Here is a 72089-nt window from a genome sequence, read left to right as displayed (position 1 = left end):
TTCTCTTTTTGTTCTTATCGGGACCTTATCGTGTGCAGTTGGCTAGCGGGATGGCTTCTTCATTTCCATCCATCGACGAGCACAGCCGAATCCTCAGATCAGCCTTAACTTTGAGCAAGCGAGGGAGACAGCATTTGTCTGAGTTCCGCCCAAGGCGGTGACAGTTACACAGCGGTTCTCGTCACGGTTCAGCACATTCATGTGCTTTTGTATCGTTTTCTATTTCCTCGTGCTTTTACTAATCCCAGCGAGGCAAGGGATCCCTTGGGATGAGGAAGATGAGAGGAAGGTTGTGGATTTCTGTGTGTGTGTGGAAGGTTGTGGATGTTTGTGTGTGTGCACGGTTGATGCATGTGTACTGCGTGCTTGTGAAGGTTTGCAATGTGTGTGTGTGGCGCATGTGTGTTTGCGCGTCTGTGCGTGCATTGTGCATTGTGCGATATAGGGAAACGGGAGTGTGGCTAATCAGATTAAATCTGCTTGCTTTGAAGTCTCCCTACACAACTGGCCGACCACGTGCACTCGTACCCCTTCCTTGGGCATCCGTCCATTTGTCATGTCAAACCGAGCGCTCACGTGTTCTCTCATCTGTGCATGGGCTTGACGTGTTCTGTTTTGTGTGTGTGTGTGAGGTGGTGGCGATGGGGGTTGTGTGCATCCATGGGAGACACATCCACGCTGGCACAACGAGTCGTAGCAGATTCTCTGGAAGCAGGAGCCAGAGAGAGGCGTCTTCAGCCACCAGAGAGCTGACAGTTTGTGGCTGGGGTTCAGGGTAAATGCTGCAATCATGCAGAAGAGCTTTTTTACCCCCGCTGCTACATGAATGCATGCATTTCTGTGGATCACAGCGTGCCGTCGTGTGCTGTCAAAACCAGCCCTCCCCCTTATCTTTATCTGTCTCCAACAGTCCCCCCCCCCCTCCCCCCTCCCAACCTACCGCCCCGAGAACTTCAGATGCAAATATGCATATGTTTCCCCTTCTGTTTTCGGCGTGATGAATGTGAGCTCGGCTTGTCGCTCCTGAGAAGCTCCACTCGGAGGTGGCGCTGAACGCGAGTGGCTGGGTCTCACCGCCTGCCACACCCCCGAGACCGGGTAAACGGAGTCATTGTCACGCAACTGTTCCAGTCGTTGTCAGTTTAGCGTGGATGGATGTGGGGCGTCGCTCGCTCACAGCCTGGGTTCTCCGTGTTTGATGCTTGGAAACCCCTGTGCCATGCTCGCCTAACTCTGTGTGTGTGTGTGTTTGTGTGTGTGTGTGCACTCGTGATTTGTTTTGCCCGGGTGGCTTGCTGCTTCAGGCTAGGATGGCTGGTGTGTGATGTATTAAATGTAATTAAATACATTAAATAAAAATGAATTAAAAAGAAAGGCTGTTCCCTTCTCTCTGTAGGCCTTCACTGGCAGGCACCATATATCATGCAGACGCACACACGCACAAACCAGCTCTCTCCATCATTCCACGACAGGCTTACTTCCCCTGTCATCGAGACTGACACGGGCATCCCCTGCTCGTAAGTGACGTACTGTCTGATAAAGTCGTCACTCATGTGCCTCTGCTGACACTCACACATGCCGAAGCTGTCCTGGGGGACAAAGGGAGGGAAGCCTGCTGTTGGCCAGACACTCTACCACTTTGGCAATGCTTCATGGGAGATGGAGTACCGGACGAGGACCATCCAGACTGCAAGGGGTAGGGCTTGTGAAACGAGCGGTTGCCTCTGTGTGAGACAGGATGTGCTCCTGCAGCTCGCCTGAAGCCTGCGGGCTCATCGGCGGCATTTGAAGCACGGCACGGGCGGGGGGGCCGGAGGGCCGGGTTGCGATCGTGTCATTTCTGACGTGTCTCTCGCCATGGTGGCGGGCACCGCTCGCCCGCTGGTTTTCCTCTTTCCGTGCCACGATCCCTCTCAGTCTGTGTGTACGTGTGTGTGTGCGTGTGCGTTTGTTTGTTTCCGCACTGCACTGGATCCCCATCTCCCTCTTCATCCATCCGCTCAGAGGACTCTGCATCTGTGCGTTCCTGCATTATGTAGCGAGGCCGGGAGAGAGTAACATGCCATGTGCCCCAACCCCCCCCCCCCCCCCCCGGCACGCCAGCATATTTTATCCTCAAGGAAAGGACACACACATACACGCACACCGCAGGTACAGTGGGTTGGATCAGGATGCTCATTTCGAGTCAAGTGGCGCTTGTGCTCCAAGCGAAAGTACTCATAAAAGCACCACTTCATCTCTCTCTGTCTCCCTTCTTTCTCTCTCTCTCTCTCTCTCTCTCTCTCTCTCTCTCTCTCTCTCTCTCTCTCTCTCTCTCTCTCTCTCTCACACACACACACGCACTAGGGATCACATAGAGAGCCACATACAGGCGAGTGCGAGTGTTGCCACTGGAGATGAAAACAGGCAGATTTAAAAAGAGGGATGTTTTAGTAATTGGTTGCGTAATGTGTGCATTATGCAATTCCAGGGGAAGCGCCGGCACACCACACGTTACTCCTGCCCCACAGGCCACGCATGAGCTACGGCAGAGCGGAAAGCTCCGGAGTGTCTGAGGAATGCTTTTCAGAGTGTGTGTGTGTGCATGTGGTGTGTGTTTGTATATATAACTATGTGTATATATATATATGTGTGTCTATATGTGTGTGTGTGTGTGTGTCGTGACACAATGAAAGTGGGTGAGACCGCTGCAGTACAGATTGCGGGGGGGGGGGGGGGGGGGGGGGGTGGAAGGATGAAAGACTGCATGGGGGAGGAGGTAAAGAGGAGATGAAGATGGAGAGGAGAAACAAGAGAAGGGGAACGTGCGAGGAGAAAATCAGAGACACGAGGGAGAAGGACGAAATGGAAGGGGGGCGGAGGGGGTGGGGCTGGGTGCAAGATTTATAGCGTGGGGTGCTGGGGACAGGGGGACGGGGGGGGGTGACAATGCCCTCCCGTCTCGTGCTTCTGGGGAGCGGGCCACCTCCGTCTCCAGGACACGCCCACGCAGCACATTCACCAGAGCAGGAAGCAGGTAGCTTCTTATCCACTCCACAGCCAGAGAACCTGCCCCCTTCTCCTTTACACGGCGTTATGCCAATGTTAGGCTGATGCAGTCATTCAGTACATGCTCTTATCCAAAGCCACGTACAGTATAGGTAGACATATTTGAACCGGCAACCTCTTGATCTCCACCTCGGGTGCTCGAACCCCTGAGCTAAACCCTCCTTTATGAATCCGCCACCAGCACGGAGGTGGAACCGGTCGATTGTAAACTCGCGTGCGTCCAGTTGTCTTTGTTATGCGCCGGAGCGATCGGCCTCCCTCCGCAAGGTCACATGACACTGGAAGAGAAAGGACGAGACGATGATGATGTCATGGAACGGCAGATCACTTTGCGTGGGGGACGGGCGTTTTGGCTCTGAGCCCCAAGGACTAAGTGTAGTCCAATGTAGGATTTAAGATGTTATCATACTCCTCCCTCCTTCATCTAATGCATGTTAAGGAGAACAAAGTCTGGTGAATTACGTTGTGGTCGTAAAGAGAGCCATGCTTTACAGTGGATAAGGATATCAGCGCAGGGAGGTGGAATATTGTTAACTAACGCTACAAACGGCCCAGGGGGATACTGCAAACAGACATGGATAAGAGAATATGCTCCGTGTGCTGATAGATAAGGCTGAAGAGAAGCCGTCTCTACGTAAGGTGGGGATATGGTGTCGATGTGTTCCCTCTGTAGCCTTTGAGATAGGGAAGAAGCTCATCAACGATGACTGTACATGACGTGCTCTGGGTGAATGCCAATGTGATCCAAATCCAACCGCCTCGAGTTCCAACCCCTCTAGTTTACAATTCTTTTTCCTCTCTCTCTCTCTGTTTCTCTCTCTCTCTTTCTTTTGCTCTTTCTCTCTCGCGCTCTCCTGACTCCTATCTAAAAACAAAAAACAAATACTTTCTCGGGCCCCGCTCCCTCAAACTAAACGACTACGCTCTTCGCGTTTCTTTTTTCTCTCTCTTCTCCTCTCACTTCAGGTCTGTCTGTCAACCGACAGCTCTCTCTCCTTGCGTCTCTGACACGCGCATGCCCTCGCCATCATCTCAGGCGCCCATTCCCAGCGCCAGCTCCCACTGCATTCACTCACCACATCCCCACCCTTCCTCTGCTTCTCTTCGCCCTTCACCTCCCTCCCTCGTTTTCTCTCCCCCTCTTCCTCGCCCTCTTCCTCCCTCCCTTCCTCCCAGTCTTTTACCCTCTCCCCCTCTTTTCTCCCTCTCTTTCTCATCCTCTTTCCCCCGCCCCCCCCTCCCTCTCCTCCTACCTCTCGCCCTCCTCTCCGTGTCTCTGTGACTCACGTCGAAGGAGGAGAGCCGAGAGGTGAGAGGATGATTGCAGAGTGGTGAGACGGAGGGAAGGTAGGGAGGCTGTGAGGGAGATTAGGCCCAACGCGGTGTCAATGTGTGCGTGTGTGGGTGTGGGGAGGGGGGGGGGCTAGGGCAGAGCCCCACAGGGATGACTGGGGGGGCGGGGGGGCTGAGGAGGGCCTGAAGAGGAGATACAGGCCTCTGGGGGGGATGAGCCTCTGTCTGGTTCAGTTAAGACAGCACCCAAATTCCCTGTATTATCGTCTGCCCTACGAGGAGCAGTGGGATCGTCGCCTCCGGAATGATCCGAGAAAAACAGATGGGGATTCTGCTGAGACTCTCCAAGCCCTCCGGTTGCCCCTGGTCATTAATAACTTGGATTATCTCTCTGGCAACTGGTGTCAAGAAGGTTCTAGTAGAGGTTGAGGGGTAAAGGGTGGAAGTCAGGATGAGCTGACGTTGACCGAGTGTTGGGCTGGAGGACAGAAGGCCTGTTGTCAGAGGAACAATGTTCAGCTCTGGGTGTGAATACATTTAGCTCGATCTACTGGACATTTTCATCACTTCTGTCAACGAAACAAACAATGTATTAGCATGGTAGACCCAATTCTGTAGAAGGTGGTAGAGTGAGGGTGGGTAGGGAAGTCCAGATAAAATGCTGACATTATTTGCCGTTCATTTTGTAAAAAGCACAGCATATGTGTCGTGATATTGGAAAAATAACTATTCAGAATATCCAGTAGCCCTTATGAATGAAATGAATTCATTCTGGTCCACATTTTGGACAAACTGCTGACTTAAAATTTTTTTTTACAACACTTATACTCTATGCATTGTATTGCTGGAGAATGTTTATGTTATTTGGTTATAAGTTTATATGTTCCCTAAATGTCCTTTCAGTCATGGACGATGGAAATCATTCCAAGCCGACATGGCATTTCAAAATCATTCACCAAAAAGACAAAGAATGAAACAGTTATAGTATAGTCTTGTCAGTAGAACCACAGCTTGCTTAACAATAGATAATCTTCTGCATAATAGTTTACGCATGGGTCAAGTTTTCTGCTGCAAACATCTTCATGATGGAATGAATGCAAAATGCTGCATGTTCATGCTTACATGTATTGTGGCATAAATATGAATCATCAAAAATAAACATGAATAAAAAACGAAACGAAAATTGAATTCTTTGGGGTGTTGCCCAATGTGCACGTTTTGACATGCAAATTGAAATGCCACTGCATCTGTTGTTGACTTCCACAGACACAAGCTCTGCACCCTCCCATTAGCTGCTCCACAGACCTTGAGGAGGACTGCCGAGTCTGGTCACATGTATGTCCATACATGGAAATGTCTGCAAACAAAATTGCAACTTCCAAATAGCCGATTACGCATGACTCTGATTGACCGCGTCAGCATTTCGCTGGGCCAGAGAGGAGGGCCAGTGTGGAACTGCCATATGGCACCATCATCCTAACAGCACGGCCTGAGAGATGCTGAAGGGAGGGAGAACACAGGGTCTTCAAAGGTCCACCACACACCCACACGCACACACGATTAACACACACACATGCGCACACACACTCACACACCGTTTCAGTTTTACAGAGGTGACACATTTATGCACGCACACCCACTCTGTTAGGCTTGAGTTCATGTATTGAGGTATTGGTCGGACAGCTTGCTACAGTCTTGTTGTTCTGGACGGTAGTACAAACCACCTTAGTCACGCCACATTGACCTCCGCTAACCCCCGTCATATTTCAGAAGCCTGCCCCAAACACACACGAGGATACACATTTAAACACGCACACACATTGAATATCAACGCAGGTTCATCTGCCCCCTTATAGTGGCTGTGTGGTCGTGTTCTCTTTAGTTCTCTGTTCTCCTGAGGAGAAGTGATGGTAGGGATCTCATAGCGGTGACCTAATGGCTGTGACCTCAGGGACTGACATACCCAGCGTGTTTTCAGCCTCTTATATCATAAACATGGTGCAGCGCTTGGGCCAAATCCACTTAGCATCTGCACCACCATCTTCTGCTCCAGTGTACATGGCAAATATAGGGTTTCAGCACACAAGATGTGGAGCTTGGCTTGTCGGATTCACCCAGAAAGGAAAGGAAAGGTGCCCCAGAAAGAGAGGGAGGACTAGCGAGGAAGAGGCATGGAGGTGGTGAAGTCAAAAAAGGTGATAAAAGACACACCAAAAAAGGATCAGGATGTCCAGAGAATGTGCTGGAAAGCTGCACAGATATGCACATATGCTCTAAATGAGATGCACAGTGAGCACCGCAGGTCCTGGGATGGCGACACATTTTATGCTAACCGTAACCCTCTTGATTCTGTACCCCAGCACTTTGAATTTAACAGGGTATAATGATGTTATAACTTTCAGTCAAGCCAGACTGCTATGTCCCTCCAATGTGTTTCAGTTGAGGTGCAGTTGTTACCAGGTGGATCTGGGGAAGTAGGCGGTTCATGCTGTTGTCTCGTTGAAATTCTGAAGTCAGGTAGGCAGTGACGTAAGTTCCTAGCAGGAAGTTAGATTTGCGATTCCCTGAAGGTGGCACGGTAGACGACAGTGCGAGGTGGTGTCTAAGGAATCTGTAAGTTTCGGATGTAATAAGTAATAAGACTATAGAATTCTGCCATTAGATAGTAGATGGAGGTCTGAGTTCAATCAATATAACAGATGGTTTTGTAATTTGTTAGTGATACATTGATGGAGAAAGATAACGTATGTGAAGGTTGGCACACTTGAGCTAATTAGCAACGTTCCATGTGGCAACGTACGGCTACCAAAAAAAAATAGACTAAATGTACCTGCCTTGGAAATGATAAATCTGTTTTCATAGTGTGTTGTATTGTATTCAAAGGTTTGTTTAGAATGATACCGATAATCGATTTATGTTTTTCACGCATAGAACTGTGAGCAGACGTTTGGACTTGCGTGGTGTCGTGTTCAAAGTTGAACTATTGTGAGTATGGGTTTCATTGGGAAACGGTTATTGGAATGTGTATGAATGAATATGCCATGTATGCAATAAGAAATGCATGTTATATTTCTAATTGTAAATGTTATATCCTCTAGGAAGTGCCACTACCATATTGTTGATCTGTATTTTGTTTGGGTTTATTTTCTTTTGGTTACAGCTTCTGGGTTGTATCTTTAGTCAGGCACTTAGGATAGAGAGCGTACTAAGGTGTACTGTGATAAAGAAAAGAACACTAAGGAAAAGCAGTAGAGCATTATACTTTATTTTATTTTATACTTCCTAACTATAAATATACCAACCCACACATTATTTGTTTCCTGTGTGTCTTTACCCGGGTGACAACACAATGCTTCGGATAATGGTCTTCTCTGCAGAGCTTTCTCTTTACTTCTCTCTGGTGGTGTCTGAGCAATGCCTTATCTGCCAAGAACAATTTGTTCCCCAACTCTCCAGGCTGCTGTATTTCTCGTGTTGTCTCACCCCAACTAAGATCTGCAAAGCGAATGCAGACCCTGGAATGAAGACTAGACATCTTAACAGACCATTACAACTTCTCAGACACACTCTTAAACACACTGTTACTGGAGCCGGTTCAACAGGAGCTGTAACCTGAAGTGGTGTGACTTCACACAAAAGTGTATATAGTGTATTGTAGTGTATATACTATGAACTGTAAACATTGGAGCCATTGGCATCTTATCGAGTTGTATGTAAATGCTATGAGAACTAAAATAATAGGAGTTGTTAGCGCAAGATGATGGCTATGTGATGGTTTCCAGACACAGAACTGCACCTGAATGGCACTCACTGCCTTTCACAGAGCAGGGTACTTGGAAAAACAGCACATATTGTTTGTCTGTTGAAACACAATGGACAAAGATTGTTTGTGGTATGTGTGTGTGTCCTCGATCTGTGTTGTGCTTTGGAACCCCCCACAGGACAGCTTAAGCAAAGCGGTTCTCTCAGTCTCATTCCTGAGAGGATCAATTTGACTTGTTCTACAGACAATAATGCTGACAAATAAAGAAGTTTACGACAGTATTCTGTTCTGCGGTGCACAAGGGTAGTAAGTGTGCATCTGTGTGTGTCTGTGTGTGGGTGTGTGTATGTATTTGTGTACGTGGCTTATGTTTCTGAAACAGAAGTAACTGTGACTTTTAATCTGAGATTAAAAGAGCTTGATTCAGAATCAAGAGTTTCTGTGCGAGTCAAAACCTAGACAGAAGTGAGACTGAATGGTTGGTTCTCTCCATTGTGGGTTTGCTTGCCCAGAAGATCTGGTTATGATGTTGTGTTCATCATGTGAGTGGAATAATCAAGCAACAGTATTTTATTTTCCATTTAACAATCATGCAAATGACAATGATGATGTAAGCTCTACTGTCTGTTCACTAACTACATGTTTGTTTGTTTTTCCATTCTTTACAACAATCCATAATAATGTTAGTGTCACGACGTGAGGTGGGGTTGGACCCAAATGCAGGGGAGTCGGCAGGCATGGCGGAAACACAGGTTTTATTTTCTCAAAAACGGGAACAGATAGGGTACTCACACAGACAGGTATGGTAAGGACAAGACAAAGACTGGACACAAAACAGGAACCTAAATACACACCCAAACGACACAGGTGGACACAATGACGCTAACGAGACAGGTGAAGACAATGACAGGGAAACACTAGGGCAGGACAAAAAACTGAAACTGGGGGGGGGGGCACGGCTGTGGCCGTGACAGTTAGATGCCTAAATAGGAAAATGTGTCTACAAGCGAAAACAAATGGTCAGTTTAGGATGAGAGTCCTAAACCATCTAAAAGGGGTATCAAAGCAAGCAAACTAGAAGTGAAAATAATTGAGTTATAATTGCTTTCCTTGTTATAAAGGGAGAGTTGCTTTTCTTGGTGTAACCCATTTTAAATTGCAGATGTCCCTTTGCAGCCTAAGTGATTTTAGAGTCAACAGCTTTTTACAGCTATGTATCCAGCTTCCATCTTCCTGTGACTTGACACTGAAGGTATAGCCTTGCTTATCAGCTACTACCACACATGGTGCCTGTACTATTTTTCCAAATCATTTAGGGAGGGAAAATAAATCATCCTCTAAAGACTAGCTTCCGAGCTAGTAATTTATGACAAACTTGGTAGGTCATTCCACGGGCTAATCACGATTTCCCTAAATAAAAACAAGCATGTGCCACATGACAAGGCTCTATACTGGCTGCTGGACAGTAAAAGCAGTGCCATTATCTTTTGATTCCTTTGGTTTTTCAAGCGTACAAGAATCCAGATACAAAACAAATGGAACGTTCAGGCAATGTGGGCATCGTTGTATGGTCAAATTGAAGCCGTCTGCGTTTCCTAAAAGTTAATAAAGAGTACATCAATGTTGATGAAGTGCACTGTTATTTATTTTTGTCTCCTGCAAAACTCAATTCCCATGATGCACCATGTGTGTGTGTTCCACAGTCACAGAACACAGTCAGGAATAGCAATGTAAAAAATGCTTGGATGAGCTCATCCCCAGAAATGCTTTTCCATCATGTGCGAGGCATTTTGGGATGTAATCCTCTCCAAGGACAACGCAGGGTAATTAGAGAGATGGATGGGAAAGCACTCTTCTCTCTCCTTGTTACTCACTCCATCATTGTCTCTCAACCTCTCTGTCCTTCCTCTGTCGACCACATCTCCCATTACAAGTTTGTTTACCCAGATAAACGCTTCAAATGAAACAAAAAAAGAAACGGGTTTGGCATACACCCACACACACACACACACATGCGCGCGCACACACACAAATACACACACACGGACACTCTAAGAGTGAAACACTGTTTTCTTTGCAGTGAGGACACTTCAATTCAAATAACTCCTGTCACACACTCCCTATCTATGTACGGTTCTCTGCCTTCCCATCGCAAACCGACGGCCGGTGCGTTTAATGAACCTCTTTCATGTCTCTCATCTCGCCGTTCTACAAAAAAAAGGACAGCTAGTCGAAGACCAGCCAGTCTGTGGTGTAATGTGGAGAGACAGAGGGAAAAAACAAACGAAAGAGAGACAGAAAACCAAAGAAAGAGAGATATGTCAAAACAAAAAGAGTCCAAACATGAATCTGTACCCTCACAACCCTATTACAGGTCCTGTGAGGGAAAAATGTGTAACTTTGACCATCCGTGACGGGGTCTCCATCATTGCTTATCGCTCAACTCTGATCCTGCCAGATAGAAGAACAGATGGGTAATTTGTACAAGCAAGCTTCATCTAATTTACCCATCAGGCCTGCGTGTTTCCATCATATCACCACAGCACATCTATTCAATGACACATGGTAAGGATGAGTTATTCATTAGAGCAGGAGCTTAGAGAGAAGCTGACTGTATCAGTATGCTGCTCCTGAGTGAGAATGTGTTCAATTCAACTTTAATTACATTGGCTTATGGATCTGGTTCTGGCCTCCTACAGGGTTGTGTCTTCTCCATATGCTAATGATGGCTTTAATGAGACATGAAACATAGCCGACGCAGTCTTGGATGGATATTTTGCACCGTCATCATTGGGAAACCAACTGACGGCTCACACGTTCCACTGCATGTGCGCGTCGTCGTGGTCTGGGGACAGTGCTGGCTTAGCTGCGCTCGAGCCCTGTTCCTCTGCAACTGAACATGTCTAGAAGTTGAAGACAGTTTATTGGAACATTGTGCTGATCCTCTGTGGATCCATGTACAGTGCTTCAGGTGAGCATAGCACTAGGTACTGTAACGCCATCGTCTACACTTGCTGTTCTGACCTATGCCAACAGCACACTGTTTGGTGTTAATCTTATTGGTTGTTGATGTTACATTGTGGCAAGGAGGCTTACATTTGAACACAGTGTCAAACCCACGCTTACATTTCCCAGTACTGCTTCTTCTGCTGACCTGTTCAAGCCCCTTGGTCTGAATCTGAACAAGGAATCTATTTTCTGATTGGCTCTTCTCACATGAATGGCTGGTGTTTCCATGGAGACATTTTTGAGTGACAGGAGTATTTCAGTTCTGGCACCCTCTCTTTTGATGTTCTGTTCAAATTCAGATGGCAAATAATCCATATCTAGTGATCTTTGAACCAGTAAGCACATGAAGATCCTACTGGCGAGCCAAGTTTATATGACTGTATGATATAGTATCTCATGTTCATTAATATAATTATGATTAGACGTCCATATAGTAGTTATTCTACATAGCTGATCTCATTAAGGAAGGTGGCCTAGAACAATTTATAAATAAACATGCAAATACATGCAAGGGGAAAAGGAAATATTGAATTATTTAAGCGCAATTATCCTCATGTGTGTTGTGCATTGTTAGAGAAAGTGTACATGTGGGTATGATTTAATTTTCTTTCGGGTTCTAAGAAGAAACACAGCACAATATGTAGTGCTTCCAGATGATTACTCAACCATCTACCAGCCAAATGTCACAATAAGTACTTTCACTGCAACATTTGCCTAAAATAGAACTTTATCTCTGAAATCTCTGCTTGAAATTGAACATTATTGCTGACGTGCTAGGTGATCCAAGCCAGTGGGGATGCTTTCGTCATTCATCTCACAAATAAATGAGCATGTTTTGAAGTTTTTGTTTTGTATTATTTATTACATGAATAAGGGTTTACTTTTTAAACACCCATCAGCATTTTTACAGGTCCCACCATGTGCAAGTGTGCATCTTCAACACACAGCCGGTGTCAGACACCAGGGTTCTGTGGATTGTCTGGTCCTTGGTTAGTGTTGCTTTGGCTGCAATGACTAAACATATGACTATGTTTAGCCTGTGTTCTGCACCTCTCTTTCACCAATCGTCTCTGGAGGAGGAGATCCCTCACTGAATTGCTCCTCCCAAAGTGTCTTCCATTTTTTCTCCTCAAGTGAGTTTTTCTGGGAGTTTTTCCTTGTCTTCCTTGAGGGTTTAGGTTGGTTGAGGGGCAGTTCTATGGGTGTATGTGAAGCCCTCTGTGACATGGCTTGTAAAAAGGGCTATGCAAACACATTTTGATTTGATTTGATTTGAATGGTTGGTCCTTCCATATGAGAACTTTGCATCACATTTGACCTTTTCCTAAAAACAACAAAGCCATTGTGTAGGTTTGGGACAATGAAGCCCTGTATCTTCTTCCCCAAAGCTGGAGAGGAATGAACTTGTGGATCCAATTTCTAAATCTCTGCCTGCAGCATGACAGGGAGTTTGAGGTCGTCCCATGAAGTAGGAGGTTTTCTGGGATCTAAATAGCATGAAAAACAATAATGAGACTTTCAATCGATGACTCGCTGATCAGGGGAACCATCTGACCAGGGACAAAGACTGCCCAGTCACCTCCTAAGACATGCAGCCTTAAACAGGATCTTTTTGATTTAGGCATAGCTATCCCGTAAAATCTGATCTATCCAGTAAGATCTGACAATCAACAAACAGTTGTTGTATTGATACTTTGGGTAAAGGTTAGGGCAACAGCTGTCCTCGTTACTTATTCAACTCTGGTCTTCAGCTCAAGTCTCGAGTACTCCAACACTGGTATGAACTACACTACTTTCTTTGAAACCATAGGGAGGAGGTCAAAACCTAGTTAGCGGATAGTTGGAAAAACTAAACAGAAAGCAAAGGTACAGTACTGTTTGTCTCTTGTCCAGAAAGGAAGAAGGCCATTGGGACAATTGCAGTCCCATGCTGTTACACTGGGTTTTGTGTTTTCCCTCAAAACAACAGAAGTGTCCTGTCTAGCCAGTGTCATCCACAGTTCAGGTTTTTGTAAGGACAAAGACTCAAATATGAGATTGGGGAGGAGGTCACTGCTAGGTTGATTTTTCCCACTATTAGCATTTCCCAGTGAGCCACGCACAGCTTAACCACCTTGTCTTTATGGTTGACTGTGGGTCCTATGATCTCTCAAGGGAAATAATGATGGATAATGAAAAGGTCTGAAAGAAGGGAAAGGAAAACGCCAGCTGACATTCGCGAGTGGAGAGTCAGAACGCTGCGTTGGTCTCCGTCCTCTGAGATACGGAGAATCAACATCCCAATCTGAAGAACTTGCCGGCTTTAAGCACTTTGCATGTCTGGGAGAGTGTGGGCTCGTAGACGAGGCCGAGATCGGTGTCCTTGACCTGATTAAGACGTTTAGTGAGTAGAAAACCTTGCAGCCTGTGAGCTCTGAGGGTTTGAAGAGAGGTTACGTTTTGGAAGATCTTTATTTAAATTGTATTGGTTTGGTTACAGTCAGTAGAGGTAGAACGTTGAACAGATATATGCATTTCTCAATTCTCAACCTGTGATTGTTGTTCTTTTCCACCAAGAGAGCAGTTAGCCATTGAGGGGGTAGGTCAAGTGGACGGCTATAAATGATGCTCTGAATTGTCGGTACTCAGCAAAACAATGTGTTCCTAAAGTTGTCAGCTATATGCTGCCCTTGGCTATACTGTATTCTGTATATGATTTTCAAAGCCCTACTCATATTGGAAAATCTGATAACCGACCATATACGGTCACTTGGAAAATGTCCAAAACGTAGAGTTTGTCTCTGATGATAGAACAGGCCAAGCTGTTTACCATGCTCAATATGTATCTGTGATGTCGAGCACTATCCTGTGTTATTTAAAGGGACACATTTTGCAAGATTGGACTCTAAAAACTGAGATTTATTTTGGGTTGAAATGAAATGTGATCCATTGCACCTATTAGCATCAGAGAGTGGGCAAGCACACATTCATTATGACACTGTTGTTTTAATGAGTGTGTGTTTGTTTTCAAGTGAGTCTATCCATGGGCTTAAACTCTTGGCTCCCATCCCAGTCAGATGCGATGCACTCAGATGACATGGAAAACAAAAGCATGGGGAGTAGGAGGAGAGAGAATTTATGAATAAGAGACGAGGCAGACAGAAATGTTATTCTTTTTTACAGTAATTTATTAGTGAAGGGGAATATTACTCAGGAATATTGTTGACATATAATTATTTATCAATTTTTACCATCTTTGTTATGACTATAAATATTACAAAATCCAATTTATTGGATAATGTGATACAAGGTCAGGCAAATTATTTGTTTAAATACTACTCAACAAATGTTTTTGAGGCAAAAAAAGCTGGCGGCAGTTTGTGTAAGGTGTTGGATTTAAATATCGAGATTCAATTAAGTGTGGAGCATGGCTGAATGTGCACTGAATGTGAGCTTGCTCGTGGAGATCTTTTTGAGTCAGTGAATAAACCCTGAGTCATTGTGGGAGTGTTGACATTGTTGTCCAAATAAAAAAGGGGTGCATTCATTTCACAAGGATTCAATGTCTCAATATTTTCATCCATCCATGTTCCTCATCCAGATTGTGACCAATATTTTTAGGGGAAGAGTTAAAAATAATTATGATAATTAACAACTTTCCTTTGACATTTGTTGTGAGCCCCTTCAGACAAGACATATACATAGACTAGAACATGTGAGACTAGTTCAACACCGTAACTGTACTTGTTCCATAATGTCATCATAGAGAGCTATCCATCTGCACATTGTCTGTGTTCAAATGACTGTTTTGAAAATGAAAGTATGAGGCAGTATCAGTCAAAGTGATATTGCTCATGTCGCAGCAACAAAGTTGTCATCCTACCGATACTTCCTAAAGGTAAACTGAATACTTCCACTGCTTTCCTTTGCAAAACTCTATCCATATTTTATCAATATACGTACAAATAATTCTACCTCTGAAATCATACCATTATATAAGCATTATACTCTCAGGTTTACATTTATTTTCAGTTGACAGAAAAGTTTGCCTTGCACAGTTATAGCAATATCACATACTGCCTAATTTATATTAAAAACTAAAGCTATATTACAGAGAATGTATTTTGTCTTTTTGGTGAATGGCACTACACATTGTGCTATAGCAACCTTGGATCACTATGCCATGGTAATGTAACCCTCAATAACATTTATTAGCAATGACTGTTCTATTCACACAAGACAAATCCCCCTTAAATAACCTTAAATAACTTTAAATAAATTGTTCAAAGGCAGAATATGTCACTGCTGTGCAAAACCTTCAACCTTTATTGAACCTGGGTATCAAATGATTCAAACACTGTTCACTTAACATAATGTTTTGACAAATTTCAATTAAATGTCACACTCAAATTACAATTCACAAAGCTAAGAGGCCCTCATTGAGTTTAATGTTGTAGAGGCTTGACAGCTTGAGGCTCTTCAGGCTGGTTGCTGACTCCAGATCCACCCACCTAATGCCTCCAATCTGACTTTAAACTGGGTTTCAAGCTTCTCTACTGTGTGGACAATGACAAAATACTTTGTTCCTTTGAAAGGAGAGATCAGTGGACGGTCTCTGTCCCTGAAGATTAGTCGGCTTCTCTCCTCAAGGTCCACCCACACTCTTACGACATCCAGGCCTGCACATATGTCCTGACTCCCTCTTCTCTTGATGGTGCTGGGGCTTGTTCACCTTGGAAGCAAGCTTCATATTGACGTGGCTGTCTATAAAAATTTTCTTGACATTGTGAATGATCCTATCCATCCAGGTTTCTACCTTAAAAGCCATCTTCTGTCCACTGCATCTACCTTTTGAAACATTTCGAGGTTGTGTGTCAGACGTCAGTCCAAGGAAAGCATGCAGTGTTAGAACGGGCCAGATGGCGGTTGTCTTCGAGACATTCCTTTGTGACGCCAGCTTATTTGACAGAAGACTAAATGGACCAACTGTAGGATTTGTTACTCAGAAATGGTTCTTCTTAAAGGTTCACTTATCGTCCAGAATAAGGAAAAGGGGCCTTCGTTTCTCATTTCCCCGGGTCAAAAGTGAGTGGAGGAATTGGGAGCCAATTATTTTTGCTTGATGGAGTGATTGTTGCATTAAGAGAACACTTTATGGTCCTTTTGAATAATATTAACACAGCACGAGAGAGAGAGCAGCAGTAAACAGTGAGAATAACAGAACTAATTGGTTCTCTCGGTGGTAAACCTCTAATACATTTGGTCCACATTTAATACTTTTTTGTCTCCACCAAGTGCATCTGGATAGACTCCTGTTGTTTTTATGTTACTAAGTGCATCTGGATAGACTCCTGTTTTTACGTTATTGAATGAGCAGAGGATAAGATGACCAAGATGTATTCTTGAACACATTTGTAAAAAAGGAAAATAGTAAAAATGTCTTCCAAGACACTGTCGTCTCTCAAGTAGGGTACGACAGCACTAAACAGACACACACATATCCATAACACGGTTAACACACACACATGCACGTATAGCCACAATACTGCTTCTACTCACACACATGTATACCCACACACACACGTATACCCACACACTGACAATCTGACAGAGACTCGTGAGTGTAGCCCAGGCCGATCAACGGAGACAGACACAGGGAGCAAGTTTAACACGTGAGCACGTTAACTGAAAAAAGGCTGGAAAAAAGCAAAAACTCCCGAAAGCAAAAACTAGCCGGGCCACCGTCATTCCCTCATCCTTGGACTTTGGCCCGGGAGGCTGTACGTCTCTGGGTCGGGTTACTGTAATTACTTCTGTTCAGATGACTCGACAGATCACTTTACTTCAGCAGCACTTTGCATGTTGGACTTTTTTTTAACGAAACGCTTCTTTTTTACCGGAGCTTTGGTGTTAGAGCCCTCTCTCCCGCTGAGCTGCCTTGTCTCTCGTTGCCAGGCCGATGAGGGACAAGCTGCTCTCAAACTAGAAGGGATACAGCTCACAGTCAGTCTGTGTTCTGGCTGGTGGCATGGGCCCCCGTGCCGAAGGTAGTGGGGTCGACGACACACACACGTAAACCCAAAACACAGTTACAAACATAAGCATATATACCCGCAACACAAATGTGCACACGTATCTACCCAAAAAACAGCTACAAACACATACAGTACACACATGTAGAGAAAACATTACGGAGATAAATGAGCCGCAGAATCCCTGCAAGCCATACTTTGGAAAATATGTCCTTTCCCACTTGCTCCATTTCTGTCACCTCTTGTATAAATCTGGAGTTTTTTTCTGTCTCCCTCACACAGGACACACACTAACACACACACACACACACACACACACACACACACACTGATGCTACAGTACAAACAGAGGCTCAAATCGGTCCTACAGGATGAAGTGTCAGAGCACCATGGGAGAGCCTCAGGATTAACTTCTGTTGCTTGAGGGCAGCCAATTAATTCCAAGGAATCAATCGTTTTATATACAGGGCTAGGCTGCATATTATATTTCAGTGATGGTCTTGCCATGAGTGTAAAGACATAGTGTGTCTTGTTGAAGGTCAAAGGCAATTACTTTATTTTGTTTGTCCAAGCCGCATTTTCTCCAGTTTGTTACAAAGAATTCCAGTACATCGTCGCGCTGTATTGAAAAGCCGCACACGCCACATAGTTGGATAGATTACATGTGTAATTGCGTTTCATCCGGAAGCCATCTTCAATATCATTTTTTTCTTCATATTTTCTGGTTTACTTTGGCTCATTTGGATGAGTAGATCATTTTGCTATAAGTATTTGTGAAAAACTGTCATTATGCAACCTGGAAAATGTGATGGTGGTGTAACTACAGGGAAAAGCAATCTACTTATTTCACATCTCCGAGACAGTTTGGCTTCATCTCACTGTTAAGGCTGTCCTTAATAATCAACATCATCTTTAATAGTCCCTTAATCAGAGTGAAAACCTATAGTTTTCCTCATTAGTTCATCACATTGAACTTTCTTTTACATGGAATACAAACACCTGGGGCAATTATTCTCCTCTGTACGCTTCCAGCTTCATAGTTTTAATAAAATTTTCATCACATCTGACCTTAAACATGAGATTTGAGTTGTGATATAACTACTCTGCAAAGGAGGGTAGGCTGGCTGTGTTGTTTTGGCAACCAGAGATTGCTTACTGTTTTTTGGAACTTGTACATTTGAGAACACATCCCAACTTGTGACATGCTCTTTCATTTTTTATATTCCCCTGACATAACCCAAGACCTAACCCAAATCACAACCATTTGTCTTTCACGTTTCCGCAACATTCCACAGTTTCAATAAAGTCTTATTATTTGCTGATGCTAAGTGTGATTGTCACATGTTAGAACCTGATCCAGAGCCTGCAAAGTAATGGCATTGGTGAGATGTAGACGTCCAATAATCTCTCTCTCTCTATCTCTACGTCTCTCTTGCTCTCTCTCTCTCTCTCTCTCTCTCTCTCTCTCTCTCTCTCTCTCTCTCTCTCTCTCTCTCTCTCTCTCTCTCTCTCTCTCTCTCTCTCTCATTGTTCTACTCTACTCTAAGGTTGGCCTGTTTGTGGGTTTGTGCCAGAGGGTGTGCAAAAGACATATTATGAAGGTGAGGTGGACAGACAGTATCCATCTGTTTCCGTAAGTGCCCTCCACTACAAGTCCAATCTGCTTGATTAATGCAATGAGCAGGTGGGCCACAGAGACAAATAAGCCCAAACTGCAGAGCTGGCAGAATTTATCAGTAGAAACATTGGCTGTAGCACCAGCCAGAACACTTTGATGGAGAGGACAGAACACAGGTTGTGCTTGCACACTTGTCTATATGGTTAAATGTTAGTTCTGAGCCTCTAGGTGGTTGATGTCAGAGTCTACTTTACTTAACTTAACATAACTTAAGTTACTTTACTCACTTTACATAACATGGCCATGAAATTAAGTCGTCGGACAGTCCAGACATTTCATAACAGTACTCTTCAGCCATGTGACATCCTTCAAATTGAGAGTTGTTTGGGTTTGGGACAAGATTAATGAGTTAGAATGAGGTTTGGGTCCTAACGTGTGGGATTGGCCATATCTGTGCCCATTCTGGGAGTGACCTTGTGCATGAGTGGCCAGAGGTGGACTGAGTCAGTGTCAGAGCTGGCAGCAGGGAGCGAGTGCTGGGGAATCTTAATCAGTTGTCTCCTGCCTGGAGTGGGACAGGAGCACTAACCTGTGACGGAGGCAATTATAGCCCAAGTCCTAACCAAGCCCTACCCAGTAAGGGTAAGACGGGTTGTGTGTGTTTGTTTGTGAGTGAGAGAGATTTCCCTTTGTGTAGTTGAACCTATTAAAATGAAATATTCATGAACGGCTTGTTTTCCACAGGGAACTGGAATCTCTTGTTGACTAGAGATGAACCTGACTTTTGACCTTCAGTGATTGTACATTGGTGTTGGTGTGTTGTCTACTAAAACAATCAAAAGAGCTCCGACACACGAAGAAACAGCACCCTTTCTTTCCGGTCCTTTTGTAACAAATAAAAGGTTGTTTCAATTTTTTATCTTGGATGTAAACATGTTTTCACAGTGCATATGAAACTTCACTGACAATAATGATAATAAGTCACATCATAATTATTATGACAGCAATATTCTTAATATTTCAATATTTTTCAAACCTGATACTTATAAACACATACTTTACATACATCACATCAACAAGCAGCCTCATGTTGTGTCATTGGAAGTGGGGGGCGGAGACTGTTTCTGTGTTTTTGTCAAGAGTGGAGGGCCCCTGCTCTAGCACGAACGGTAGCGACGTCAATTCACAGACCACTTGACGACAGACCATTCAGTCAGAGCAATGGGAGTGCAGATTGAGTTTGAACTGAAGTTCTACCACTTGCCTGCTCCAGTGGAGAGATTCAAATCCCAGCAGTGCCCATGTAGCTCCACTACATGGGCTAACAATTACAGCGGATTAGCTCGTTTGTATGTAGACGACGGGATGGAAGATTTAACCCTCCATTCAGTCCAAGCAAAAAGAAAAGGAGAGGGCTGAGAACATTCTCCGACAATACATTGCTGCTGATTCAGGGCCTTGTTCTGAATGTGATCACATGGCTTTAGTCCCTTTTCGACCACTCTTTTCAAACCGCTAAGCGGATGGGAATCCATTGTTTTGAGCTGGATGAATATAGAACGGTAAGTTCTGTCCAGTCAGGAATGATCTCAGACCTATTGGGGTTCTTCCATGTATTTTTTCTCACACCGTCAACACTTTCTCATACTACATGGGCGGAGGGAGCTAACTCTATTCTATTTTTTTTTTTTACGTATCTCAGAATGCTTTCAATGGGCCAGTGTCCCCTTCTCTTCAAAGACTTCAGAACCTGAAGATGGTCACATTCATGCTGTAAAAGTTGCATATCAGGACTTATACAATGTGATCAGATTTCATCCTGCCTGTCAGGCTGTGCAGCATAAGGAACGACATGCTAGACTGTCTTAAATGGACCCATGTGGTCCTTCGAGAGCTCCAGACATGACAGTCACGTACTGTGTTTTGACAAAGATCACATTTGGAGAAATTTCATTTCGACTTTGATTGAACGGAGCCTGGCCTTCATGAGAAACTGAGGCGGATAAAAGTTATTTAGAATTTGTTTTTCTTTGCCCTTGGCAAATGACCCTGAAGCTCAATAAAAGGAAAATGTCTCTCTCTCTCTCTTTTCACTCTCTCTCCTTCACAGTAAGTAAATCATCATGGAAACATGGATTTAAACTCCTGGAGATGTAACACTGAGAATCAGTGAGATTAGAGGTTAAATTGGCACTGTCACATTAATACAATACTGCCTGAATGATTTTCAGACAGGAATAGACAGTCGTTTGTGAAGCCCCCCCCCCCCCCCCCCCATTGGGCTGGTATATATACATCAATTTCTCTCTTCCTCTGTGTTAGTATACTGCATATATAGCATCTGTACACAAACATATCTACATACAGTACATGCAAACCGAACCTTGAAAATCCCTGACGTAATATATCTGTGTGCTGGTTGGATGCCATGGCATGAGGGTGTGATAGATAAATAGATAGATGGATAAATATATACTGTGCAGTCTACGATTAACAACAGAATAGAAAAGAGACATCATAAATTCACAGTCACGGTTCCTTGTTTATACATCCATCACCTTTCTCTCCAAGGTTGTGGGCTCGACCAACACAACTGGAGACGCAGGGAGAAAAAACATCTGATATGTAAAGGTGTCAAGTTGTCACTTTGGATAAAAGCGTTGAATGAATAAAATGTCCAATGTAAAGTGGAGTATATCTTTCTTTTCCCTGTCCCCCCTTCAACCCAGACTGTACATTGGCACTGTTTGTCGCGGACGCTAACATTCAGATTAGGTGTGACAGGGGCCCCTGGGTCGCAACACAATGACCACTAAAACGCTTTACACCACCGCTCACCTATGAACCCAGTCTGTACGTCAAGTTGATATTTGACATTCCTGTGGGACCTCAACACCTACATGGCCTCTAAGGGAGGGGGGAGAAGGTTGGGGGCCGGGGGGGAATGGGGGAGGAGGAGTATGTTTACCCTGTGTTCCCATGGGAATGATGAGAGGATGACAGAGGCAATCTTAAGAACTATCGAATCGTCAGCGAGGCTGACCTGATGCTATCTGAACATGGGAACACCGCAGGATTTTGTTCATTCCGTGTTTCCTCAGATAGACCCTGATGACCTGATGTACACACATTCTCTCTCTCTCTCTCTCTCTCTCTCTCTCTCTCTCTCTCTCTCTCTCTCTCTCTCTCTCTCTCTCTCTCTCTCTCTCTCTCTCTCTCTCTCTCTCTCTCTCTCTCTCTCTCTCTCTCTCTCTCTCTCTCTCTCTCTCTCTCTCTCTCTCTCTCTCTCTCTCTCTGGCCAAGTGCACGTCAGTGAGCTGCGCTTGGCTTCAAAGTCAGAGATTGAGTCGGCCAGTTGCAGAGCAGATTGTTTTCTTTTGGTAGGCCAACATGATCTATAACAGCTTTGTGTCAAAATGGGCTTTTACGCTGACTGTTTTTTTTTTGGACAGACTGAGTAAGGTAATGGCAATAAAAGAATGATAAATAAATACCCAAACATAGATAGTTAACGAGTCTGTTGGAAATGGCTTTTAACACTATGAGATGGCCTCTGCATTACAGCGAAAATATGCTTACCCGGAAAATGCTAGTAATTAAAGTCCATTCTCCGATTGTGGTGACATTTTTTGTCCGATGTGTGTTGGCATGTGCTGTGATGAACCCTTTTGTCTCGCTTGCTTGAAATCCTTTAACAAATAGCAAGCCATCTGTTTTTCATGGTTGCGGATGGAGGGCAATGGAGAAATTGCCTACAGACAAAAAATATTATAATCCACTCGTCAATTTTTTTCATTCCTTATTTTTCCTTCCTTATCCAAGAGCCCCACATTTGTTTTGCTTATTCCCCCCCCCTGTTGGTTTGTTTGTGACCAAGGAGAATGGTATAAACTGCTCTCACTCGCAGACATATCAACATGAAAGCATATTTAGTATTAACGGGCAGGCGTAACATCCACATGTATGCAAATTAACTCATCGTATCACATGTGCACACATGCACACACACAAACAAACATACAAACACACATGCACACACAGCACAATGAGTCGGCTGTCCAGTCCGTACTGTGAAAAGATCCCTGATTGCTCCGAGTTGGTTTTCAGGCTAAGGAAGAAGAGGCCAATTTGCGTATTCAGACAGAAACATGCCCCCCGCTGCAGGTCAGCACACTCGTCTTCCATGTTTACAAGAGCCATCAATCTGTTTCATGGAAGTTTCTAGAAGGGCGGTTGGACAAGAAAAGCCTCCAGAATGACAGTGGCGGGGGGTGGGAGATCAAAAAGGAAAACATATTTTCATTTATACTGAATTATTTGTACTGTATAATATTCTTTTCTAGATTAGACAAATAAAGATGACTTTTTAATTTGTTTAGCTATTTTATCTTAATTTGTATCATTTTCCTTTATTGTGTATTCCATCTGTTTTTGTCTGAGATAACAACAGAGTGCCTTTGAGATCTCAATATGAGGCATTTTCATTAGAGCAGGAAGATCAAATCTTAAAACACATCTTATAGTTTTACCTTTTTTATGAATATAAAAAAATTATACGTTGCATCGTCGGCCAAGTTCCAAAAACCAGAGTCCACATGATGTGTCCGTTTAATTGAATTGCCCACAGGTTGATGTACGGAGCTTTCATGTAAAGTGCTCACGTAAACATAAAACCTGTTTTTTGGGGGGTTTGTTTCATTTTTCCGTGGGCCATTGGCTTCTACATTCTACCTTTGTTACTAAGAAGACGTTTCGCTCGGTAGGCATAACGCGTTTGGAGTGTGACCTTGTGACCAGGGCTTAGTTGGTGCAGATCTGCTCTGAACATGGCTGCTTGATCAAGGATGATATTGATTCACATCCACTTCAATGTACGACCAGAACAAAAGAGCCGGTTGCACATGGTGCACATGGCCCCATTATCTGCTATTGCATTTAGCTTAATGTGTGCACCATTTGTATAATGACAGTGACAGATCGCTACCACTCACGGTTTACTGTCTCATCAGGTGACGTTTTGGAAAGCCATGATGACTACCAAATCCCTTCACACATCTAGGTGGAATCTCACTGGCTTCACCTCCAGACCAAGATAGGTCTCTCCTGTGGGCCGCAACTCCGGAAATTTCCTCTCAGACGACAGGCTATTGATTGGCTTCCCCTGTGGTATTGATTGGCTGAGCGAGTTGCCGTCGCCTACACTTCCTAAAAGGAAACAAAGTGCAAACAATGGTTTCACACCATACAGTCAGTGTGAACTTGAACATAATGGATGATTTTAGTTGTCGACCCATGTCTGACAATTTACAAGGTACAGTACTGTATGGTTGGTTTGCCTGATCAAAAGTTTTGCTTTGGAGTTTGTGGTTATATGTGTTATTTTGGCAGTATTTGAAGGAACATAGTCTTTTTTCCACCTTTCAACTTTTATCGTGTTTCACCCCCCCCTCCCCTCCCCAACTCCTTTTCTCTTCCTCTTCCTCTTCTCCTCAACTCGACCCGTCTACAGGAAGTCACTCTGCATCTCGTTGGAGAGCTGGCTGACAGCCACCTCGCTGTGCATAGACCCCGTGAGCACCCGAGCGGTCCTCTGGGGGGTGTAGTCCTGGCAGTGCCCCCCAGGTTCGGAGGCTCCCTCTGGGCACGGGCAGTGCCTGCAAGACCTGTGGTTCTCAGGAAGGCCGTTGGACAGCCTTGTGGAGTGACACTGGTCTTTGTCATTGGCTTGAGAGCCCTTGTAGGACTGGACTGAGCCGTGGCGGCACAGACACAGGCACAGCGTCCGTCTGCAGTGAGCCATGTCTCTGCAGAGGGACTTGCGGAAGTTGGGCTTGAAGGACAGGTAGATGACGGGGTTGTAAATGGTGGAGGATTTGGCAAATATGGCCGCCACGGCGAAGGCCATGGGGGGCACGTTTAAGGGTTTACCGAACGCTGCCCACATGGCGACAAACGCATAGGGGCTCCACGCCGTCAGGAAGCCGATACACACTGCCACGGAGAGCTGAGGACACAAACACATGAGGACACACACTCATGCACTGGGAAACTAGGCTTGTTTTTTCTGTTCATTAAATTGGCATACTTTGATAATATGTATAACACAAATATTGTATGGGATACAGAAGCAAACATTTGTGTTCAATTGTACTTGCTTGACAATGGGTGTATTGACTTAGATGTGTGTCTGTTTACGTAAATGGTGAGTGTGTATTTACATTTACATTACATTTAGTCATTTAGCAGACGCTCTTATCCAGAGCGACTTACAGTAAGTACAGGGACATTTGCCCGAGGCAAGTAGGGTGAAGTGCCTTGCCCAAGGACACAACGTCATTGTGGCACGGCCGGGAATCGAACCAACAACCTCCTGATTAATAGCCCAACTCCCTAACCGCTCAGCCATCTGACCCCCGCATTACATTGATGATAATTGTGTGTAGTCTTTCTACGTTGAATAACATGTCGGTGTTTACCCCAATGTGCGCGTTTAGCATGAAGAAGACTGTGTGTGTTCACCTTGAAGCTGAGCGTGTATATTTACCTACACAATGACTGTGTAAATTTACTCAGAGAGTGCGTGTTTACCTAGACAAGAACGGAATGTCTTTACCTTGACAATGAGCGTGTGCGCGTTGGAAATCTTGTTCTGGGGGGACATGTGTTGCTGCACTGCCTGGCGGGACCCCCTGACGGTGAGGAGGATGAAGATGTAGGAGAGGAAGATGATGGTGCAGGGCACAATGTAGCAGAAGAAGAAGAGGCAGACGATGTAGCTCAATGCGGCCATGCTGTGTCCGGGGGCCTCCCAGTCGATGCAGCAGGCGGTGCCGTAGGGCTCCGGGCCGTACTGGCCCCAGCCACTCAGGGGCCCCACAGCGAAGATGGAGGCGTAGCACCACACCCCCACCACCAGGAGGCAGGCGTGGCTGGTGGAAAACTTGCTGCCTGAGGGGGGGGGGGGGGGGGGGAGAGAGTGAGAGAGAGAGTTACTGGTTACTGAGGGGGTGGAGGGACGACGACACACGGAGGGGATTGGGGAGGACGGAGAAAAATGAAAGAGCGTGTTCACGCGCGAGGCGAACAAATACAGTGAGACAAAGGACAAGTGGGCAGAAGAGCCCAAACGGCCCCTGAAAAGGAAAACCGAGGCTTGACTGAAATTGGTCATGAATTGGAAATCCGTTCTCGAGACGTGAACCGCTTCACTAAAGCAGGCCCGCCACGCCACCGACAGTGCAAGAGGTGATTGTTTGGCTGGATGACTGGAACACTGTCACATTATTGCCCACGGCTGGTGTCCTGATCCCAGCGGGTGTTCAGGAAGCCGACGAGAAAAGTGGCGTTCCGTCTTCCTTTCATTTGCAGACTTGAGCATGACCCCCCCCCCAGCATGTTCCGAGACAGAGGTGAAGCACATCTAACCTCATACAGCCACATACTGTCAACACGCATACTGTCCGCTGACACACACACACACACAAACCAGTAACTCATCCAGGCTGCAGGACCCAAAATGTAAATACCCTTCACTGTGTGTAGAGATTAGTAGCACGGTCGCTTTACCATGAATCTGTCACCCATAATGGGACACACAGAGCCAGCCATTACGCAAGTCTCCCCCTCCCCACACACACATTCCCAGGGGGCTGTCACATGTGACTCCATTCTGAGAACCATAATCACCATCGAGCCCCTGGGGGAATCCAGCTCAGACAGAAACTATCGCCATGGGGACCGTATCTTCACAGGGTAATGCAATATCTATTTATATTCTTTGCCCTCTCACATGGCTTGAAGTGCCATTGGCGTTCAATGTTGAACATCCGAGCGGTGAGGTTTGTTTGTCGTGGACGCAGTCCGTCCATGTTCCCTGTGAACAGAGGCTCCAGCCGTAGAGCGAGACTCCTGGGGACTTGCACTGTTATCTGACACACCACTGGCCGTGAGGTGGGTCAGATCCACAGGCAGGACATTCCAGGTGAGGGCTCGCCGCAAACTGGAGAACAAAAACGGGGAGTCGAGAGCTGACTGATGAATTGCCCACCCGCTCTCTGTCACAATCCTCCTCGGCCATGCAGCAGGGCTACACTGACAGATCAACTAGCATAGCCGTCAAGGCCCAAGTCTTTGATGGGAAGACGCGGAGACACCTTAGCACCACTCAGCTCCTAATTGATTTATAGCGCGAGGGCTTTACTGTGAAGCCCTCGCTCACTGTGAGAGAGAGAGAGAGAGAGAAGAGAGAGAGAGTTTGAAGGGAGTTCATCTTTCTCTGCTCCTAATAGCGGGGGGAGAGATAAAGGGTGCCGGTTGCGACCGCTCCGGGCCGAGAGCGGACGAGGTGTTGATAGATGGGGAAGGGCACTGGCCTATGTGTGTGGGAGGCAAGGGGGGGGGGGGGGGGGGGTTGGTGGTATGGTGGCTGACGGTGGCTGTGTATCTTCCAGTCTCCTCTCTCGACGTGAGGAAACGGGAGGGAGGCCGCTCCGAGCCTGATTGCTGGTTTCAGTTATCAACGCACACAATGGAGAGGTGAACATGGAAGGTTTCAGCTGAATCTGACATCCACTCCATTCCCTCTGCCTTTTTTAGCGCTAAAGACATAACTGAACAATGTACTTCTCTAAAAAGCTTTTGCTACTGTATGATATCTCCATAAAAAGGCAAAGTGAAGCATTCAGAGGTAGTTTAGAGGTAATACAAGAAGATATCCCAAATCAGTTGCACTTCTGGGAAAATCTGTGACATTTGGGACGCCTACAAATTAGTAAATTAGTTCAGTAAATTAAAAATGTTCAGTAAATTAACACGCATTAAATGTTTCCGATTCAAAACAGGCAATGGACAACCATAACACAGTGTGTACTATCTAACTTCCAGAGATTGCGGAGAATGAAAGGACCCCTCAACACCATATCTCACAGCCTCAGCTATCAAAACCTCTGGAAAGCCTCCTACCTTAAAGTATTCTCTCCTATAACAACATGTCTATACAGTTAGAGCTATATCTACATGTCTATACAGTTAGAGCTTTATCTACATGTCTATACAGTTAGAGCTATACCTACATGTCTATACAGTTAGAGCTTTATCTACATGTCTATTCAGTTAGAGCTATACCTACATGTCTATACAGTTAGAGCTTTATCTACATGTCTATTCAGTTAGAGCTATACCTACATGTCTATACAGTTAGAGCTTTATCTACATGTCTATACAGTTAGAGCTTTATCTACATGTCTATACAGTTAGAGCTCCTGTAGTGAGCCCTGGGCACCTGATGGTTTAGACCTGCTGCCCTGGGCACCTGATGGTTTAGACCCACTGACCTGGGCACCTGATGGTTTAGACCTGCTGCCCTGGGCACCTGATGGTTTAGACCCACTGACCTGGGCACCTGATGGTTTAGACCCACTGACCTGGGCACCTGATGGTTTAGACCTGCTGCCCTGGGCACCTGATGGTTTAGACCCACTGACCTGGGCACCTGATGGTTTAGACCCACTGACCTGGGCACCTGATGGTTTAGACCTGCTGCCCTGGGCACCTGATGGTTTAGACCCACTGACCTGGGCACCTGATGGTTTAGACCCACTGACCTGGGCACCTGATGGTTTAGACCTGCTGCCCTGGGCACCTGATGGTTTAGACCCACTGACCTGGGCACCTGATGGTTTAGACCCACTGACCTGGGCACCTGATGGTTTAGACCCACTGACCTGGGCACCTGATGGTTTAGACCTGCTGCCCTGGGCACCTGATGGTTTAGACCCACTGACCTGGGCACCTGATGGTTTAGACCTGCTGCCCTGGGCACCTGATGGTTTAGACCTGCTGCCCTGGGCACCTGATGGTTTAGACATGCTGCCCTGGGCACCTGATGGTTTAGACCCGCTGCCCTGGACGGGTGGCGAGGTCAGAATCGATCTGCGTTCAGATGCGTCCAGGGTGCACTGGAACAGCTGGGGAGAACCATCCTGATTGAGAGTCTGTCAGAGGGACGATGTTCACAGGGGCTGCAGAGGAGGATGCTGTGGATACAAGGATGCTCGCTTCCGTCCATATAAACCATCACCATCGATGGAGCTCCCATTGTTTGTTAATCCTCCCCCTCGTCCTAATACTACCCTCTTCCCATCCCCCCCCCCGCATTCCTATTGGAAAGCTCACTGTTGGACAGCCTGCCTCCCCTCTTTTTCTCTTTCTCTTTCTGTCACCTCTACTCAGACACCCACTCTCAACCACTCGACTCACTCTCTCTGTGTGTCTCTCTCTCTTACACACACATACACACACACAATCCGCCCATTTGGCATCGGGTGACACTTGCGCGGCAGTGCAGGATGCTTTCTTGCTGATGGTGTAATCCGCGCTGGGCGACTGTAATAATCTGACACTGAGTTTGTGAACCAGAGCGCGTGTCATCACTTCAGGACTTTGATCCTCGTTAACTATGCCTCCCCTGCAAATCCTCGGAGACTGATCGCACACAGGAAAGCAACTCAGACTCACACAATTTGTTTTGAGGTTTGCCTGTGCTTTTCCTGTTATGGTCTTGTGTGTGTGTGTGGGTGTGTGTGTGTGTGTGTGTGTGTGTGCGTGTGTGTGTGTGTGCGTGTGTGTGTGGGTACATGTGTGATAATGAGGTGTCGAGGTCTGCAATTTCTCATCAATGAGATCTCAAAGTGAAACGTGTGATGTGTGATGGGTAGATTAACTCTTAACTTAACTTCAACTCTTTAAAACGATTTTTCTCCTAAAACAGTGTTTTGTATTGTTGTATAAGAGGCCCTTTTAAGTCAATGGAAGTTATAGCAGACTATTGTTATTGACAAAACAAACAGGAAGGTTGGTTGGGAGGGTGGGTGGATGTATAATATCCTTGGAGTCAGACCAGCACTCTTTTCTGAAACAAGCATGCTATGATCTTGAGACTTGTGTTCCAACGGTTTCAATCCATCTTTTTGTGATTGTCTTTTCTAAACGTTGCCTCAAGCCATACCCGAATACTAACTTTAACAGTACAATATTCATGGTCAACCCTAACGATTTCATAAGCAAACGTTGTGCTTTTCACCTTATAGATTCTGTATCATGTATAGAATCTAATAGAAGCATCTATGGTAAAACTGTTAAAATACCAGATCGGTCTTGTCCGCTTCAATGCACTGTATTTATTCAGTTGTGTGTGTGTGAGAGACAGAAAGAGATTCTGTTTGTTTGATGAAGTTGTATGTTTGTGTGTTGAAAAAATCAATTTCACAATATTAACATTTTGCACACATCATGTTTTAAGGTGAGTTTCTACCAGGTTATTGCAATCAACACGAGTAAACAAGTAATTTTTGGTTCTCATCTGCACTTCAAACGGTTTTATTAGCATTGCCAGAAATCTCTGTGGCTTTGGAATTATCCATGCTCTTATCTCGAAAATGTACTTTAGGCAAAAATATGTACGAGACCGGACATCATGTTACTGACTGTGACTTGCTTTCAATGACTAAAAACTGTTGAATTATTAATTGTTATCAAAGAAGCTTACATAACTGCCAAGCTATGTAAGCTTCGTCTTCTCAGTGGCCCTATTTGACCACACCCACACAGAGCTTGCCTTCTAAGGGTTAATGTTAAAGAGGTCAACAGCGAAAGGCAAGCTTGCACAAACCTTAAGCTGTTTATGAGATCAACATAAATATGTACATGTAAAATATTATGTAGAGTAGACTTTGCACACCCAGGCAGCTCATAATAAACTGATGCTTGTCTTTTTGCTGCTTTGCTGCTTGGGGCCAAATCTGTTCAACAAAGCAGATATTAATTCAACAAGGTCAAACATTGAGAGCAGTGTGTGCGTGCATACAGAAAACTAGCATTGACGGAAAATGGTTGTCTTTTTCAGAGTGGCTGTCTCTGACATTGTAACTGTTATTGAAGCCCTCTACTAATAGGGTTGATAGGCGACATTATCTCTTTGTCTCTTTGTCAGCCACAGAAATGGCTCTGATGGACAATTCAATCTTAAAGTGGTTCTCAAATTGGTCATTTGAATTTGCAGTTTTTTAAGTCTTTTGGCAAACCCTAACTCCCTACTTGAAACGTATGTATTTTCTACTTAATCTAAATATTTAAAAGCCTTTTCTCCTAAAATAATCACACTTGGGCTTAAGCCAGGCAAATAGATCCTGATGCTAATTGGCAGGCAAATTGTACAGTTTAGAAACAGAACATCAACTCTAATGAACAAACCAACATCGGATTACCTTCTGAACGATGCCTCACATAATAAAGATCCGACCAGGATTTGATGGACAGTGAAATGAGTAAAGCCTGTCTATGCGTCTCTTTTCCAAATAATCACAGAAAAAGTATGTCTGCAGGACAAATTTTCAAAGGAGCCTTCTCACATACACAAGGATCAAACATAGAAGTGTTGCCTTGCAAAAAAGAAACATTTACAGTATCCAATCAACAAATTAATTTGGCAGACCCAGGCCTAAGGCCCTAATATAAGTGGATGGTAAAAAAACCTCGGACTGCCTGGTGTGTTGTCTGTATGTCTACACCCCTTACATTACAAAACATTCTCCCAACATTGGAATGATAATGTAACCGCAGATGACACTTGGGTAAGTGAGCAGGTGACAAACAGGAGAAGAGTGATGACAGACATTTCTGGGATTATTCGCTAAAATTGGTATATGAGGTTCAAGAGCCTTTCAAACAGGTATCTCTGAGAGGAAACGATCAGTACAGATTAACGTCAAATTGTAATTAATAATGGCTAGTTAGTGTGCTGGCAAATTGCGACAAGTTCAGATGAGAAACAATGTAATGATGGTTTAATGAGCACATTAAATAGTGGCTGATCCGTCTTGAATAAAAACCAACCCCTAATTGAGACAGAATGATTTGCGTGTATGTATGCTTTCTGATTGATGCTCTGAATCATCAGCACAAATCATAACCCACAAATTTCCATTAAACCTGAAACAGACAGACTGAGTTAGTGAGAGCATAAGCATGGGTATCTGTGAGTGAGCAATCAAGGGATAGAGGACGTCACGGACAGTTCCATCCCGGGAGAATGGACTCTAACTGTATGTTTCCAAGGCCAACAGATGTTACCATAGCATCAAGAGGGTTGGTAAGGAATTGAATGTAATGACTAAAGCTGTCAATGTATTTGCTTGGTTTGGATGGACAGTCAAACCAAAACTACTCAAACAAACGTAACTTATTTGGAAGGAGGACGAGTATTTGCTAGTAAGAGCACAGTAACTATGGGATACACTGGATGAATCTAGAAAAGGAAAAAAGACTAATGTCATCCTAAACATGTCAGTCCTGTCTACGGTCGGCCAAAAACTGATGAAGGGATGTAAACATGGGTAAAGTTGCTTTTTTTGTTGTTGCTCGAATTCCCAAAGCAGTTGAATCACACAAAAGCCCATCAAAATCACCTCATTATTTACACACAACATGTTTCCATCGGGAAGCCTTCTGCCACATGAGGGCGTTAGCATGTGACAGTGTCAGAACAGTATTAGAACACGGTAGAAAACATTTATCGATGATCACATGTTGCAGATGCTGCATCATAAGCAGCTGTTGACTGGCATAAAGATGAATGAAGCTAATTGCTGGGTGTGATACTCTGGCATATCTCTGCAGTAAACAACCTTTCTCCCTCACATTCACACATGCACACACACACATACACGCACACATTCTTTTGTACTGCATCTTCAACCATTCAGTTTGTAGAGTTATTTTCTCCTAGTTCTGAAAGAAGTTGCTCCAACTGCTGAAAGTTGCTACATTGCTGGAGAACTGTGGCTTTAACTCTGGATTCCTATTGATTTACTGATTCACGAACAACTTACTAAATCTACTATTTTGTATATTTAGGAGGTTTATTATAATTTTATTCTATTCTGTTTTATCTTATCATAGATGTAATCTAAGTTCTTAGTATATGTTATGTTATGCCAGGTTGCTTGCGTTGTCTTGTCCCAAGAATTTCAGTGCCCAGTCTGACCTTGTGTTGTTCTGTGCACCTGACAATAAAAAACTTGAAACTATCAGGGGGGTATTCCAGAAAGCAGGTTATGTGACATACCCAGGTAAGTTAACTCCCCAGCTGACACACCGCATTGTAGCAACATTTCCACTAGGTTGCTGCAACATTATGAATCAGCTGGTGGGTTAACTTACCCGCTTATGTTGCCTAACCTGCTTTCTTGAATACCCCCCTGGTGTTTTCAGGAAAAATCGTTGGACAAACACAACAGCTCTAATCTAACAGAGAACACAAACAGAATCACTAAGGACCAGAAAGCTCTTCATTTCAGAGAGGCCTATTAGAATGCGTGCACACCTATCAAATAAATATTATAATGAAGTGCTAATAAATGTGAATGCATGCAGAATTAATGGACTTAATGCGGAAATATGTTTCCCTGTGTCCTTCAACGAGAGGTATTAAAAATCTCCTTGAAAAGTATTTTCCCACTTTGCCGCTTTCCTTGTCCTCCTCAACTCTCGTAATTAGTTGCCCTACTGGGCACAACATGAACTTTTGCAACGGTCCGGGATAATTAAGCAGGAACTCTAAACTTTCAGCTTTTACATAACCGTGCCCCTCTATTCCGGACCAAGTCCACGTCAAATACAAGTCACAAGGGACGGCGCCGTGTTCACTGGAGGCGAGGTGTCGTCCCCTCAGCAGGGTTCTCTCACCGTAGTTGGGACAGCAGACCTTGAGCCAGCACACGGACGACAGCACCGTCAGGTTGGAGAGGCTGGCCAGACCGAAGACGACGCCACAGAAGGCATATCCCAAACATGTCACCTCGTTGTACAGCCACCTGAAGGGGAGAGAGAGAGAAATGAGAGGTAGAGGAGGAGAGAGACATGAAGAGAGAGAGATTTCATGATGAATGACGTTTATAATGACTGTGGTGGAAGAATCAGGTCGGGTCCTTCTTCCAAGAGAGTGGTAACAATGACTTCTGCTCCCCAATCCCCATCTCCCGACTCCATCTCAGACACAAAGCAGCAGTACTGTACCGTGACTCAGTCACAGATGCAGTCAGCAGACTATCAATCATGAACTCGGGAGAGACCGGGGGAGAGAGACCTCCAGGGGCAGAAGTGCAGAGGCTTTAAGAGAAGGGGAGAGATCTGACCGTGCATAATCAATCACGATATGTGTCACGTACACCCCCCACCCCCCCTCCTGAGACGTGTTCAGTAGCTCTCCCAGGGAGGGGCAGCAATGTGAAACTCATCCTGCGGTGACTTCACTTTATTATTTTTTATTCTTTCTTCTCTTCCTCCTTTTCAACGTGTGAAGATGTGACCCATCCCTTGGAGGAAGAATGCAAGAAATTCACCTTAAATTACCAACAAACCACTGGAGAGGTAAGGAGAGGAGAGGGGAAAGGAGGGAGGGAGGGAGGGAGGGAGGGAGGGAGGGAGGGAAGAGAAGAGAAGAGAAGAGAAGAGAGGAAAGGAAAGGAGAGGAGAGGAGAGGAGAGGAGAGAAGAGAGGAAAGGAGAGGGGTGGAGAGGAGAGGCATTCTTACCTGTGAGAGAACGCTGAGGGGATGGCCAGGGGGAACAGGGTGATGGTCATACCAAGGTCGCTGATGGAGAGGTTCACCACAAAAAACTCAGCTGGCTTCAAGGAGGACTTCTTTCTATAGGCCACAAACAGCAGGATGCTATTCCCCACCATCGAGAGGACACCTGGGCAGCAGATATGGAGAGACAGATTGAGAAAGGAAGAGAGAGACAGAGACGAACAGCGGGATGGTTCCAGAGACATTTGAACGGTTGTCGCTCGGGGAGAATGGAGCACACCAAACAGACTGTATCACGTGGAGTTGCGGGAGTTGTGTCTGAATTTTTACGGCGTGTTCTGAGTGGATGTATGATTACATGATACAGTCGACATGCACAATACGTCAATGTACTTTTCATCTTTTTCTTCTAGGAAAATTGTATGCTTTATAAATGAGCACCCCTGTCCGATGCTTTTAGAACATTTTTGGGGATGAAATCTCTCTGATTTAGAATCGAATCCATTCTTATCAAAACTGTCCTCTAGCCCATACCAACTGTACTGTCCATGTTCAATCGAACTGGATATAAAGACTTCCATCCATGGCCAACACAGGATACATCAAAACACACTTTTAAAAATGTTTACATCAATCTTGGGTTTGGGCTTAAAACAAAGTCATTGTCTTTGATGTGTGGTCATGCAACTGCCGCTACAAGTATAGTAAAACAGTACTTACCAAAGATGGTATAGATGGTTCCCATGATGATGTCGTTCTCTTTAGATATGGTGGACACAAAAAAAGATGTTTCCGACGCATTTCCCATCTAGAGAGAGAGAGATACACAGAGAGGTTTTTGTTTGTGTTTCATGAGAGACTGAGGTGCTTGTGGCCATCGTAGAAGGATCAAGCCTAAGATACAAGATCTCACCAATGTTGATTCAAAATAACAACCTGGTTGTTCTGGTCTGTTTCATCAACAGCTTGCACATGAGAATCATCCTCATTTGGATCTGGTCTTTAAGTATTTTATTGGTGCATTAAAGGCTTGGCTGTGCTGTTATCACAACTTGATACAAGACTCTATTTTCTTTCTCTCATCTGCAGATTTCCATAAGACAATTAAAAGGTTTTTCAGTGAACGGGTTGGCTGTGCATACTAAATCACTCGGTCATTCAGACTTTGTTTGTCGGAGGAGAGGAAACTCTTTGAAGTGTTTCCATTAGTGCCCACTGAGATCTATTCACATTAAAACTTCCAGCAAGATATATTTGAAAGCCTTGTGTCTTGATAGCCAGTCTCCCGCAAATCCACATGAAATATTTTTAGATTTTTTTTTCCAAGACCAATCCACAGGCTGCACATTTTATAATGCCAGGGCCTTCTTCATTGAAGCTACTCTGTAAACAGTGGGCGGATCATATTACATTTTATAAGGCTGAAGTGGCCTGTCATATATATATGTAGATAGGCCCCCTCACGTCATTTCATTCATGTCACAAACATGCATATTACGTTTTTTACCTTTCCATTTCCCAAGCATGTTAGAGAGAGCGTTGTCTTGAATGCACCTTCTGCGCATGGAGTAATGGAATATACCGATAACGTATTAGCAGAGATGCCATGGTAATAGTATACGCTCAAACACTTCCGACTGAGGCGCCACGTTTGTTTTGCTGGACCTCTTTCGTTAGATTCAAAATATAATAAAAATAAACAGCCGAAGGGAGAAGCCTAAATCAAGTTTTTCAAAGTGTCTGTGCGTCATTTATGGGCAACCAATGTTTTGGTCTGCAGGCAATGAATACAACAAAAAAAGATTTGCTTAATTTCTTTCAGTTTTTCATAGAGCCATGTTTTCATCTACCTGTTTAGCTGATAAAAGGCATAGCACATAAAAACTGGCATCAGATCTGTTGAAAACGAGAACATGTCAGGAAAGATTCCTGCCGGTTGTTTGATAGGATTTAATTTAAACAATGAATTCAACAGAATGCTTTTTACTTGCACTTGCTGACGTCTGTCAAATTACTTTAAAGTTACACTATCGATTCAAGGAATACAAATAACTCATTGAGAACTTGACCAACCTCATGCTAATCATTCTGTTTGACTGATCAACTGTTCAAATGCAGCGTAGCTACACAGAAGAACACAAACGGATTTTGAATGCACAGTTCTAGCCATGATGCTGAAGTGCAAGGTCAAGATTTTATTCCACAACCAGACTGGTTCCAAAGCATTGTAAACAATATTGGAAGACTACACTTTGAAATTGTCTTCTATTGCTTTTTGCCTTATGTTCATGACATACTCCAGGAGTTTGCCTATTTATAAATGCATGGGTGACAGTAGTGCCTTCTGAAACATTGTCTGTCACTCATGGAAAAGTGGAGAACCTAATGTCGTGGAACTCTCCCAGGTCACCCAGACTTCCCGTCTCTAGACTTCACGTCTCCTAGTTAGGTGTCATAAAACTGCAAATGGCATCTCTACCAAATGGAGTTGAATCAACATTCATTGTATCAAGCTTCTTAACCAACTGTAAACTTCTCCTAAAACACATTCATTGTACATAGGCCCATAGGTCTTTCACACTAACCAAAACACCAGAAAACCAAAACCAACAGACCAATAATACCAGTCAATCCCCTAACTTGAACATTATTTCAGACTCTCTTTCTGAAACAACTGCAAAATGAACCTAAAAGTCAAACATTATGAGATGAACTTGTTAGTTTAAGCATACAAGATAATAAAAGAGAGGAGGTGAGAAGAAAGAAAAAAGCTTTTAGAAAACTACAATTCAAGTGGGGGATGAATAAAATAAGAGAAGGCGGGGGAAACAAAAGGATCAACAAAAAGAAAACGTTTTAAAATGTAAAGCACCTGCATGCACAAGCTGTCATTCATCCTCTCCCCACATTTCTGACAGCGCTCTCTCTTGAGCTACAGTCTGTGTGGGTGGGAGAATGTTAGAAGGAGGCTGTCATCCTTCAGTTCAATTGTACAGTGAGAGACGATGTTCAGAAAAGCCTTGCTACGGTATCCTGCCTGTGCTACCGTGAGCCTTGCTGTCATCCCTGTGCTGCCGTGAGCCTTGCTGTCATCCCTGTGCTACCGTGAGCCTTGCTGTCATCCCTGTGCTGCCAGTAGCCTTGCTGTCATCCCTGTGCTGCCAGTAGCCTTGCTGTCATCCCTGTGCTGCCAGTAGCCTTGCTCAAATCAAATCAAATGTATTTGTATAGCCCTTTTTACACGCAAGCATGTCACAGAGGGCTTCACATATGCCCATAGAACTGCCCCTCAACCAACCTAAACCCTCAAGGAAGACAAGGAAAAACTCCCAAAAAACTCTCAACAGGAGAAAAAAATGGAAGAAACCTTGGGAGGAGCAATTCAGAGAGGGATCCCCTCCTCCAGAGACGGTTGGTGAGAGAGAGGAGCAGAACACAGGCTAAACATAGTCATACAGTGTCGATGGGTTTTTAAAACACAAAATCCATTGTTCAACTTTATAGATGTAGGACAGGACCGGGAGACTCGCGACCAGGTCCAGCGTTGGCTGACCGACGACCAGGCAGGTGCTGACAACTCAAACCCCCCCCACCACAAGGGATGTGTGTGGGGGGGGGGACAATGCATGTGCATTGTCCCCCTCCACACACCCCCCATGTGCATTGTCCCCCCCCACACACCCCCCATGTGCATTGCTGTCATACATGTGATGGCCTTGTTCTCCACTTGTCAGCAACGTCTTTTTTTAAAGGCGGGAGGTCCAGTTACAGTGAATGTCAAACTATTTCTTGCCCAGACACAAATACACACACACACACATCATCTCAGTGGCAGTAGCAAACATCTCAGCTTAGATTGTGGACTGGAGAAGAGGGCATGTTTACTCATTACTATTGGCTTAAAAAAAAAAAGGATTATACTTGAGCTGTGAAGTTAAATTTAGAATTTGGATTAGATTCTGTTCTCTGGCTCTATCTTTCTCCAGTATCAGCCCCCAAATTCTCCCGGCAACATTTTCTAGACCCCCCCCCCCCCCCCCCTAACTTTATCATCTGTGACTTCAATTGGATTTGTTTAGCGCACGCTTCACCACATCACAGAACAGTTCCACATCTGATTTGAAAAAAGAAAACAAGCAGCCGGCGAGTAGCTGAAGAAAATATTGGTTCTGTTTCGATAATAAAATATGTGGATTTCCCATTGTATTTGTGACTGAGTGTGTGTTTGTGTGCATGTATGTGTGTCTACCTTGCGCCATCTCCAGATCCCTTGAGTGTGTGTCTCTGTCTCTCTCCCTCTCCTTCTCTCTCTCTCTCTCTCTCTCTCTCTCTCTCTCTCTCTCTCTCTCTCTCTCTCTCTCTCTCTCTCTCTCTCTCTCTCTCTCTCTCTCTCTCTCTCATGCCCACAGACTCACATGCCTACACTGAAGTGTCACAGTGCCAGACCATGTGAGAGCGAGAGATATGCCATTCAACAGCACACAGCACTTAGCGAGCCCATTGCAAGGCTGTTTAAATGCATAAGTAATGAGTCTCGCTACACGGTCATAAACTGCACATGACATATTAGCCGAGCCCAAGGAGAGCCCCACACGTTGAGTGTCCCCAAAAGACTACAGAGGAAGAGTCGTAATTAAGATTGGCCCCTTCTCAGAAGTAAAAATAAATCTGCTCCTCGGGAATCTGTGACGTCTTACTCGATCCTCCCCTCTCTCCCTCTCTCTGCTCCTCCTTGCATCTCCGTCTGTCTCTCTCTATCTCTCCCTCTCTCTGCTCCTCCTTGCATCTCCGTCTGTCTCTCTCTATCTCTCCCTCTCTCTGCTCCTCCCTGCATCTCCGTCTGTCTCTCTCTCTCTCCCTCTCTCTGCTCCTCCCTGCATCTCCGTCTGTCTCTCTCTATCTCTCCCTCTCTCTGCTCCTCCCTGCATCTCCGTCTGTCTCTCTCTATCTCTCCCTCTCTCTGCTCCTCCCTGCATCTCCGTCTGTCTCTCTCTATCTCTCCCTCTCTCTGCTCCTCCCTGCATCTCCGTCTGTCTCTCTCTCTCTCCCTCTCTCTACTCCTCCCTGCATCTCTGTCTGTCTCTCACTCGTTCACGCTTCCCCTGTGAATGTGCTTGTAACAATATCGATTTAGTCCGCACGAGCACAAAAAAAAGGTGGTCATTTATTGAGTGAGGGTTAAAAGAGCAAGAAGTGTAAGCAACGCAATTACATCGGGGGGAGGCGATAAGCAGAGAACGTTCAGACGGAGAGAAATGATGAACGGCAAGGCCATTACAATAATAAGCGCGATTATGTAAACAGGACGAGAAGGATTATAATGCCTTTCCTGCAATATTACTGCCTGCTGCTGTCCCACACTCCCCTGCCTCCGTGCCTCCTTTCCTCTCCACACTCCCCCTCAGTCACTCTCTCTCTTGCCCCTATCTCTCTTTCGTTTGACTCATTTTTCCCTCACCACCCCTTGACAAACGCGCCACACATTTCTCTGTCCCGAGGTGAGAGGTAGAGTGCTATCACAGAATAGGCCCGTCCCTCTCCTCTCCTGTGCTCTGCCTGTGTCTGCCCTCCTCTCCTCCTCCGTTTGTGCGGGTGTGTGTCTGTTAGTCCGTGTGTGTGTGTGTCTGTAAATCAGTTGTAAGATTGTACCATTATTATGACTGATTATTATTTGAATGTCACAATTGACTAAGTGAAGCTTCTATAGAGATTAGTGTGAGGCAAACAAGACCAACATGTTAGTATTTCAATGCATTCGTAATCAGCAATTGCGTACTTAACATGAAAGCCATGTTTCCCATTAGACTGAGGCAAACATTTAGGCTTTAGAATGTGTGGCAGGACAAATTTGATTTAATCATAGTTAACCCAGCTGCAGGTCAACTGCTGATTGAGGTGCATACCCAGACATTTACACAAGCCTACTACTATGAGATATCCCAAAGTACTTATTGAATGTCCTTCACATCATTACCTTCACTAAAAGATACGGTAGGTTCCCAACATTAACGTGGTCCATAAACTCAGTTTAGTGGGCTTACATTGAAGCATATTGAAAAAAGCATGTTTATTGAGGGAAGACTTATGGGGTTGTGTTTCCGGCCTGTCCATGCGTTTAGTTAATTTTTCTCAATTAACAAGAAACATTGCCTCAGTTTGTAGATGTGCCTTATCACATTTAGCCTATGACTACCTGCTTATCTCCTCCTACTCACCTACATACCTACGTACCTACCTAACTACTCACTCACTCACCTACCTACCTACCTACCTACCTACCTACCAACCAACCCAAAAATTCTTTCTTAACGCCACATAATCCCAATGGTAATGGCGCTGCAAGCGAGGGTATTTCTGTTCCATGGTCAACTACTGTGTGTCTTACTTTGGAAGGACCTTCAACAATAAGCACTGATACTATCAAACACTCTTCTGACCTTGGGCCTACAGGATGGTCAATATTTTATCACGAGATACACTCCACCCAGAAATTAAAGTTGGAAGCTAATCTTAACATAAGTTCTGGGACATGCTTACTCATCACACAGCCCTCTCCCTTCATCACTGGGAAAAGTCGTTTTGAGCAGGATTAAGACGTTCTGTATATTTGGATAAAATGAAGTTCTGAACCAGACTGGTCCTGAGCAAATATTCTCAACTGTTGTTTAAACTTTAGTGAACCTGTAAGGCAACTTCTTGGTCAAATAACGAAGCCCTTTCATTCTCTCGACGTTCACATATCTACGGAGAATTCCTTTCACTCTAACGTAAGTGTTTCCAGCTTGGGATCAACAAGAGAGATAAAAGGGAGAGTGGTGGACGAGTAATGAGCTCGCCATTTAAATGTCAAAACTCATATTGCGCTAACGTTTATGTAAATCAACCATGTTGTCCTTGAATATGAATGTGACATTAGGAAAAGACAAAAGCATCGTCTCTTTTACGATTCTCTTTCTTTCTCTCTTTTGATGTCTCTCTCCCTTTATTTCCCGCTCCTTTTCTCTCTTATCAACATTCCACTTGTACAATAGAAGGAGGAAAGCAAGCTCTAAGTGTAGTTTGTAAAAAATTAAAAACATCCTTTGACATTTATGTAGAATGGAATTTCTTTTTACACTTGGTAGCACTTTACTTTGTGTGAATGTGTGCGTGTGTCTGTGTAGAGAAACTCTTTGATGCCTCAACCCCATGTCTCTCATTAGACAAAGACAACAGACAAGAATAAACTGGTTAGAACCCAAGTGGGAGAAATTAACAAAAAAGCACACACACACACACACTCACAAATGATTCCTTTATTCATCTTTGAATCATGTTTACCCAGCATGCTCGGCTTCTAGCTCGGTAAGCAGGGAGTTCAGTTACAGTCCCAGGCACCTCATTTGCCTTGGCTTCATCTGACTTCCTTAAAGTATGTACAACAAGGGTGCTCTTTCCGTCACCATCTCCATCCCTTCATCAATTCCCCCTTCTGTGCCAGCGTCATCGCTCATCCAAGTATCCGTTCCTTCGTTTCAACCACTCAGTTTGATTCAAATCAATCCAAACGCTGGCACTGAGGGGGGGTTTTTGCGCTCGCACACCCTGCATCCCTGCACCCCTTCATCCCTCCGTCCTCCTCCAACCCACCCTCATCCATCTGTGCACCTCTGTTCTGCAGCTAGGCTGAAACGAGACAGCGAAAACATGAGCTCGCTGCTGTCGTGGCTTTTAGCGTCTCTGTAAATCTCACACGGGGCTTTGGCTTCGTTTTGTTTAACACACACACACACGCGGTTAATATATTACCAGACTGTAGAGGCTGAGTCTTAAATTCCTTTGTTTGCAGTCACATTAAAAAAGGGGTTGTCCCTTGACCTGGGAATGTGTTATATTGGGGTTCTCTAACAGTTCTTTCATGTATTTGAATGTATTTCAGTGGGTAGGATCTTGGTTGGGGGTGTGGGGGGGTTTAAACCAGTCACCATCTGATCTGCAGTCCAACGCTCGACCTCTGGGATGTGGACAACCTTTCTGAGCTACATCCATTCCCCATACACAACTTACCACAGACACAGTAGGTAAAACACAGCCTTGGACTAACACTGATGTGCCAGTTTCATATTCACCAACTATGTCACATTCAGAACTGTACACTTTACTACACAAACTTCACAGTTTGATATACATCCTTTTGTAGTATCAACTGCCGCACTTGCTATCTAGTTGTAAGTCTGCCTTCCTGTTTTAAGGTCTGCTCGAGCCATTATTAAAAAAATTAATGTTAGGGTTCAAATCTTCAGACAAAATGGTACTGTACCCGTTATTAGCTTATTTGAACTAAATAACAATTGAGTGTTTTTGGAACCTATAAGGTATGTCTAAGCTTATGTCTCTTGCAGAAAAAACGTCATGACCAGGCCAAACTGTGAAGCAATACTCCTCACCTGAAACTGCCCCCTGCAATGTATATATATATATTCTGTATGCGTATATATAAATGCATACAGCGCACAGTATAGTACTTTCAAACGGAGCATACATCTATCTGACATGCAATCTATCTTCTGGGAAAATCATGTTGTTTGTGCTATCTGGTTTATTCAACATACCTGCACCCAGTTACATGCACTCACACACACACATTCAAAAAGCCATCTCCACGACAGGCTTCGCACAAGTATTGGTTTCGTGTGCGCTCGTGCAATCTCACATCTATTCTGTGACAGAATAGCAAACATATTAACTTCCAGCGAGGATGAGCAGGACAACACTATATTATTGTAATTGAAAGTTATTGTCAAATATGTCCCCAAATCAAATGCTGCAACAGCACTCTGCATACATACATTGAAAGGACACATTTCACACCAAAAACGATTGAAGTTCAGAAGAAGAAAAAAAACGGATCTCACGTGAAATTGAAACTTGCCTGTCAAAACCGAGACGTGAGGATTTCTTTGGCGCCGTGTTTGCGTGTAGATTTGTGAGACTCACATGAATGCATGTGAAAGTGAAGCGGGGGAGAGGAGAACGAGGGCACTCTGAATGATTCCCATCTCTGTCATTCCTGGAGAGCTACCCACAGCTTCCTGGTTTCTGCTCCGACCCCACTTCGAACTAACCCGTTTCAACACACCAACCAGGACATGATTCAAGTCAGCTGTGCAGGATTAGTGTCGGAGTGAAACCCTGCTGGAAGGCAGCTCTCCAGCAGCAGGGTGCCAGTGTTGGTGCCAGGTTGGCAGAGGCACCTGGGACGGACCCACACCTGTGCGCTGTTTTCACTCTCGCTGATCCTGTCTCCGGCCAGCCTCTGTCACTGGCACTTACTAGTGCTGCAACCTCAACACGTGTCCTTGTAGTGGACACATGGACCCACTCCTCTCTCTGCAGACACACGTCCTTGCCGGCTGCTCCCCGTTCCTCTCGTCCTCTGTGGTGCACAACACTTTTTTCTCCAACCCTCCCCTCCCCTCTATCCTCCCCTCCTTTTCTCTCCTCTCCTCCCTCTTCTCCTCTCCCCCCTCCTGTCCTCCACTCCCCTCTCTGCTCCTTTCCACCCCAATCTCTTTTTCTCTCTCTCTCTCTCCTCTTTTCCCTCTCCTCCCCTCCTGCATTTCCCCTCTCCTCCTCTCTTCACCTGTCTCCCCCCTCTCCTCGCCCCTCCACATCCGCTACCTGCCAAACAGAGACAAGCCATGAGGGAGACACAGAGGTGAGAACAAACATGAAAAACGGTCTGGGTCAGTGCTTCACTGGGCTGGTTTCAGAGAGACAACAGCAACCGCCACTACCTCCACAAGCAGCAAACGTCAGTTTCAAGTTGACAGGGTTTCTGTGTGCCTCTTCGCTCTCGTGGGCGAGCCAGCAGGCTTCTCCTCAGGGGGAAAGGATGGAATTAGCGCTCTCTTTCTCCCATGCTATTTCTCTCTCACCCCCCCTTCCTTCTCTCTCCCCCTCTCTTTCACTCTCCCTCTCTCTCTACCCCTTTCTCTGTCTCTCTCTCATCTTCTCACTCTCCCCTCTCATCCGCTCTCCCCCCCTCTCTTTCTTTATGTCCCCCTCTCTCTCTCTGCCCCTCTCTTTCTCTCTCTCCCCCCTCTCTCTCCCCCTCTTTTTCTCTCTCCCTCTCTTCCTGCTTGGCATGGACCTGTGGTGGCACACCGCCAGGCTTGTGTTTGTTTTAGTTTCTCGCTTTGTATTGCTCTGCTAATCCTCGACGTGTTACAGTGGGGTCATTTTAACAGAAGCAACTGTGCACACACACACTCTCACACACACACACACACACACAAACACTCCAAAGAGAGGTTTCACCAAGGCAGAGCCAGTGGAGGCAGCTGTGTGAGCAGTGATAATCCTAGCCGAAAAGAGGAATGAATAAGAGAGACAGCAGCAGGACAGAGTTGGGAGGCGGCTCTATGTGGACTGACGGACCTGGTGTTACATTACTGGGCACATACACACATACACACATACACAAATACACACATACTTACATACACACATACTTACATACACACATACTTACATACACACATACACACATACTTACATACACACATACTTACATACACACATACACACATACACACATACTTACATACACACATACTTACATACACACATACACACACACATAGTACACGGGAGTACAACGGTACTTAGGAATGGTTCGCTTGACCCGATGTTAGTTCCCTCAAGGATCACAATGACTCTTGCTTAGAGACTTGTTGCTCTTGTGGTTAGTGGTAACTGACTTAAATTTTTGTACTCGCTGTGATATATTGTTTTTATTATTGTTGCTTGCTTTTTTCCACAGGTATACTTGCACTTATAGCAGTTCATGTTGTTTAATTGTAACTTGTTTAACTACATGCTCTTATGGTTCTTCCCTTTGGCACTTATTTTGGTTGTTCACAATGTGTGCTTCATGTTTTGGCTACTTTGGATACTTGGGTATCTCGTTGTTATGATCAGTGACCTATGCACTTTGTAAAGCTCTCTCTTGGAAGTCGCTTTGGATAAAAGTGTCTGCTAAATGAATAAATGTAAATGTAATATGCCCGGGCAAGACTCCCCTGTGCTCCTGGCATCAAATGGCTGTAACCCATCCAGGACAGTTAGCCTGTTAGCAGGCATGCTGAGATCTGTGTGCAAACGGAGGTTTGTGGATCAGGACGCAAGTGCTAACAGAGTGTAAACAAGGCTATGCTATCTGAGTGCCAAAGCAAGATTAGCCTGGCGAATGCTATGTCAGAAGACAGCAATTAGGCGGCAGATGTAAGACTTTATTCATCCGCACACACCACACCACACCACAATCACGCCTACACCCACGTACTTAATCCTGCTCTTTACCCATGCATTCATGCAGTATATCTTAAGTCCATTTGTTGGCCAATGAATAAGGAAATGTAGACAAGTACTGCTAATCCACAGCATAAGCCGTCTCTTGCTTGTGAAGATGTCTTTATAAAAGGATGCCTAGGACTAGGGAAAGTCCTCTTCAAAACATATATCGAGGTGTATATGAGTGTCTCTCTCCACTCCTCTCATCTCCTCTTTTCTTTCCACTCTCCTGTCCTCTCCTCTCCTGTCCTCTGCTCTGTACATCAGTCGCTGCCAACAGACACAAGCCATGAGGGAGAGACAGAAGCGAGAAGAAACAGGACAACATGACAGGATGACAACAGCCCCCCCTTCCAAAATCTTGTTTCTGCGGTACTGTATGTGCGCGCGTGGACGCGCAGTTCCCCTCGCATTCCCAGGTCATCCCCTCGGCTTTTTAGCGCTTGATTACCTTTTGATTACTGCCTGATTACGGCTTGCCGCTTAAGAGGCAGACAGCAGATCCCAACCCTCACTTTCACTTGGCAGACATAATGCGGCCCGACAGTGGGGAACGAAGGTAGACACACAGTGACACCTGCTAGGTATTAGCATAAAGCCCCTAACCTGGGAAAACACGACAGCATGCGTTCACTACAACAGCAGGAGTTAAAAAGCACGATTGGCCAAATACACGAGGACACATCAGATGAACCAGTTAAACATACTCCAGTTCCGCCTCTCTTTGTTGATTCGTTGAGACAATAGAGGACTAATTACCGCGCGTCTTTGTGTGTGCTTGTGTTTGAAGAGGAACGGGTTGTGTACGTGTGAGAAGGAGAGCATGAAGAGAAAGGAGAGAAGGAGAGAAGGAGAGAGAGCTCATTAAAAACAGAACCAGAAAACCTTTTTATCGCTGCTGTATGATTCTGTGAAATGTGTCAAAATAGCTACGGTTGATCTGTCTGTTGGATAAGACATTTCATCATCCGGACCACTAATACATAGCTCTTCCCCCATACGCACCTTAGACTGACTACAAGATACAAAGAGGAGAAGGCTCAGAGCCAATAGCACTAGCTCATACTTCACAGGACAAGCTATCAGAATTCAGAAGGGATTAATATCTGATAATCCGGCTCCCATGTCCAAAAAAAGTTCCTCATGAAGAAGCCTATGACTCATTGCAAAATCACGGGGTAAGCAGATATTTTTTTTTTGCCAAGAGTCTATGCTAAAAAAAGTGTGGAGTCATCACAAAACCACGGATGATCAAACCAGGCCAACTCTGCCGCCATCACCTGGCCCTCACGCCTCTCTCTCCATCTGTCTTTAGTGATGTCACCCTCATCTCTCTCTCAACTGTCCCCCGGGTGCTGGGGCGTTATGTAACACCTCGGTTCGAACGCCCGCTCTGTCCCACCCGTCGTGTTGTCACAGCTGGACTAATCAACTGGGGCGTTCCGTTCCTCGGAATCCTGTTAGGAGACACCTCCCGGTGTGACAGATTAACGGATATAAAACCAGTAAACCTCTGACATGGTCCTCTTCATTAAGCCATACACGAAGTGCAGGGGGAGAGCGAGAGAGAGAGGAGAGAGAGAGAGAGAGAGAGAGAGAGAGAGAGAGAGAGAGAGAGAGAGAGAGAGAGAGAGAGAGAGAGAGAGAGAGAGAGAGAGAGAGAGGGAGAGACAGAGAGGGAAAGGGGGTGGAAGAGAGGGAGTGAGACAGAGCGCGCAAGAGAGAGGGAGGGAGAACAAGCGAGTGAAAGTCAACGTTTGCCCTTCGCATCACAATTGATCTTCCTAATATGACAACATCATCATGAAATCAAATCAAGTCATTTGTCCTTGACTTTCCAACAGTGCACCAGTACTTACTGAACAGAACATCACAGATGTTTTATCTTGGCACTCTGTTATCAAGCAACATGTATGCTTATACATGTACTGTGCATGTGTGTAGAATGTTTGTTAACAATACTGTGTATACTTGAATATGGTATATAAAAAATATATAGGCTATGTGATTTTGTGTGTGTGTGTCCTGTGTGCTAAAGAGGAATGCACAAGCTTAACCAGAAATGGGAAAATTGGAATTTATACTAAGTTCGTTATACTTTCTAAGCCTGTAATAGTTATTGGTTTGGACAAAACCCTGTTACTGAAGCGTCTGCAGAGAAAACTCATTACTGAAAAGTAATCTATACTCTAAGTAATTGTTGCATTTCATTTTAATGTCTCTGACTGAAGTACGGAGTGAGACTGAGATAAAAAGAGGTCAGGTGGGAGGAGTGAGGGAGAGGGAGGGTGTGAGGGAGAGAGAGAGGAGAGAGAGAGAGAGAGAGAGAGAGAGAGAGAGAGAGAGAGAGAGAGAGAGAGAGAGAGAGAGAGAGGGGGGGGGGGAGGAGGGGGGGGGGGGGGGGGGGGGGGGAGGGAGGGAGGGAGGGAGAGAGGGAGAGAGGGAGGGAGGGAGGGAGGGAGGGAAGGAGAGAAGGAGGGATGGAGGGAGGACAAAAAGGAAAAAGGAGAAAGGGAGAGAGTGAGAGAGTGAGAAAAGGGAAACAGGCAGAGTGGGAGAGAGAGTGAAGGAGGGCTGATGGAGAGGGAGTGAGAAGAGTGAAAGAGAGAGAGGGAGGGAGTGAAATAGAAGGATGGAGGGAGGAAGCAGGGAAAGAGAGGGAGGGAGAGAAAGAGAGAGGGTGACAGAGAGGGAGGGAGGGGAAAAGGGATCAAAGGAGAGACAAAGAGAGAGAAAGAGAGAGAGAGCAAAAAGAGAAGTTGTGCTGACAACACACAAACCCCTGAGGGTCTGTTTGTCAAAAAACATGAGGAGCTTACCAAAGGATTGTACCGTACATGTCCCTGAACTGGCCTTTCTGTACCAGGAATATACGACACACAGCACTTTAAAGGTTGTGAAACGAGACACCACCTCGAGTTGCCACAGAGCTGGGAAGACTAGGGATGTTCATATACATGTACAAAGCTCTATTCACTAGGTCCTCTTGTGTGCAGCCACCTCACCCACCAGTAATGTACAACACCCTTCTAGATACCGTAACATGTACCCGAGTCTAAACTCTCAAGGTACACTATGGCTGAACAACAGTGAACAGTCAAAACGGCGTTTGAGTGTTCACTGTGTTCAGTCAGTGGCACCTACAGAGGGGAGGAGACACTGAGAGCAGTCACTTTGGATGTGCCAAATGACCCCCCCCCCCCCCCCCACATCGGGCTCTGCACATTGAGTCATATCATGTCTGACTGAATGAAAAATATGATTAACGCCGCTGTGAATGACAACATGCTGCAAATCTGGATGAAACAGAAAGGGGCAAATTGAAGACAGCGGGAGCAGGCTGTCGTTTGTTGACATCATCCCCCTGTCTGAGATTGGGGCACGCATGACGTCAACTAACATTGGTGGGATTCGATTTGCCGTAAAAGACAAAGAAAGAAAGGAAAGACAACGTTTTCTCCACACGTGATTTTGGAGGAGGAGGAGGGATGATGGATAGCGTTGCTTCTGTGGCTGCTGGACGCGTTACTGCTGAGAGATGGGTCCACTGAATCATCAAATCAAATCAAATTTATTTGTATAGCCCTTTTTACACGCAAGCATGTCACAGAGGGCTTCACATACGCCCATAGAACTGCCCCTCAACCAACCTAAACCCTCAAGGAATCATGAATCATGACAGTGACAGATCGCTACCACTCACGGTTTACTGTCTCATCGGGTGACGTTTTGGAAAGCCATGATGACTACCAAATCCCTTCACACATCTAGGTGGAATCTCACTGGCTTCACCTCCAGACCAAGATAGGTCTCTCTTGTGGGCCGCAACTCCGGAAATTTCCTCTCAGACGACAGGCTATTGATTGGCTTCCCCTGTGGTATTGATTGGCTGAGCGAGTTGCCGTCGCCTACACTTCCTAAAAGGAAACAAAGTTTCCCAATCAGGGAAACGTACCGCCTTGGTGTTGCCATGGTAGCATGTTCAAGGCAGTGAAACCTGTGTGACTAGGAGATGAACAGGAAGAGGGAGTTTTCATCTGGGCATTTATGGGTTATTTGTTATAGCCCGTTGCTTCTAGTGGGATTACACAAAAGCTCATAAAGGTGTTTTTTTTTTTTCAGAGTTGTACATATTTCCACTCTTCCACCTTGAACATTCCATCGGCATCCATTTCCATATCCTTTTTTTGCATTCAGCCACAACCGGAGATCCATCAACACGTTGCCATCCCTCGCATTGGCGGATTCGAGCAAATGGATGGAAGGTGTTGACGTCGCCTCCTCCTCACCCTGGACTTTTAACGAGCGCTTCCTCCAAGTGGGCGTTCGGTGAACAGATGGCAAATTACTCACAGCTGACCCCTGACCTGCTGTCCGTCGGCCCCTTCACCGTGGGGCTTCCTTTTCAAACCGAACGCTGTCGGTCGTGAACACTGAGCTTTCCTTTTGTGGATCTGTGGCTCACGATCACGCCACGCTCTGAGCGCTGTTCGTTCCGGAAGTCACTGTGGATAGCAGCGTCCGTTAAATGAGCGAATGAGCCAGTGTAGCTGCGCGACGGGGACTGCATCCCATTCAATCAGCCCTGGTTTTCAGTGATTCATATTCTTTTGGCGCTATGCATGTCGCGCCATCTCAAACATTTGGCTGGTTGCACTGCCCTGAGGGGGAACACACAGAGGAAGTGGCACTCGCTACACTCAGCACTCACTGGTTCATTGTCACAGTAGGTCACTCAGCAACCAATGGAAAGGAAGCGAGCGCTGCTTAGAATGTCCCGCAGCAAAGAGTATGCTGCGTGGCAAAGGCTCGACTCTGCGGCTATATTCTGTGGAAGTGGAGTAGATAAGAGTGTGCGTGTGTTTAATTCCTGGGTGGGTAGGTGGTGTATGGCTACATGGTTCACATGCTCAATGTTATTAATCATCATAGTTTGTGCGCAGACAGACGTCCACAGAGAGGTTATCATGGCTGCCCTTGCCATTGTGCATTCCCTATAGGGTGACAGCATCAATGATCGGCATGGTGATGGATTGACTAAATGATTGATAGGCGGAGTGGACTATAAAATCCTTGAGAAGAAATTCAGGAAAGTGTTGGCAAGAAGCCAGGATTCCCTCGTAAAGCTTCCCCACTCATTCCATTTCCCCATCGTCACAACAAAACCGAAGGACGAAGCACTCTGCCACCAATTCCCGTATATTTACTCCTCGTTTATGGCCAGACCCCCAAGTATCTGTTCTGTATCAGGGAGCGTACATTAGCATTTCTTCATTGTTACTCCGCCAAACACAATCAATGTGGATGTTGCTTTCAGTTTTTGTTCTTAGATATACCATTTAGAATTCCACGTCAAAGAGAATAAGGCCTGGAGTTTCTTTGCTTTTGGAGAATGGAACATTGTTTAAAGACAAGCAGATCTTTTCTTGTAAGCCTCTATAATGAGAGCGTGTTGGAGAGAAAAATTATTGTGGGAGAGAGAGAGAGAGAGAGAGAGAGAGAGAGAGAGAGAGAGAGAGAGAAGGGGAAAGGGACAGACGGAAAGAGTAACACTGAACACAGAGTGAATTCAGTGACGATAGTCGGGGTGGGGTTTTGCTTAGAGGTCAAAGGTCCCAAGTTCAAATTCCACTCTGCATGTCACTTTGGATAAAAGTGTGAATAAATTATACATGATTAAAGGCCTGCCATGTGTGTATAGGAGAAACTAACAAACAGGAGCAGGTGTGTGCTGACAGGTGCCCAATTCTCCAGGCTGTTGGCGGGGGGGGTGTGTGGGGGGGGGTGATTGAATGTGGTCAGCACTACAGACAGTCCTTTGGCAGTCCTGTAAATAATGGGACTGTTCCTGGAGGTGTGTGCAGAGGAACAAAGACTGAGCCAAGCTGAGTCCCTAGTCTCCATCTCGTCTCTCCCTATGTATGTCTCTCTCTCTCTCTCTCTCTCTCTCTCTCTCTCTCTCTCTCTCTCTCTCTCTCTCTCTCTTCCATCTCTGTCTGAGGGGGTGGACTGGTGTCACACTGTGTTCTGTTTTAAGGAACTTTCTCCCTCATGCATAACAAGCCCACAAAGTGTTGTCTTTCCTCCTGCTGAGGGGCCTGATTTGAATATCAGAGCACCATCATCATATCCTGCCCGAGAACAAAGGCACGGCTCAGACAAGGGCACGCCAGGGAACAGAGGAGCGGGCGCACACACACCAAATAAATTGGGTGCGTGGGAGGGCGTCATCTCTATCCGTGGCAGTTGTTAATCTCCCATCAGACATGCATGGGCCGCCGGTAATACCTTCCCGTCCTACCGCAGCACACGCGAGCACACGGGCTCGTGTGCATGGATGTTAAGCCCACAACTGAGACGGCTAGCGGGTCTCAGAGCAGAGCCGTGATGAGGTTCGAGTGGAGGAGGAGCCTGGTGAGACGTGGGCTTTGGTGGCGGAACGCCGTCAGTCGCCGGGGGAATCGAGTTTTGTCGTCGACGTCGGTGTTTGAGGCCCCTATTGCATCAAGTAACCCCCCTCTGCCCCTCTCTCATTGGCCTTTCTCAGGATGGGTTTTTAAAGCGCACGTTGCTGTTCCAGACAGCCACCATCCAGTGTACCCAAAGACTTAGATTGTGGACACACGGCTGGTTTCAACCATACCCCACATCGATAATCACACACAACCCTCCCACTCACTCTCTCTCACACACACACACACACACACACACACACACACACACACACACTTACCTAGATGTTTTTTTTGCTTCAGGGATGTCCAAAAGTTCAGGGTTTCAAATATACTTCGGAAATGCCTAACCAGCTGAATCTTTGAGGTTTCCTGCAAGGTGAGAGCAGCTTGGAGATGCAGGTAGTCGGTAGAGCCGCTGTTTGGGAGGCTGATTTATTCTAGAAGCAGACTGTAGCGTCCAGGCGGGTGGGCCTCTACAATCCACTGATTTGCTCGCACCCACCCGCCACCATTCCCAAAACAAGGTCACACTTTGAGTGGCCTCGCTTCTTCACATTTCTCTCCCCCAGCGTGGATCCTTTCCTTCATTTTGTATCGCAAAGAACAAATGTTTTGGTAAAAATGTAAGGGGGTGCAAGTAGTATTTTCTTTCAGATTTCAGCATAAACTGTGAGTTCTTTTACATTTAGCAGACGCTCTTATCCAGAGCAACTTACAGTAAGTACAGGGACATTCCCCCGAGGAAAGTAGGGTGAAGTGCCTTGCCCAAGGACACAACGTAATTTTGCAAGGCCTGGAATCGAACTGGCAACCTTCAGATTACTAGCCCGACTCCCTAACCGCTCAGCCACCTGACTCCCTAGACCAGCTTTTAGACCACCGACTTCATAGACACACACTTACAGTAATAGCCCTAATTAGCAATTAGTTTCACGTAGGAAATAACACAATTGGATCATTAATGGCAGCTTAGTGGGCATTGGAAAAGTGGAAGCCCTGGCAACCAACACAAATGGGGAGGTCTGGTCTACCACCAATGTCTGGCAAGTGGCTTATTCAATTGAAGCCCATCAGCTCTGGAATGGGTCAGGGAAAAATGACTCAAAAAATGACTCCAACACAAGCTAACACAAATGAGCGAAGCAGGTTCAGGCAAGGCACTCGGGCAGCGCGCGTCATACCACCCATCACCGTGCCCTCAGGCCACAGGCGTAGCTCGATAGGCGGCGCTATAAAGCCGCTCCATGCACGCACACGCATTGTCGAACCTGCCGTCTGCGTTGCTGCCATTGCTTTGCGGTCCGCGGTTTGATCGTCTGTCTGGTCTTTGCGTTGTCTCCCTTTCGTCATGTCCTCCTCGGATCTGGACGATGCGGGTGGTTCTGGGGATCTGGTGGAGGAGTCTCCTTCGGAGGATCTCTGCGCGGATGGCGAGTACTCGGGGATCCGAGTCAGGCGTAGTTCGCGTTTGGCAGGGAAAACATCTAAAATGAAGAACTGGCCGGTGTACAAGATCCTGGATGCCCTGTACGCCAAGGGAATAACACCACCCCTTGGATGCAGCCACGAGGATCTGTTCGTGTTCTTCCTGGAACATGGCTCGGCTGCTCCATCCGCACCCCTGGGTGCTCCCCCGGGAAAAGCGTCGGCGAAAGGGAAGCGGGGCTCCGCTTCCCGTCCTACTGCCGTGCTGCCTGCGAAGAGGGCTCGCTTCCGGGAGCCAAGCCCGTCCACAAGCGCCCCCCGTGATCCTGTGCTGGCCGCCCTCTCGGACATTCAGCTTTCCCTCGGCGACATGAGTTCCCGCATCGCCGTCCTGGAAGCCGGGGTGTCAAGGGATCCCGTTCCGACCTTCTCCGGGTTCGTGGGTGCTCCTGCGGCCTCCGACCGAGTCGTGGTGCCACGGAGGAGCCTGGCCTCGGCTGTACCGGCTGCGGCCTCCGGTGTACCGTTCTTGTCCCCCGTGGCTGGCGTGTCCGTACAACTGAGGAGCCAAATCCTTGCAGGTATGGATATCAACTTAGTCCAGGTATTGCTTGGTGCGACTGACCTTCTGGACCGGCGTGTGGTCGACTGCGGGGAAGTGTCCGTGTTCCTTAAGGGCAGCGACCCCAGAATGTCCAAGAACTTGACTTTGGCCGAATTTTGCGTGGCATTCGGGGTGTACCATGACACGTTATGCGAGGCGTACCCCGAGCGTCGCGTCGAAATGGATGACTACCTGGCTCTTATTTGTGATCTGGCCCTGCGCTACGGTGGTAGTTTGTTCTACGAGTATCACAAATGTCTGTCCGCTAAGGCGGCCTTGCACCTCCAGAAATGGAATCAGCGGCTGGACTGGTCAGTGAGGGACCTAGATTTGGTGAGCCGTGTGTTTACCGGGCACATGCCGCTCTCTTGCTCCGTGTGCGGATCTCTGGCTCACACTGTAAACCTGTGTCCCAGAACCGCATATGCGCCCGTTACTACACCTGAGGCGACCCTGCAGGCCGTGTCTAGAGGTGGTCGGAGGAAGGTAGGGCCCCTTCAGTCATCCACAGCTAACCCACCACTGTGTATACACTTCAATGAGAATGTATGTTCTTATGCTAACTGCAGGTACCTGCATGCTTGCAGTTTCTGCGGGGACGCTCATCCCCGAGCTGTGTGCCCTCGTCGGGCCCGCCCGGCTCCGAAGGGCAAGTGAATAAATTGGTGTCAACCCCTATTAACATTGAGAGACTCAGAATTTCTCTGGACAAGCATCCAGATCGGTGTTTTGTAACGTACCTTTTGAATGGTCTGAGGTTGTTACATGAATGTAACAACCTGCAGAGCGCACTTCGTGAGCCGGGGGTCGTGGACACACTCCTTCAAAAAGAGACAACTAAAGGGTTCATGATCGGGCCTTTCGATGAATCCCCTTTCTCCTCGTTCAGGGTTAGCCCCATAGGCGTAGCCACGCGCAAATATTCAGGCAAGAAACGCCTGATAGTGGACCTGTCGGCTCCGCACGGCTGCGCGGTGGCAAGTATCAACAGCCTTATACCGCGTGGGCCTTTTTCTCTTTATTATGCCAGTGTGGATAACGCAATTCATATGATTAAAATCGCAGGCGCGGGCGCTTGACTGGGCAAAGCGGACGTGACCGATGCGTTTAAGGTCATGCCACTCCACCCCTCTCAATGGCATTTGTTCGGTGTGCGCTGGCGCGGGAAGCTGTATTTTTCTGTTCGGTTAACCTTCGGCTGCTGCAGCAGACCGCGCATCTTCGACACGCTGTCGGAAGCGCTGTGCTGGATCCTGTTAAATGTGCTCAAATTGCTTTTTGTCCTGCACCTTCTGGATGATTTTTTAGTGGTGGATTTTCCTTGTTCGCCTCCGGCCCGTTGCATTTCCGTGTTGCGAGAGACTTTCGACTCACTGGGCGTCCCGTTATCTGACGAAAAAACAGTAGGCCCGCTGACCTCGCTCGAGTTCCTTGGCATTCAGCTGGACAGCGTACAAATGAAGGCCTCGTTGCCCGCGGAGAAACTCGAGCGCATCCGCTCCGTAATGGGGGCCGCCTGCAGTGCAGCGTCCATGAGTAAACGCGAATTGCTGTCTCTGCTAGGGCATCTAACCTTCGCAATGCGCATCATCCCTCAAGGGCGCGCTTTCGTTTCTAGGCTCCTTGACCTATGCAAAACCGTAGAAAACCTGCAGGACACCCTGGCGCTCGACGTTGGGTGCAGGTCGGATTTATCCTTTTGGGCTCTCCTGTGCGCCGAATGGAATGGCATTTCGTTTTTCTATAACGATGAAGTAGAAACGTCCGCCGCCCTGGAGTTCTACACCGACGCCGCCCCGTTCGTCGGGTTCGGGGGTTACCACGGTCGTGAGTGGTTCTGTGCTGCATGGCCCGAGGAGATCATGTCTCTTCCGCCGGAGCACCATTCAAGCGCGCTTCACGAAATACACCCAATCGTTATATCCTGTCTTTTGTGGGGGCATTTATGGTGCAGGAAAAAGATCACCGTGTTCTGCGACAACGAAGCAGCGGTCTGCATTATTAATAAGGGGAGGTCTTCGGTGCCATTCATTAACCGACTGGTCAGACGCCTCACCTGGAGCGTCCTGGGCAATTTTGTATTGCGCGCAGCCTACGTCCCTGGGCTTGCCAACCCAAGCGCTGATTCCCTATCTCGATTCAAATTGCAGGACGTCCACGTGCTACGCCCTCACTCGTCACTGACCGGCCTGGTATGCCCCATGTTCCACCAAGCCGTACTAGACTAGGGTCGGTTGGGTCTGCTGAGGTGCTACAACAGCATGTTTTGTCTGCATGTCGCTACATGAGGTTGGGTGTGTGCTCCTCCACATTAAAATCATACGATTCTGCCTGGCTTAAATTTTCCACGTACTGCAGTGCTTTCTCTGTGAGCCCTTTGCCTGTGAATCTGTCCATGCTGTGCGCCTTCATGGTGCACTGCTTCGAATCCCGTAAGCTGCAACCGTCGTCCATCAAGGCATTGGTGGCAGGTGTCCAGTTCCACCTTCGGTGCGTGGATCCTTCGGCAGGCAGCCTTCTGGGGAGCCCGGCTGTCCGCCTCCTCATGAACGGTCTACGGAAGCAGAGGCCCGAAAGGAAAGACAAACGTCTCCCCATCACACTCCCCATACTGCACAAACTGGTGTCTGCTCTAAGACGGGGATACTTCGGGGTGTACGTCGACGTTCTGCTCGAAACGGTGTTTCTCACGGCATTCTACGGGTTTCTGCGGTGCGGCGAATACACCACTAGATGCGCTGCCTTCGATCCTTCTCGTGATCTCACCATGTCCGATTTAATAATGGGAAGTGGGGTGTTCACCATAGTCCTGAAACACAGCAAAACGGATACAACATGTAAGGGCACTCCCATTGTGGTTGGTCAAACTAACTGTGCCTTCTGTCCATTTTCCTCTATGTGCCGGTACCTGTCATGCCGCCCTCGGGCAACAACCGATGAGCCCCTATTCGCCAGCGACGCGGTTGGGAAGGCCATGACCAGACCATGGTTCACCCAGCAGCTCCGGATCCTGTGCGAGCACTGTGGCCTGTCTCCGGAGCTGCACACAGCGCATTCCTTCCGAATCGGGGCGGCCACCTCGGCCTCTGCGAAGGTGCCCATGTCAACGCTGAAACTGATGGGCCGTTGGTCGTCATCGGCTTACGAGCGCTACGTGCGCCCCAACGCATCAGACGTTGTGGATGCTCAGAAGCTGATGAGCGCATGAACGGACACCCATGTGTAGACTGCGTGAGCCATGTCTGTACAGCAGTTTCGCAAGAAATAAAACAAGTAATAACCAGTCATTGGTCAGTGGTCCAACGTAGATGCTCAAGCTGAGCGGGTCTGAGAACTAAGCGACCAACGCGGTCTGCACGTATCCGGTGGTTGGGTGGCTTCGTACATTGCTAATGCTAGAATGTCTCTTCGGATCTCCGTGCAGCAGTGGTGATCCGCAGACGTGCTCTGATGCGCTAGTGGCCATCAGAATCCACGTTGCTTGCATGGAGATATCCGTTGAGATGCCCTGGTCTCCCAGGGAACGGCGGATGCCCCGCCGACACATTTTTCTCACATCCTCACGTAACACCCATATTTGGTGCACGAACACAGGCGCCTCTGCCTCCATCATGGGCTGAGACCGGGCCGGTAGGCCGGGAATCTCCTAGAGGTAGCTAACTGCCCGCTTACAGATAGAGCGTACGGCCGTAGTCTTGCATTCGCTCTGGCGGCGGAGTTCCCCCGCCGCCAGAGCGAATGCAAGCTGCACGCTCTATTGTAAGCGGGGAGTACCTCAGGAGATTCCCGGACACCGGCCGGTATCAGCATGTGGAGGCGTGGCGCCTGTGTGCTGTCACATTTCTTTTGTGTTCCTTCCCACTAGATAACGTATCCCCGTTCCGGCATGGTGCTGCCTTCCCGTACATCCATCTTCGCGTCGGATGAGAAGGATACCGGAGTGATGGGCGGCGCGGGGGCGGTTGCGGGCGCACGTCGCGTTCAGCGCTGGGTCTTGACGGGACGTGCGCGTGGGCCAGCTCCGCGGACCGCACATCGGATGGTATGCGACGTTAAGGATACGCACACATAGCCGTAGTCACTGTAATGGTAGCATGACCGGGCATCCAGTATTTTATCACCAGTAAATGGTGGGATGTCATGCGGTCTCAAGAGGAGCGACGCTCCGCTCTACACATAGTATAGACTGGCGGAGTGTCGGTGTTTGGGGATTTAACTCGTTGCTCCCTGCCTCATGTCTTGCATATGCAGTGAAGGCGGGGAGCGCTTCCCCATGTACATCCATTCCGCCAATGTAAAACCATTTGTCATGTGTAAGAATAAATGGTGAAATCAATCACGTGAGTGTCTTGACTGAAACACAAATACACACACACACACAAACATCACACACTGTCTATGCCTGTGTTTCCACATGCTTCTGTTTGCCACTCTCTCCCTGTCTCTTTCTGTCTCTCTTTCTCTGTCTATCTCTCGCTTTCTGTCTCATTTGAATCTTTGCATATCTCAGCCCTCGTCTGTCTGTCAATCTATCTAGTTGTCTGTCTGTATGTCTCTCTCTCTCTCTCTCTCTCTCTCTCTCTCTCTCTCTCTCTCTCTCTCTCTCTCTCTCTCTCCCACCCTGACTGCAAATCACTCCAAAAACTGTCAGCCTGCATGAGTGGAACTCAACAGACCAGCAGAACAAGCTGGTCCCGTGCCGGCGATCTTCTTAACCGGCGTCATGGTCATCGTCCCAGCGCCTGCACACATCTACCGGTGTCCTCCAGCCCCCACCTCACCTCCTAACGCCTTCGTGCCCCCACCCACCGACAATCAATCCTACCCAGTCGTCACCCTCCCCCCACCACCACCCTCCTCCCTGCCGCCCCCCACACATACCGCCGACCCCCACAGTCCTGCCTTCTGTCTGTCAGTCCGTATTCAGCCTCGGCGAGCAAACATGGCGCACTTTCACGAGTGTTCCTCAGCGCCGTCGCATTCCGGCTCTGCTGTATTTTTCATTCATGCGGCGCTGTTGCATCATTTCCTTGTGTTTCTAAGGAACTGTTCCCCTCAAACAGGCGTGCTCCGTGTCTATGTTCCATCGACTTAGTTGCTTGGAATGTCGTCATGCAGTATTGGTTATGTGGTTATGTCCACAAGTCATGAGAAGGGATGTGATGTTAGTATTATGTTAAATCTGAATGAATGACAATGACATGTATTCATCTGACAGGGAGTCAGGTGGCTGAGCGGTGAGGGAAGCGGGCTAGTAATCAGAAGGTTGCAAGTTCGACTCCCGGCCGTGCAAAATGACGTTGTGTCCTTGGGCAAGGCACTTCACCCTACTGGCCTCGGGAGAATGTCCCTGTACTTACTGTAAGTCGCTCTGGATAAGAGCGTCTGCTAAATGACTAAATGTAAATGTAAATCTGCGTGTTGAAAGAAACAGCTCTGTGTTTGTGCAACATATAGGTTGAGTTTAGAGATGAAAAAAAGATTGTTTTTAATTTCAATTAAAGACAATCTCATATTGAAAGCTGGCAATAAAACAGTTGACAACGAAACGGTCCGGTTGCACTCACGCTGTGAAGTCTCGAGTGAGCATCCTTCCCAACCTACAACTCTTCTCTGTCTTGAATCTTTATACAACTAGAACATTCCTTTGCACATATTGTATCGTATACGAACATAATGTCTGTGAGAACTGGCATTCCTATACCCAGATTGCTCCCCTCTCCCCGCCTATCTCTTTATCCCCCACACTGCAACCAACCCTTAGTTTAACCCCCACCCCCCACCCACCCTCTCTTCCCCAAGCAGCTGTGGGTCAAAATTAGCTGGAGAATGAGCTCAGTCCGTCATGTATTTTCCCACACCAGAGAGAGATAAGGTCCATGATACACTTGTTAAAAAGGACAGTGGCGTCTCATTGGTACATTGGCCCCTCCAGCCGAGCTGCTCTGGTCCCTGTACCTCAACCCTTTTGCTTACAACAGCGCCCCCCCTCATTCTCTCCTCCTCAACCCTACGCCCTTAAGCTGCAGAGATTGGCCCTAGCGCAGGGGCAGATGGGATGTTTTCCATGGCGACGCAAAGCCGAGCGTTCTGTTTTTACTTGCGTTTAATGAGTGGTTCTCTCATTACCCGCCATGAGGCAGAACCTGCTGGCTATGACACAGTGGCATATTAATAGGTGCCGAGAGTGGGCGGTGAGGAGCCCTCTGATCAGAAGAACAAGATCCCAAAAGCACACCAACTTGAAGTCATTTGAAGCGTATACAGTAAATGTGACTTTCTGCTGACTTGGAGATAATGGGTGGCCAAGTAGCGAAGCTGCGGAGCCACTTAAGTGTTTCTACCTTTTCTTATTATTATTACACATCTTCTTCCGCAATTGGAGTCTATGGCAGCCCCTAGAACCGTATGGTAAAAAATTGTGAAATTTGGCACACTCATTAAGGACAAGCCCCTCTTTATTTACACCAAGTTTCATGTCTCCCATTGGAGCACTCTAGCGCCACCAACTGGTCAAAGTTGAACCGTATGACCGATTTTTTTAAATGAGGTACCGTTGGATTCCCTGTAGGGATGTGCATCTCCATCACTGAGGACGATGCGATACACATCTTGATGCACTGCCAACGATCCGATACATTAAAGGTATATAAAAGCAAAGTAATGCGATACGATTCACCCCTATTGCGATGCAGTGCGATTCGACACAATGCGATTAAATGAGATGCGATGCAAAAGAATATGATGCTATGCAATTTAATATGGTACATAATGATTTATTTGTCAGACAGAAAATCATCAATTAACTAAACAAGTGAAAGGTTTACTTCACGTGTTAAGCAGTCTCTGACAAAAGATAAAATAACATCAGGCCTGGACCTTGCCTTAAACCAGTCTTTCTTTCCTGTTGTGTTCTCTGAATGTAAAAAAGGATAAACTATTACTGGCAGTCACAAGCTGCTGTAAACAGTCATAACACCACACACTAAATTGAACTCATACGTCCTACTTTAAGGTTTTTCTCAATGACTCAGCTATCTCTCGTCTTACTTTGTTGTACACAACAGGGATTTGTTTCTCTGAGAATAGCTTCCTATTCTTGCTAGGGGTACCGGTGGAGCTAGCCACTGACTGTAGCCATAGCTGAATCCGAGGGGGAGGCAGACGTCTCCACACAAATACCATGTAGCCTCTTCAGGTAACTACCTAAATTAGCCGTGCTCCCTGTGTACTTTAGAGCAGCACGACATATCTTGCCAATTGCATGGGTCTTGTCAAATTGCCCATCTTTCTTGTAAAATCCGAAGTGTTGCCAAACCTTGGATTTATTGCAATTTGTAGGAACGTGTAATTCGCCATGATAACACTCGCCCGAACACGCCTCCAACTCGCGGGAAACTTGGCCGGGAGACTTGACGAGAATTGGCCACTGACAGCAGTGGTGATGAGAGCGCGAGAGGAGGAATCTATCTAAATATAGAATTATTGGTCACAAATCATTGGTCACATTTCTAAATACTAAATGGTGTTCGCCTACACACGATTCTATATAAATACATCGGATTATACCGATGCAAAAATGTTAGAAACGATGCATCGCGATTCATCCCACATTGTATCCGGTGCAAACTTTTTTGATCCGGGCCATAGCATCGTGACCTTTTATGCCGGTGCATCGATGTGAACCGGTGAATCTTCCCATCCCTAATTCCCTGGGTCAAGACGAGTTCAACACACCCCATGACGTCAATTTCAGGTTATATCGAGTTTCTGCCATTTTGAATTTTAAGAAAACACGTTTTTTCGCTACTCCTCCTTCAATTGTTGTCCAATCTTCCCCACATTTTACACACATCATCGTCAGACCAACCCTCACTGAAGATTTTTGATTTTCAAAAACGTTTGTCCGGTACAGGTAATCAAAATCGGCAACAAAGCAACCAAACAGGAAGTTGGGTCATATCTCAACGACTCTTTGAGAAATCAACACCAAACTTGGTATGTTGACTTCTGAGGATGTCCAAACAATTTGGTGTCATGTGATAACTGGGCGTGTCCGCAGGAGGCAAAAATGTGTTTTGGCCAATAGCTGTTGATTTGTTTGCCTGTATTACATGATTCCTTTGTCTGATAATATCTTGGGACATCCCGTGTGTGACACATGACAACATTTGATAACAGCGGAATTGATGCGGCCGCCATTTTGAATTACTGAAAAAAGTTTTTTTCTGTACTCCTACTCTCTCTGCCAAATTATAAAATAATCTCTATTTATCTTCAGACCAGGCCTCACAAAAGCTATACATTTGATTTTCGAAACCGTTTTCCCGGTACAGCCAATCAAAATGTGCCATTAAGCCATCAAACAGGAATTTGGGTCGTATCTCAGCAAATCTTTGATGGATTCACACCAAACTTGCTGCATGCCCTCGGAACCCTGTTTTGAGGATGTTTAAATGTTTTCTGGTTCATTTGACTGCTTGGCCACCTCATTGCTGCTTGCAGCTATATTTTACAATGAGTTTAGTTCCTCAGATGGTGGTTGTGGACACACGTTGGGTCCTTGTTCAATGTTGAAGATTTGGAGGAGGATGGCGTGATTGATTTGTTGCACAGCTCTGGCTGTGAGAATGGGACATAGACTAAAAGGGATAGTTCACCTCTATCGATTGTTTAACAATTTGAACACATTAACTGTTCTGTTGCGGGGGGGGGGGGATAAGACTGATATGCGGTTCATTAATTGTAATAGCCGTAAATCACTTTAATCACGGCCACACCTTAACGTGCAGAGCAAAGAAATTGCTAGAAAATTGTTTTTCTGATATTACGAGCACCCATGCATTATAAATCTATCAACACTGAAACAAATACAATTGTGTATTGACAATGCAGGCAACGAAAATCTCAACAACATCAATTAAACGTATCGACAGTGTGGAAAATACAGACAACCTGCATTTACAGCAAATGTTATTGTAATTTGGATCAAAGAGGAAACATTTTCTAGATTAATTGTTCCTCATAAAGCTCCCTCCAGGTTATTTCTTGACATCATCTCTGCCCAGAGCCTTGTATCCATGTATGTCACCAGTGGGAAACTTTAATGACTTCCTGTTCGCATAGGAACCAAAACTCTAAAATTAGACCAAAGAGGAATTCCCAAAGGTCCCTTTGGTGATATTTGAGGATTTCAGTCAGATGCAGGGCTAATCATCACACAAGCGTTTTTCCAAACAACCTCATCTATGTTTTATCCTCTCCAATTAAAGATGCCAGCATCGGGTGCTAATGTACACGCCAGACACTACACACACATACCTTTGTCAATACTATCAGAAAAATCATCCTTTACAACTCAAGCATATTTGCATTCTCCAGCTGAAATAATGGGGAAAAGCGAGCCAAAAATCCTCTGCTTTTGGTGGTGTGTCCGTGTTCTTTGCAAAACACACACAATCCATCACCGTGGTTCGTTATAGGCAAGCCTATCATCACCTTGTTCCTGGTTTGGTTTTTATGTACATGTATATGGCCTCTGCCGATACAATTCCTGACAGGAACTTGCAGGCCGAGGTCAAATGGAGGGCTGAGCCAGTTGGGTGGATGTAGGGGTTGGGGAAATAATGAGGTGGGAGGAGAGGACAGGTGGAGGAGGTCAGGTAAATGACAAACGACAATTCTTCGTCCAGAACCACCCCCTACCCTGTGAGCCTTGCTTGTCTCTCGACAGCAGTATTTAACAGTGGTCTGTCTCCGTGTGTGTGTCGTGTGGGGTGGTGTGCATGTAGCATGTAAAGAGAGGACTGAGAGGCTTATGCATAATGCATGCCTCTGCTTAAATGATGACTGACATTTGGCTTCTCATCAGTTAGACCATTTCCCCAGAGATGATACGGTATGTCCCTGGAGATACTGGTATTCACACAAACACACAAGCGCACACACACACAAACACACACATACACACACAAGTCAAAATCTATTCCATGGAACAGGGTAAATAGCGAATGTTCTGTCACAGTCAAACGCCTCGACAAATTAGCCACGAGGCAGATCTCTCAATCTTTGACTGACAGGATGAAACATTGGTTTGCCCTCTCTTCCCTTAGTATATAGATTTGACCAGAGCCATGCTCAAGGCATTTGCCATTCAATCTCTGCAGCTCCTCTGAATGGGTTAAAGCGACACATGAGGTACCGTACAACCACACTTGATTAAGCCCAGCACTACTTTCTTTATTTTGCAAAACAAAACGTGTTTAAGTGACTCCTTCTAAACTAAACTCTGCATTATTACAGAAAAGGAAGGGGAGTCAGTGTGAAAGCAGAACCCCCCCCGACAGTCTAGATGCAAAACAACTATAGGGAGGGGAGGGGGGATGAGGGGGGATGACTTGAGCGTGTGCAAGGCAGGAGGCGGGAGTTTTACAACCTGCAACTGGCACCCAGCTCTGACTCTCCTCACTACGGTGGCCATGTAGGGGCATGCTCACACTCGGCACTTGAGAAAATGTGTTTGGCCTGGTCTGTGGTGAGGCACACACCAGTCAGTCACATGACAGACCTGTGTCAGCATCAGCCAGAGACACAATCATTGGCAATTTGACTGTACAAGAGAGGTGAGTCATAGTCACATGGATGTGGATCAATAGGAAGAGTCACTGGTGGGTGAGATGATCATTTATGACAAGGATGATGATCAAGCCGCAGACTTGAGAGAGGTCTGAGTCATTCATACTTGAATCAATAAAAAACATCCTATTTTCTGAACCAGGAGTGTGTGTTTATGCCGCCAGACATTCATCATTGTATTCATGCACATGACACAAATATAATCCGTGCAGCATGGGATGTGATGGTGGTGGTGGGGTAGCGAGAAGGCAGCTGTTCAGGCATGGCTTACTTCTCGAATCACACTTTTTATTTTTAAACGGCCTAAGGCAGGGCGAGAGGTGCGGAGTGAAAAGCGGGCATGAATCAGGACTGTCTCTGGACAGAAGTGGGCTCCAGTAATATAACGACAAAGTGCTGTATTGTGGAAGGTGAACGCCATTTTCCCCTATCATTCGAGCCTGTTCCGGTCCTCACATCCAGAGCAGGCACAGGTGAAAGAACCCCAGAATTATCCTGGCCTGCTCCACACTCAGTCAGCCTCTCTCTCTCTCTCTCTCTCTCTCTCTCTCTCTCTCTCTCTCTCTCTCTCTCTCTCTCTCTCTCTCTCTCTCTGGCCCTTCCTGGTCTGCTCCACACTTAGTCGTCCTCTCTCTCTCTCTCTCTCTCTCTCTCTCTCTCTCTCTCTCTCTCTCTCTCGCTCGCTCTCGCTCTCTCGCTCTCTCCCTCCCTCTCTCTCTCTCTCTCTCTGGCCCTTCCGTCAGCCCTATTAGTGTGCGCTCAGAAAACGACTACAACAGTCCATCCGACTGTATTAATCCTTTCCTAATCATCGCCGTGACCCAAAAAATGTTTATAAAGCATTTCCTTTGACAAGCCATCAGGTCCAGATGTAACCAATTAGAATGTGGAATGAGTTCTGAGGGAGCTGTGAAGGGTCTGTTGCGGTTTCAGCTCTTACCATGTTAACGGAACCTCACACCTGCCACTCTGTGTGTGTGTGTGTCTGTGTGTGTGTTAGTCTCTGTGTGTGCAGTGCTGGTTCAAAGCATGAGCAGGTGTGTTGGGAGATGGTCTGAGAGTAGCGGCTGGTGTCTCTCCTGTCAGGCTCTTTATCTTCAGCTGGCAGGGAGACACAAGGCAGGCCCTGCTGATTGGATTTCGGTCTGGAGACGGCATGGATACAGGTGAGAGTGGAAGACCGACAAGGGATGGAGACAGAGAAAGGGGAAGGGGAGAGCAGGGGGGGAGGGAGGAGAAGGGTGAGGGGGGGAGATGGAGAGAGAGGTGATGGGAGAAGGAGGTCGAGAGAGAGTCGAGGAAGGGAGAGGGAGGAGAGGGGAGAACAAGGGAGGGAGAGAGAGAGCGAGGGATGGATGGAGAGTACAGGAGGGAGGGGGGCAGAGAGCACATTAATGGGCACGCAATGGCAACCAATCCCAGACAAAGAACACATAAGCAGGAGGACAGGCACAGAAACCCAGACACGAGGCCTTACGCTACCAGACATAAGGGCTGACAGGCTGGTTGTCTCGTTCAATCTATGAGGTGTAGGGTTACATTAACCTCTAATATGATGTCAGGGGGAAGGACCCGTGAACATCCGCACACACACACACACACACACACACTCTCTAACATGCATGTACACACACACTCTCTTACATGCATGTACACACACACACAGACACACCACAATAGTAAAAGTGGGGAGGGGGCAACTATCGGCACTTTTACGTTAATCAGAGAGCACACAGCTATCTATGATTGTTGGTTTGAGTGGGTCGAAAGGGGTGGCCAACACTGCACCACACTGTTGGTGAATGCTCTGCTGACAGAGGGATATTTGATCATCCAAAACATGGTGACCGGAGCCTCCCTTAGCAGAGGTCGTACTGTGGCTTCCGTGAATTTGTTGCGTGTGTGTAACGCCCCAGGTGCAAAGGACACTCTGCACATTGCGCATTGCACGATGCACCAATCACGTTGCACTCTTCTTTATATCTTGTTTGATATTTAAAACAATACGTTGTATCGTGGTTGGAATTCTTATTATTTAGACAGTGTTGTACATTTTCTACATTTAATATTTTCTACGTTTTATATTGGAAGTCTTATATGTTTACCGTATGCACCTTCCTGCTATAGTCAATTCCTTGTTTGTGCAAACTTACCGATTAATTCTGATTCTGATGCCCAATGCCTAGTAGTCTGTCCTGGGGATTTCACAAGCATCAGAGCAATCAACACGTACCCAAGGTCACATTCAGTGTAACGTGGAAGTCTCTAATAATTTCTAATCTCTATATGCTCCCATCACATAAACAGACGTCCCTGTTCACCTATCCTTAGATGACTCTGGACAGATTCCAACACATTTCCTTCAGGCCGGTATCTCTCTCAAACACAAGGATGTCTTTGTCAAACAGACCTCCAATGTTTGGTTAAGATTGCACAAGAGTCCACAAGGTGTTAGACTTGAGGAATTAACATTTAGTCATTTAGCAGACGCTCTTATCCAGAGCGACTTACAGTAAGTACAGGGACATTCCCACCGAGGCAAGTAGGGTGAAGTGTCTTGCCCAAGGACACAACGTCATTTGCACGGCCGGGAATCGAACCAGCAACCTTTGGATTACTAGCCCAATTCCCTACCGCTCAGCCATCTGACTCCAATCCAGGAATGAGCGAAACCCCATTCAAGAAGTTCTTCCTGGGTCTTTTCTGTATTTCCATTCAAGGAGTCACTGCTTTAGTGTAGAGCAGGTAGCCTATTGAGGATCAGTAGAAAACTGTGGTCTACATTACAGCTGTTGTGATAGATTTTTCTTTGGGAGCATTGGTTGCATTGTTAGTGTAGCTCAGATGGGACGAACATTTGCGTTCACAAAAATAATCACATTAATGAGCTCTCAGTCGTCCAGGTGTTTCCACTGTGACGTTTAATGGGAATCGTGTGTGAAGAAAGTCGATGATCAAACAGACACCAGACACCAGAGCAGTCGCTGGCCAGCTGTGTAAATGTGTGTGTCGGTGTGTATGGAGGTGTGTGTGTGTGAGAGGGGGGGGAGACAGGGAGACCTCCATTATCTGCTGCAATTATTATGCACTATGTGTACTTATAAAAGCGGATAAAAGCGTCTGCAAAATAAATCAATTTAACTGAAGTTTGAAGGAACTGGATTCTGGGACTTATCTACTTCACTTAGCCCCCCAAAAGGTCGAATTGTATCAAATTGTATCCATTGACTCAAAGACAGCCAATCACATTAGGAATCGTGCAAGAACAGTTATTTAGTTACTGTTTAATTGCTCTTTAAAGAAGAGCTAATTTAGCTCCCAGCCTTTGACACACACAAACACACTTGTAATGTAATGTAGGTATCCACATGACACACATGCATGCAGACACAGACACACAAGCCAGTCACTCCGCTACATGTATTAAATTATTTTTTATCTCAACTTTCAAATTACACTTCCATGATGTTCAAGCCTAAAAATACTTAGGCTACCAAGTGGGTGCATTTGGAAAAGTTTCAAAATGATTGAGTTTTCAGCAGACCATTCATTCATGTAAGCAGCAGTCATATTCATTCTATGACCAGTCCAATCCACCGTGCATAGTCTACCCCACACTCAATTTGCATGTGCATAATTGTCGATGGGTTAAACATTCATGAACGTGTACCGTGTAGTCTCGAGAACGAGTGACATATAATTAAAGAAATAGCTTCGCGTGCCCAACCCGACACCTACACTTTGCCTGGTCTAAAGTGAGCTCAGCAGGCAGCGGTGTCGGTAAACGTCGCTGACAGAAGCCCAATAACGAGACATGTGCATTAGCCTACTGTATGCAACGAGAGGCAGTCTACAGAAATGTGTAGCCTACTCCAACACTGCCTGCTAGGTAAATTAAGGAGATTAAACGAACTCCACCTCCAACGTTTAGATGAATAATTGTAGCAAAATAAAACATGTAGCCTGATGCAATCCAAGCTACTACAAGACCGTTGTTTTGTAAATACAAAGCAATATTTTGGCGTCACTCAACAATATTGAGCAACACCTCTATAAAACACCATCATTTTCTTCGAACATTACGACAGATTTCAGGCCAAAATGCCATGTCTAAAAACATTTAGTCAGATTTCGTCAGTGGAGTCGTTTAATTAGGGTATTTGAATTTACAAAAGTGATGATCATGCGCATGTTTAATGATTTAGCACCCCAACCTGGTGAAATGTGGTTACTTTGTCAGTTAAAAGCATCATCTCAAAATGATTTGAGGTTGGTAACAAATTCATCTGATCTGTGCGCGGTACGTTGATCTTTAACCGAGTCAAAGCGCGTGTATGTGAGTGGAGACCGATTTAGCGCTCGTTGTTTTGGCTAGGTCAGATTTCACTGACAGACATGACACTCCTACTTTTTGGGACTGCAAAAAGTATTTACATTGCATTATCTTGGTCATGGCGACATTTAACCGAACTTCCAACATTGCACTTGTAAAGGCATCCTCGGTTCGAGCGCCTTGAGCCGACAGGTTTCGAGCGACTGGCACGAGCTATGCACAGATGCTGGAAACTCGTATTTTGCCAGAGGGAAAACATATTTTTAGCGATGACACAAACTGTTGACACAAAAGTACTTCTGTGGGATTGTAGGAGCAATATTGTTTCAAATGCATGTTGACTATCGTCAATCTCATTTGACAATTGGTTTCATATTTTGGAGGTTTGAATCTTCTTTGGCATTTATTTGTGTAAGCTTTAAAAGTAGCATAGATGTCTTGTTTGTGAAGGGTGACTGACAAATGATCTTCTGTTACCGTTCTCTTTACAAAGCTACCACAGACCACATGGAGTATCCCAACCACCACTCAATAAACTGTCCAAACAGCCACTCTGAACCAGTGACCTGAACCACTTTACCACATGTTCTGTATTCAATCTTCCCTCTCTTAACTAATCATGACCCCATTCACATGATTTCCCACTGCAAGGCACTGTCAACACAGCCTGATGAAGTCTATGCCAGCATGTCACATTTAATTTAAAATACTATTTAAAACCTCTAAGGTACTGGCCTCGCAGTATTCCTGAGACACAGGTTTTTAGCAACTGGTTTAATGAGGTCAATATTTGACACGCAAAGTTATGTACAATGGGATCACACAAATACCAGGCATTGTTCTCATGTATCAGAACAAGTTAAACCAGACCATGTTCAAACATCCATTCTTCTCAACAGGGACTTGTTAAACAATCCAATATATTATTATAGCCCAAACTTACTATGGAGGCTAAAACACCAAGCAATGTGTCTTAGTCAATTATGTAATCCATACCCTGAATGTACAGTACCAGTCAAAGGTTTGGACACATTTTCCCAATTGTGTCCAAACTTTTGACTGGTACTGTATTTTCCATTCCCACTCTCCAGAGACACCAAAGCAGGCCATCCAATAATCACAATAGATGTTTCACAATCTTTACGTAATTCGGTTGTCCATGAACAATGACAACAGATCTAATTACAAAGCAGAGAAACGACACAGGGTATCTCAAGACATGCCTGGATGACACCTACCTTGCTGGAAGGGTGTGCCAGGGTTTCCTGGGGATCATGTGGTTTGAGTATAGTCCGGAACTGAGCTGGGCATAGCTTCACCCATGGGTGGCACAACCATCTTGAGCAATGTAGAGCCGAGCTCGATCCATGCTGCAGACTTGCGCGCCGCTTCTCTGATGTACACACGCTCTGTCATTCACACAGATCCCTCGCGGAGTCAGCTCCTGTTGGAAGGGTGGCCCCCACACAGCCAGCCAATAGGACGTCCGCGGAGGGAACGGAGATGTGCTGCTGCCCAGAAGAGCCTAGTCCAGTTACAGTCTCTCTCTCTCTCTCTCTCTCTCTCTCTCTCTCTCTGTTTCTCTGTCTCTCTCTCTGTCTCGTTCCCTCTGCTCTCTGCTGCTGCTCTCTCAGCTTCACTCTGGTGCTCCTCTTTTAAGCTGCCTTCTACCTCTCTGTTGTAGCCCCTCCCTCCCCCTCTGTAGCGCCCTGCTTACCAGCGTGCTTCTTTTTCATGGCTCTCTCCCTCTCGCTCCGTTCACGCATCTTTCCACGGGGACAGGGAGGGGGAGTCTCTTTCCCAAGTCACACTCACCTCCAGAAATGTTTGAATCGAGACTAATTGGATGATTAATTGTAATTTCATCCAAATAATGGTTTGAAAGATTTTTTTAACAAGTTGTATTTGCGTAATGAGAAAATGTTAACATGGACATGCACATATCTGCTATCTGTAATGAAGGGTTGTCTGTTCAATTGTGTGCGTAAATTGGATCTATTTATGTCTGACTTTAGACACCTTTCTTTGCTTATTCTGCTAATTGGGACCTCCACTCAGACATACAGCCACACTGAGGACCTCTTTTGACAATGTCAATCATTTGGAGGAATATCTTGAAGAATGAATCGTTCGTTTCAGATCACCCAGATGGGCTTTGCAACTTCTTGATCTGAAGTGAAATGATTGTGGCGACACTATCAAATCTGTATCCTAGTCTTTGGCATGTAGCATGGTCTTATGGAGAATACATACTAACGATCTTAGTAGGCTAACGATCTTAGTAAGCTAACGATCGTCAAGTTGCCCACCTGCTTGTTAGTCAAGAGGCACAAGCAGTAGTGCTTTTTATAAAAATACATTGATTGATATTATAGCATGTGAAGTTTTCCCAACAGTCTTTCTCTTACACACAGATTAGAAGTGTCTCTTTTCAACTGTGTGAAGTCATAGAATATGTAACCCACCCAGACTAAAGACAAGAGGAAGACTAGACAGTAAATGAAAAGGATGAAACAGCAAAGCGCTTGCAGGATAAGGTCAGGACACTGTTGTACTGACACCATAGATGTGTGACAAGGGCGGAACTGGGGAAGGAGATGAGGTTTTGCACAGGCAAAAAGCCAATTCAGTTTCTCTGGGCTGTTGGTCGGGACCACCTGCAGACATATCAACATCGACTGTGTGTGAAGTTAGGGCAATTCGACAAAAGCTTAATACATAAACAGGCTGAGCGAGAGAGGGAGAGAGAGGGGTGTGCGAGCAAGAGACAAGGGATAAAGTGTGTATGTGTGTACTGTTTAAGTGAGACAGTAGGATAGAGCTGGATAGTTGTATTTGAGTCTGAGAATAAGAGAGAGAGGGGAGTCTGTCTGTCTGTCTGTGTGTGTGTGTGTGTGTGTGTGTGTGTGTGTGTGTGTGTGTGTGTGTGTGTGTGTGTGTGAGAGAGAGCAAGAGAGGTGGGGGGAGATCTGTGT

The 72089-nt window shown here is 46.0% G+C and overlaps 1 protein-coding gene and 1 long non-coding RNA gene across 2 annotated transcripts; one reads left to right on the top strand and one right to left on the bottom strand.

Annotated features, from left to right (window-relative positions):
- The first annotated feature begins 6857 nt into the window (after positions 1-6857).
- On the top strand, positions 6858-8731 carry LOC134018210 (uncharacterized). The gene is made up of 3 exons (XR_009929897.1): positions 6858-6954; positions 7273-7326; positions 7798-8731. It is a non-coding gene; the product is annotated as an uncharacterized LOC134018210 (long non-coding RNA).
- A 15467-nt stretch (positions 8732-24198) lies between these two features.
- Positions 24199-70775, bottom strand: opn7b (opsin 7, group member b). The gene is made up of 6 exons (XM_062458410.1): positions 70353-70775; positions 35049-35136; positions 34332-34494; positions 33485-33612; positions 25356-25690; positions 24199-24746 (listed from the first exon to the last, which is right to left on the bottom strand). The coding sequence occupies exons 2-6, from the start codon at positions 35134-35136 to the stop codon at positions 24246-24248; spliced, it is 1215 nt and encodes a 404-aa protein (XP_062314394.1). The 5' UTR covers positions 70353-70775; the 3' UTR covers positions 24199-24245.
- Positions 70776-72089: the final 1314 nt, after the last annotated feature.

Source organism: Osmerus eperlanus, chromosome 4 (genome assembly GCF_963692335.1).
Source record: "Osmerus eperlanus chromosome 4, fOsmEpe2.1, whole genome shotgun sequence".
In the NCBI taxonomy this organism is placed as follows: Eukaryota; Metazoa; Chordata; class Actinopteri; order Osmeriformes; family Osmeridae; genus Osmerus; species Osmerus eperlanus.
The sequence above is the reverse complement of the archived record's forward strand: the minus strand, read 5'-3'. Positions and strand labels throughout refer to the sequence as shown.

Coding starts and splice junctions, on each gene's coding strand:
- opn7b (XM_062458410.1), bottom strand. CDS start 35,136: ATGGGAAATGCGTCGGAAACATCTTTTTTTGTGTCCACCATATCTAAA. Junction 33,613..34,331: donor CCCTCAGCGTTCTCTCACAG/GTAAGAATGCCT, acceptor TCTCCCCTTCAG/GTGGCTGTACAACGAGGTGA. Junction 25,691..33,484: donor GGTCTGCTGTCCCAACTACG/GTGAGAGAACCC, acceptor CCCCCCCCTCAG/GCAGCAAGTTTTCCACCAGC.